We start from the raw sequence: 72,089 nt of genomic DNA on the forward strand, positions 1-72,089 counted from the left end.
TGTGGAAAAAAACAGCAGAAAGTAATAAATTCATTCTAAAGTTCGAGTTCCAAAACAGACGCAACCAAACAAGTAAACAACACGTAAAGTGCATTTTTGCAGGTTACAGAAATGGCAAAGCCTTCAGATGGTCAGACAGCCACAGCCGTGGAAAGTGTTCTTAAGAAAGGTGAGTACACAACAAACTCTGCTACAGGTAAGTCTGACCTACAGCAGTCGTCTTCAATCGGGAGGACAGTCAACAAGCGGTTAGCCATCTTGGACAATACCTTATACCTCCTGCTTATTACACTGGAAAAACAGAGAAGCACATTCAGTGGCAGACTGTTACAGCCGCACTGCATTAAAGAGCGTCATGTAAGATCTTTCTTACCCACTGCTATAAGGCTCTACAACAAGTCTCTTTACTGCAGAGACGATACTGATCTGCTGCTGCCTGAACTGAGCTGAATCACATCACTACATCACCTCTCTTGTTAATACACCCTGTGCAATATATCATAACCACTACTGTAATGGCACTCTCACTACACACTTTAGACTGTTTTGAAGTTCTTTCTGTCTGTCTGTCTGTCTATCTATCTATCTATCTTATGAAAATGGAAACCAGCTGTACAAGACTGCGGGCGGGAGTGGAACAAACGGTGCAGATTTTCCGATAAGGCTAACAAGTTTCAAAAAGCTTTTAAAGCTAACAGTCACACACTTTAAATGGGTAAAGATAGCCTGATCTTAGCATTGCTCATTGCTCAGGTTGTAAAAAAGACAGAACTGTATTAGCTGTGTGTTTAGTTTACTCACCAAGCCAATTACTATATTTACCTCATTTCATTATTATTCAGTTCTAGTCAGTTCAGCATGTGTCAAGTAAGGGTTTTCTCCACTCTCTAACACAAGTGCACTGTTTTAAGCTGTAGTTCTGCAAAGATCCTTGTTGTTGCTACTTATACCGATTCTGCCCCCAATGATCTAATGCGTCACACATGGACCGGCAGTGGATGAACAGCAAGTGTGCTTTGCCTTACTTGTACTCAAGTAAACCGTCATTGCTGGTTCAGAGTGCAGTGTGTTCAGACTGATTAGTGAGTTGTTTTGTAAAAATGAGTGAGAGTTAGCAGCCCTGACTTGGTGGTTATCAGAAGGGGATGCTGGAGATAACTCTACTACTAGAACTTTCTGACATCGCAAAGCTTCCATGGGAACACAGTGGCATTAGATAGCAGCATTAGCAATAGTTAGTACAATAAACTATGTACCACCGTGAGGATAAAGAAATTTAACACCCTAATAGGTCTGCAACAAACAACTAATTTGATAGTCGAAAAATCTATCAATTACTGAAACAAATAATCAATTATTCGGATTATGAATCACTACATTACCAAATAAATCTTATGTAGCTATAGCTTTTAAATTTATCCTGAGGTTGTTTTATGCATTTGCTAACTAACAATGAAGACAATAAAGATGAATAATATTCAAGAATTCACTGTTTTAATGAACTTTCCTGCTAATACAAAAGACGAAAAAATAAAGCTCCAATATATTTTCCCTGTCAAAATGTATAACCAAGGATGTGCAAAGCAGCAGCAATAAAATAACAAAACTATTTTATATAAATCAGTTTTCTTTTCTAATCAAGTAAAATCTAAATTTAAATGTTAAATTTAAGCAGTGCAGTCTGTGCTCTGCTGTCTGTCTACACTCTGCTGAAACTAATTTCTACAATCACAGGTCTTTAGTGAGACAGAGGAAAGTCTACGTGCTGCTGTGAGAGTCTCGCTCTCCTCTGAGAGCAGATATTCACCGCTGCAGAGATGTGCTCTGATAGAGCGGTGAGGTACATGGAGAACGTTCGTGGAAAACTTGTTCTCTGAACAGTGAACCTACATTTGAACGGTTCTGTGTAAACACTTCATTTCAGCGGTAACCCTTTATCCAGCTGCCCTGTGTGTTCGCGGAGAACTACCTCCTGAAACTGTTAGCGAGTGGTGGCCAACGCTCTCCAATGTTCGCCGAATTTGAACGCACCGGTGGCCTCGACGTTAAGAAGACGATTTAATGTTTAAGTGTAAACGTTATCTGGAACGTGAACAGGGTCGCTGTGAATAATAGTTACTTGTTTGTCTGTTCCAAGTCCATTAACAATTCCAGAGAAAATGTATTTCGAAATAGAAAATGTTACAGCTCGGTTCACAACATGAAGTATGGCAGCTTTTAGCGTTAACATTAGCTAACTAGCTCGCTAGCACAACTCGCCGCGTCCCAAACCTCACACTTCTGCACTTCACATACTACATTAATGAGTGCACTTCTAATGGTATATGCGCTATTTTTACACGCCATTTAGTGTGCTAGTATGCGGTTCGGGACGAGGCGTATCTTATCTTGCCGACGAGTTTCCTCTTCAGACGCTCCAACATGGAGGATGTGCTCCCATGCCAGCTAAGGTTGGCTTTACAAACAGCACAACTGACACCATTTTTTCTGAGTTTAGCTCCCACACCTTTAGGATTTTGTTCTTGAGGCAGCCATCACTCTCCAGTGAGCGGTAATGTCAAAACGTACCTAGTGAGCGTAGGAAAGACGTGTAATGACGTCACCAACTACTCGACTACTAAATTAGTTGCCAACTAATTTGGTCGTCGATTTTATTCTACTAAGTAGACTACACCCTAATGAAAAAACAGAAGCAGTTTGGCCAGCTTGAGCTTGTTAAAATGGTACTTCAGCTTAATTGGCAGACCAGCTTATGTTTTCATTTGATATTTTAGCTCCTCCACCAGCATGACTAAGCTGGTTCACCAGCATGACCAGCTAAACCATGAAACTCAAAAACATACCCAATGTTGGTCTACCATCTTAATCCACATAAATTATGTTCAGTTCGTCAACTATCTTGACGATCAAAGACCAGCTTGGATCATCTGAAACCAGCTATCAGAAAAAAAAGCTGGTCTTAGCTGTATTGATGTTTTCATGCATATATCCATTCATATATCCACATTATAGCAGAGTCAGCAGAAAAAGGTGCACTCCATACTGGTTAAAGCATTAGGATAACGAATAGAATATAAATTAGAACGGGAGTAAACTAATGTTACTACATACCTAAAGCGACATCCATTGCAATGCATTCTAAATGTCAATACAACATATTAGGTCACTGATATTTATCAAAACCACAAACTGAACTGTTAACCTAATGGAAAGTACCTGACGAATAGTAGAAGGGGGAAAAAAAATGAGTGGCTGTTTACAGTGTGAATCATAACTTTCATTTCTAACTATGTTCCAACACAAGCAATAAAAAACATCTGCAGTGGCTAATAACACTGATGGTTAAAAGGGCATCATGATGCCCTTCTAATGCTCTTTATTAGTCTTATGAAGCCGTTTTTATTAAGCAGTTTTTATTAAGTTTTTCAGCGTATTTGTATTTGTGTATTATACATCATGTTTCACATCATGATCTTGTACACAAGCCTTACCTAAACACGCAGGGTAAATGGATTTTTCTTTAATTCTTATCAGTTCTTATATAGTAAATCACCACTTAGCTCTGAATAAATAATTCTCAAACTGAAGTCTCAGATTTCTAGTTAATATTTAGTTTAATCAGATGGAAGAAACTTTCAGAAGGTCAGCCATCACTGTGGCACTCCACAAATCTAAAGCCCTTTAAGGCAGAGTGGCCAGACAGAAGCCTCTCTTCAGTAAAAGACATATGGGGGGAAAAAAAAGACATATGCACTTAAAGGAATCTCAGACTGTGAGAAGCAAGATTCTCTGGTCTGATGAAACCAAGATTGAACTTTTTGGCCTCAATTCTAAGCGTCATGTCTGGAGGAAACCTGCCCTGCTGTCTGCTCATCACCTGCCCAATACCATCCCTAAAGTGTAGCATGGTGGTGGCAGCATCATGCTGTGGAGTTGTGTTTCAGCAGCTGGGACAGGGAGACTGGTTAGGGTTGAGGGAACGCTGAATGGAGCAAAGTACAGAGATATTCTTAACGAAAACCTGATCCAGAGTGCTCAGGACCTCAGACTGGGCTGGAGGTTCACCTTCCAACAAGACAGTGACAATGGGGTATTGAGTGCATTGATGGGTGAAAACTTTTTTTTTTTTAATTTTAGCACAAGCCTGCAACATAACAAAATGTGAAAAATCTGAAAGGGCTGAAGACTTTCCGAATGCACTGTTAGTTCTTTCATATGTTCTTTATGCCCAAAAGAGTGTTTCACTGTCATTTTTGAGGATACATTGGATCAGGTGCTGCAGGAAGAACGCAGGTTGATTTCACCCCCTGTGCTTTTCTCGCTGCAGTTTTTCTAAAAGAAAACACAAATAATATTTAGTACATGAGCCAGTTGAAACAAAATCCCTGCAAGCTGTAGTACTTGCTTGTTATCTCCACAGTAGGATTAGGATTACTGCATTCAACCACATAAGTAACCACAAGCTGCACAAGCGTCAGTGCAATGGTGCGAAGATTTAAGACATTAACTGATCTTTATCTCACCAACACAGTGCAACGCAGTAGAATTATATCATAATACTTTTCTATGTGCAAAGCACACATTTGTAACAGATAATTATTATTCAAGTAGTTAGAGAGCTGGGGCAAGTTCTTGTTTCCTCATGTTGGAATATGAATTGATACATTCATTCATAATATACTAGAAATGTGAAATATACTAAAAACGGGATACATAGTTGAGGAGACAAATTTTTTGGATTCACATTTTATTTACAAATAAAGTTAATTTGATTTGTTTTGTCGAGATTTTGTGTCATTCACGATATAACAAATGATGCTTTTCCATGAAAACAAGATAATTTTCTAAAAATCTCACCTTACAATCATTGATTACGTTCTTTTCAAGGTCCACCACTGAGAGCCTAAGTGCTCCTAGAAAAAAGGAAAGAAAGAAAACGATAAAATAAATTTCAAACACAGAACGAGAGCTATGGCCATTTTCTCCTCATGTGACTTACCGGAGGCAATTTTTTCAGGAGCTTGTCTACTTGTTCCTTCAATTCCATGAACTGTTAATAGGAGCACCACAGACATACGTTACAACAGCAGCGGGAAGAACACACACTCTTCGTGGTTAAGGTAGCTGGGTCAAATCTAACTTGGAAGGACACTTCTGAATGTCAATGACAGACTGAAGCCAAAAGTGATCCAAACGCTTGTGGTGCACATATGCAGGCACAGATGTGCAACCTGGACATAAAGAGCACTGTTTTTTTGTTTTTTTTTAAGAGTCTGCACAGCGATCATTCAAGAGCTGACCAACTTGTTGGCTATGAAGCGCACTATAGTAATCTTGATTTAGATGTGGCTGATTAGCTTGTTGGCTGTGCTTAATGATGGCTCAAGTTCCCTGAACAGCGGAACTGAGAGTTAAATGACAATTTGCCAAAAAGACGGCAGCAGCTTCAGGGCTGCAGGTGCTGATGAGACAGACTAAAAATCCTTCGACCATGTTTAGTTGTCAGAATGCACAGCGTTCTTTTAGAGGCTTTAGAAGGGGGTCTGGGGTCGTGCTCCCCAGAAAAATTATGTTAATGGCCCTAAAATGTCTGTTCACTATAAAACTTATAGAGTAGCAACAGCCATAAAATTGATCAAAAATTTGGTCAAGCGGGCACACAGTAGCTATGTTTCTCTGTAGTCTGTATTAAGCAGAGTTGGTATGTCTGAATGAATGAATACTGTATCTGTCCACCTATACAGATAAAGCAAAGGTGCTGAATTCAAGCAATGCTATCTTCCCTCTCTTAGATAAGCTGCAAAGTCCTAAATATGTAGAAACAGTGCGATTTTGCTCTGCTGGCATGTTTAATAAGCTAAGTAAAATTTCACATAGTTACAAATATTATACTTTATCAATTAAAATCTATGAAATTCAGTGTTAATTTGAATTGTTTTTAATTGTTCAAACATCTCCACCGGATCTTTTTCCTTTAGTTCTGTCAGTCTCCTTCAGCTTCTTTCTCTCCCTCTCTTTTTATGAGTAATACACCATTTTATTAAATTCAGATTTACATCATTCCGATTTTTTTTAACTGTTAAAAATCTTCTTATCTGATTTTGACAGAGCTGCCACCTTTTAATTTCCATCTACAGGTTGAAGAATTGAGGGATATTCTGTTAAGATCAACACTATGGGAAATATAAAAACAAAGCATATAAAGAGCTGTCAATGACGTTATTTCTATTTGTCACTTGTTCACACTCACTCAGTATAAAGAGAAGTTTCTTCAAATTCCAGAACTAGGTGGCCTGTCACTTTGTTAGCGAATGTTAACAATGTAAATTAAGTATTTTTATCTATATATATCATGATCTACACAAGCTATACCTAAGCACAGGGTATATGTATTGTCTTTATTTTTTTCTCAATTCTTATATAGTAAATCACTCAATAAATACAATCTGACCCTCTAAAGTGAAGACTCAGATTTCTAATTAACACTGTTTAATCAGAACAGTGTTTTCTTTTACTCCTTATCAACATCTCAAATAAAAAAACAAATCGATCCTCTTTTCTAAAGAGGTTACATTCCAGCACCTAATAGCCCTTACTTGACACGCATGATCTATGCCTATTAACACTGTTGTAGTCAATATCTAACTTGTTAGATTTGGTCCTTTCATCTTAGCAAAGGAATAGCTGGATGTCTTCAAATCAGTAGATGATGTACAAACATTATGATGCATAACACAAATAAAAGTGTTTAATTCACCATAGCTATTGTGTAAAAAAGTAGTAAAGAGCAGCAAGTTAATGACAAGGTTGATAAGACTAAATGATCATACTACAAGTGCATTATTAATAATCTGTTTTTAATGCAAACCTGCTCTCATGACAATGACAAAAACGATGGCATTATTTCTGCAATTCATTTACTCCAAGAACATTGTGGAAACTATTTGTCATATAAGAACAAAAAATAAATAAAAATGCATTTGATTTAGGGGTTTACAAGAAAATATAAATATCTTCTTCCATAAATTATAAAAGAAAAACTGTTCAGAAGAGAAGAGCTCTGCTCATTTGCCTTGCGAGTTTTTTTTCTGGACACATTTGTTCAGGCGCTGGAGGAACAAATGCAGGGTGATTTCATTCCCTGTGCTTTCCACGCTGCAGTTTTTCTAAAAGAAAGTAAAACATCTAATATTAGTACATAGTCCCTCCATGCTGTACCACTTGCTTGTTATCTCCACAATAAGATAATGATGACTGCATTCAACCACATAACAAGTAACCACAAGCTGCCCAGGCATCAGTGTAATGGTGCAAAGATTTAAGACATCAACTGATCTGTAACTCACCAACACAATGTAACGCAGAAAAATAGATTATAATTACAAGCATAATGCAATATTAATAAGTAGGCTGAAATAAGAGAATGCTGAAACATAGGTGAAACATACCACATGATTCTGTTTGTATGCACTCAAATTTCTGAGCAAGCCTTGTACTTTCTGAAACTCAGAGAGTTGGGACAACGTCTCTTTGCCAGACAGCACACTCTCAACTTGACAGAAAAACTCCGGCTACATTATTGAAGTTAAGGATGAATTAATATATATATTAATATATTGTATATTAGAAATGTTAAAAATATGATACTTAATGAAGGAGGTAAATAGCTTGGATGCAATTTTTTTTACTGCCCAATCAAAGCAAGTTATTTTATGTATCAACATCTTATCTGATATAAGAAATGATAAGAAACAAGATAATTTTCTCAAAATCTTGAGTTAATGAAATTATTAGTTATAGGCATCATTGCAACAACATGCAAGAATAACACTTTGTGTGCACATTAAACAAGAGCGTGGTATGATTAAACTGAAATGTAGCATAACACTCACAGTAGCTTAAAGTTTTGTGGTGTCTTACCTTGCAATCATTGAATATGTGCTTTTCAATTTCCATCACAAAGATAGAATCTAACCGCTCCTAGGAGGCGAAAGAAAAACATTAAAATAAATTCCAAATCCAGGAGCTAAGCCCCCTTTTTTCCCCCTCATGTGTGACTTACCGTGGGCACTTTTTTCAGGAGTTCGTCTACTTGTTCCTTCAACTCCTTGAACTGTTTAATAGGAGCCCCACAGATGTATGTAACAGCAATGGCGAAAAGCACAAACACAGTCTTCATGGTTGAAGCAGCTTGGTGAAGCCTAGCTTGGAAGGACTCTGACTGTCAATGGAAGACTGAAGCCGAAAGTGATTCAAACACTTGCCGAGGTGCACATATATATATGTGCAGGCAGAGACGCACAACCCGGATATGAACTTTTTTCTTAGAATCTGATGTTCTGCATAGTAAGCATTTAAGAGCTGACAAATTAAGTGGCTATGAAGCGCACTGAGGTAATCTTGATCAAGATGTGGTTGATTAGTTCGCTGGTCGCGCTTAATGGTGCTTCAAATTCTCTGAATAGCGGAATTGAGAGTTAAACAACAATTTGGCAAAAAGATTGCAATGGTTTCAGATAGAGCCGTGGGTGCTGATGAGACAAACTAAAAAAACCCTTGACCATGTTTGGTTGTCCGAATGCACAGCATTCTTTTAGTGGCTTCAGATAAATAATTATTGTTCTAATACTTTAACTAATATGGCTAAGAAAGAAAGAAATATATAGCATACTAGCAATATTGCATACTGTAATAGCATGACTGATTGAAATTTAATAATTATTTAAAGCCATGTCTTTTTATGAAGCTTATAACAGTGTTTGAACAGTAGAACCTTTTAACTTTCAATCAAGGCAAAATGGTATGCAAGTACACAAGCCCAGCTTTACAAACTGTGTTTTATATAAAAAAAAACAAAAAAAAAAAGTGCTATCAAGATTAGTAGCACTCAACTCTGATTAACCAGTTTTGTACTGCATATATTCAAACTATGCAAAGGCTTTCAAACAGGGATGGTAAATGTGGAATACAGTATAGTGGAATTTGACTGGGATAAATTGTTAGGGCAACGGAAATTTGCCCTGCAATACACTCACATGGCATCACATCTGTACAGCTATGTGATTCAGTTACATATGTTATTGCATATGAAATTTCAGTGCTCCACCAGAGAGCCAATGTCAGTTTAGCAGTAAAACAGAACATCAAGACTACATTTTAAACAGCGAGAAAGAACAAAATGCAGGGCAACAGCAGAACAAGTGCAGGCAAAAACCCACTGCATTCTGAATTGACAAACTGGTTTGAATTTGGGTGCTTCTAGACTTGGCAAGCATGGAGCAAAGTCTTTGGCGCACAACAAAAAAGAATCCCAGCCACATAAACCATCTCTTCAAACTAGAACGGAGCATGTTTATGTCAAGTAGTATACTACAGGTTTTTGCTTGCTTACTGATTATTTTCAGTATACATTCCTTTTTAGCTTCGGCAATTCACCAGTCTCAGAATTATCCCTTAAGTGCCTTCTTCTGTACTGCCACGTTCAGCCCCTCTTTTCTGTAAAGTGTTCAGTTCCCTCCACAACCAGTCAGTGCTTCCAAGGTTGAGACATGGTGGAAACTGAGGCCTCAGTGCAGGTAGGTGTTTAAACTTGAGATGCTGCACTTGGTGATCTCAGAGCATTGGTCCTGGTTCTTCTTGATTCTGTAGAAGTGCTCTACATAGTTGGAGCGACCCAGTAGCTCCACAAAGTCCTCATCGTGGGTGATGATGAGCAGCTGGAAGTTGCGTTGCCGAGAACGACTCTTTATGATTCTGCCACAAAAGCAAAAATAAACAGCAGAGGGTTCACAAGTCGCAGACAATGTAATACAAATGGAATTCAAATAATATGACTAAGCTTGCTTGTCTCTAACATGGACCAACTGACAGACATATTTATATATGTTTCTTATATATGAATTTCTGAGTGGAACATTACGTGTTGGGTTGAAGGAGGGGGTGGGCAGAAAGATTTTTTTTTCCATCTTTGTCAAACATTCAGTTGCAATATGCTTTTCTGTGTATATTGAGGAACTCATCATTGCTTAAAGAACACTGACCAACTACATGTTTCATTACAGAGCACATTTAGTCCTGTTTAATTGGATTTAGTGCAGTGAAATATGTGAAACATTAAATAATCACTGTATTCATAGAGTTAGACAGTATTTTTTTTTAACTTGGCACTACTGGATCTTTTTTGTCTGTTCCAACTTATTTTGGCCATACTGCCTACCCCACTGGCACCTACTACACAACAAACATGGAGAAATCTGAGAAAAAGTAACCTAATCTTTGGCAAACCTGACACCAGAATAATGTTAATAGACATTCAAATGCTCTTCTTTACAACTGAAATTTGGTAATATCTTCTGCATGGTACGCACTTATGCTACATATTTTCAAGCATAGTTTTTACCCACAATGACACTACTTTCACTGGAATACTGCTGTTAACGGTTCAGAATAATCTGGCAGCTCTACTAATGTTTTGTATTTCTTAATGTTTTGTAAATCTTAAAGATTAAAAAAAATATATTAAAGAAAAAATGCTCTGAATTTCAGTCATTAAAAAGCTGTACAAAACACAACATTTCAGTCACATCGAAAAGGGTTGAACTAGACTCACTCCACCAAGGCGTGGGCCAGGGACTCAATGTTTTCTCTGTCCAGATTGGTGGTGGGCTCATCCAGGGCCAGAATGCCACAATTCAGACAGAATGTCTCAGCCAGTGCCAGTCGGATGATGAGGGAGGCCAGCACCTGAGGAAAGCCCCACACATTTGTTGAAACGTTATTACCTTTTTCTGGTTTCTTGCAAAAAGATGTGGATAAAAAATGCCTTAACAGTTAGCAGACCTTTTGACCAGCACTGCAACGTCCGCGCATGTCTAAAGCTGTGTCTCCTTTAACCATCACTACTCTATAATTATATGTGCGTCTTTTGACTCCAGCAGAAGCATTCTCATCCACATCAGAACGGATCTCCACATACTCAATATCTGAGAGGGAAATAAGGGAGCAAACAGATGTAATTTAGATACATACTGTCATCAAGTTTCCTTTAATAAATCTATTTTGGTAATTAGGTTCATGCACCATTGTAAGAGTGAAATGCAAATTAGACAGGGCTGATATATACTAGGTCACACAGATTCACAATGGGTCATGTAGTGCCATGTGGGAATTCTGTGTTGCCTATTTATGTTTTAAAACACTTCACAAATAGGCAGACTCAGCATATGGATGTCAGAAAAGACCTTGTCCACGATATGTGCTTCTCCACAGGTCTCGGATTATTTTGTTGATCTCTTCCATCTTCATGCTGTGAAACTTCATGATTGTTCTATAAAAATATACAGATAAAGAGAAATTCAAAACAACTGAAAATGCAGAATATTGCTAAGTTTCATACAAAGATCTACAACAGAGCTGTTTCATAAACAAGTCTACTAGAATGTGTGCTGGCCAGTTAGAGCTGAGTGTTTAACATTAAGCACCACACAAATATTGTAAGTGCTAATTTTTTTACATAAGGGTTAAAAATGCATTTTGACAAGTGTTTTAGCTTTTTACTGGCAAAATTCCAGACAGCACAATATGAAAATCTAAACGCTGCCTTTCCAATCAGATAGATGCACAAAGAGCGCAGTGATGCTATCATCATGAGAACCTACTGGGCTGATAAAAAATGCTGACTAGATGAGCAAATAAACCAAATCCTGCAACTCAGAAGCCTCTTTCAAATTTCCTCTGGGTTAGCTGTTGACATGAACATCCTCTTGATCATTATGCAGTGTAACAACTTTGCTTTTCTTTGTAATAGGGAGTATAACTGAACCAAACAACAAACGGGTACGGTCAAAATGTTAGAAATATAGAAGTTAGAATTAAACTGCCTCCAATGTCATATTTCTAAACGTAGTCAGAGAGAGCACTCCAGGAATATATGTGGTTGATTAGGCTGTGTGAACATCTGTGATTTCTCGAACAGCTGAAGGAACATTTAATCACGACACTGATTATTATCTGCACTCGGCAAAGTAGAAAGCTTTCCTCAACCTGATCCAGAGTCAGAGCAGAACTTCTCTCTTCATGTCTAAATATGTATGTATAAATTAAAGTGCACTGTATTTTTGTATTTTGCTACAATTTCTACAGGCAGACATCAAGGCTGGTAGTGCTTCCATGCTGGTGTGGGGTGTGTTCTCATGGCATGGGTTGCGTCCACTTCTCCGCCTAAACACATCATTGACCAGCGACCGCTACGTTTCACTGCTTGGTGACCATTTGCAGCCCTTCATGGACTTCTTGTGTCCCCACAATGACAGGATATTGAAGCTGGATAATGCACCGTGCCGTCGAGCCCAAGTTGTCCAGAATTGGTTCGAGGAGCATTCTGGAGAGTTCCGACGAGTGGTGTGCCCTGCACGTTCGTCCGACATGAGCCCAAACGCACCAGAGATCCTACCCACAAATACCACAGAGTTGTGGGTGACCATTCAGACAGAATCAATGCCACGTCGAGTTGCTGCACTTCGCCGTGCTAAAGGTGGTCCTACACAACACTCCAGTCCCTGTCTCATAACTTTTTGCATGTCAGTTTATATAAATTATATATACGTAAAGTATATACATACATCGATCAGGCATAACATTATGACCACCTCCTTATTTCTACACTCATTGTCCATTTTATCAGCTCCACTTACTATATAGGTGCACTTTGTAGTTCTACAGTTACAGACTGTAGTCCATCTGTTTCTCTGCATACTTTGTTAGCCCCCTTTTACCCTGTTCTTCAGTGGTCAGGACCCCCATGGACCCTCACAGAGCAGGTACTATTTGGGTGGTGGATCACTCTAAGCACTGCAGTTACACTGATGCGGTGGTGGTGTGTTAGTGTGTGTTGTGCTGATACTTTTTGGTCCACCTTGTAGATGTAAAGTCAGGGACGACAGCTCATCTGCTACTGCACAGTTTGTGTTGGTCATCCTCTAGTCCTTCATCAGTGGTCAGAGGACGCTGCCCACAGGACGCTGTTGGCTGGATATTTATGGTTGGTGGACTAGTCTCAGTCCAGCCATGACACTGAGATGTTTAAAAACTTCAGCAGCACTGCTGTGTCTCCACCACCACATCAGTGTAACTGCAGTGCTGAGAATGATCCACCACCAAAATAGTACCTGCTCTGTGAGGGTCAATGAGGGTCCTGACCACTGAAGAACAGGGTAAAAGGGGGCTAACAAAGTATGCAGAGAAACTTAACTAACTGTAATTGCAGAACTACAAGTGCACCTATACAGTAAGTGGAGCTGATAAAATGGACAATGAGCGTAGAAACAATGAGGTGGTCATAACGTTATGCCTGATCGGTGTGTGTGTGTATATATATATATATATATATATATATATATAATATATATATATGTGTGTAAAGTTTCAATGCATTAGTCCTAATACAAAAAGTGAGACAGTAATAATAAACTAGGTTAGTATGGCCTGCGTTGAAATTACAGTAAAGTTACTGTAAAAAAAACATCAGTGAGAGAGAGAAAACCCACACCAGCAAGAGCTCACAAAGCCCAAAATGCAATGGGCAGCGTGTCTAGTTCGCACACTGACAGAGGAGTTGGACTAGGATGCACGCCAGGTGTCTCTGCACTGTGACAGTGGAGTCTGAAGCAGGTGTCTCTTCACCACGAAAGAGGAGTTTTACTGGGCTGCAAGCCAGGTGACTTGGCACCATGACAACAGAGTCTGACTGGGCCACAAGCCGGGTGATTACACATTGTGGTCAGTAAAGTTTTCTCACTGCCAGCTGGGGAAGTCTGGGTGTGCCATTTCTCCTCCCAGCATTGCGTGTTGTTTTGTTGCTGTAAAGTTTGATGTTTGTCTTGTCTGACCACACTTACATCACTTCCACTACAGACTTCTCAAGCTTTAGCATGGCCTTTCCTTCAGTAATGGAGTCTTCCAGGGTGATCGCAAATGGAGACTGTGGCGGTGGAGTGCAGTGCTCCAGAGTGTTTTCTCTGCAACAACTGTACTTGCTGCATTTACGTCCTTCTGGGGCTCTTTTCGAGAGGTCCTGGCTCTTGGGCTAATCTTCAGACCAACTTTCTGACTGCCTGGTCGGAAAACTTGTGAGGAGCTCCTACGTGTGGCCAGTTGATGGTTGAATGATGTTACTTGCATTTGTGGATCAAGGCCCCAGTGGTGCTTATAGAAACATTTAAAAAGTTTGAAAAATCTGTTGGCAACCAATGCCATTGCTATATTGCTCAAGTATCTTGTTGCATGGGTCATGGGAGGGCTCTACCTCTTAACCCATCATGAAATGTTTCTTGTGTGACAGTTTGGTGACAAATGATTTGTTTACTTGCATTCAGAGGTGGGTACTTCTTTTTATTTTCTTCAAAGAGTGGAAGCACTAACCTACCAACATTCACTAACCCTGCTAATTCTATTCAGGACAGGTAGGAGAAGTAATTAATGAAATCAGCCGGTTTAGTACTTTTTCTTACTCTGTCAAATACTTATTTTCTTGGGTCATTCTGTTCCATGACAAGTTTTTTATAGATTGGCATGCTACGATTTCCTTTTCTGAGTTAATATCTGGTCTAAATTTCATTTGAATAGCTGCACTGATACTGCATTGATATTTGGACAGTGACACTTTCTTTTTGCACAGCCCTCTTTCCAAAAAACTTAAAATGTAAATAAAAACAGAATGGAAGGATGTGCAAATCATTTATTCCCTATATATAATTGAAAAATAGTACAAATATATTGTATCAAATGTTGAAATATTTGAAACTTTTTTTTTTTTAATATATGTGCATTTTGAATTTGATACCAGCAAGTTGTGTAATGAAAAAAAAAGTAAAATGATTGCATATAAGAAGAGCATTGCAGAAAGAGACTGAGTCTTTCAGAAGTAAAGATGATGAGTGGTTCACCACTGTAAAAGACAAGTGCAACAATTTAAAAATATCATTTCTCAATGTAAAATAGCAAATAACTTGGTAATTTCATCATTTAGGGTACATAATATTAAAAGATATACAAAGACAAATACTGGCTGGCTGTGGGGTCTCGGGCCCTCGGGACTGCATTAAAACAGACATGACTCTAGTGGAAATCACTGCACGGGCTCAGAAACACTTGAAAACCACTGTCTGAACACAGTTCACCGCAGCATTCACAAATGCAAGTTAAAAATTTACAATGCAAAGAAAAAACCATAAACAAACAGGATACAAAAACATTGCTGCTTTCTCTGGGGCCGAGCTAATTTAAGATAGACTGAGGCGAAGTGGAAAAGTGTCTTGTGGGGTGCATTAGTGCACGACATGGGGAACTGGCACATACGTGAAGACACCATTAATGCTGAACGATACAAACCGGTTTTGGCAACATATGCTGCCATCCACACAATGTCTTTTTCAGGAAAGGTCTAGCTTATTTCAGTAAGACAATGCCAAACATCTATTACAACAACTCCACAGTAAGTAAGTTAGTGTACTAAATTGGGCTGCCTGCTGTCCAGATCTGTCACCACTGAAAACATCTGGCACATTATGAAATGAAAAATATGACAAAGGAGGCTGTTGAGCAGCTGAAATTCTAATTCAAGCAAGTAATGGGAAAACATTTCACTTTCCAAACTACAGCAATTGGTCTCCTCAGTGCCTAAATGCTTACAGACTGTTGTTATTAATACATAAGGTGATGCAACAAAGTGGTAAACATGCCCTTGTCCCAACTTTTTTGGAACATGTTGCTGGCATCAAATTCAAAATGGGCATATATTTTTCAAAACATGACACAATTTCAGTTTCAACATTTGATATGTTGTCTTTGTACTGTCAATTAAATATAGGGTTTACACAATTTGCACATCATTGCACTCTTTTTATTTACATTTTGCACAGCGTCCCAAATTTTTAGAAACGGGATTGTAATTTTGTGTCTGTACACCACCACAATAGATTTGAAATGAAGCAGTAGTATAAAGTGAAATAAAGTGCTTTATAAAGTTTTTGTATTTAGTTTTTACATAGTCCCTCCATTTTTACAGGCTCAAAAATAACTGGAAAAACCTCAAAAATAACTGGAAAAACAATTTATAAATACAAGGATTATTTTTAATACTTGGATGCAAATACTGTGCAATGACTGCTTGAAGTGCAGTACCTGAAATGTTTTGCCAGGCCTGTACAGTGGCCGCCTTCAGCTGCTGCTTGTTTGTAAGTCTTTCTGCCTTCAGTTTTTTCCTCAGTAAGTGAAAACTATGCTCGACTGGGTTGAGGTCAGGTGACCGACTTAAGCACTGAAGAATATTTCATTTCTTTTCCCCAAGAAGTTCTTACCTCTATACACTTCAGAATTTATCCTGCTATGTCTATAAGCAGTCACATCATCAATAAACACCAGTGCCCCAGTTCCATTGGCAGCCCTACATGCCCATGCCATAACATGGCCTGCACTATGTTTAACAGATGATGTGGTATGCTTTAGATCATGAGCCCCCCTCTCCTTCTCCATACTCTACTAATCTGGTCATTCTGTTACACAAGTTAAAGTTGGTTTCATCTGCCTAAAGAGTCTTGGTAAACCCTCTGTATTTACATTCATGAAGATGTCTGTTGATTGTTGTGAAGAGGTTTTTCTTCACAACGGAATGAATTCTGCAATCATCCACTTTACATGTCTCCTTTTTAAGAAGCCACCAAATTGTTGTTTTGACCAACTCCTAAAGTTTCTGCTATCTCCCTGATAGATTTGTTTTGTTTTACAGCCTAGTGATGGCTCAGTTCACTTGCATCGACAGTTCTTTAGACTGCATATTGAAAGTTCCCATGAACAGCTACCAAATGCATATTCAACAATAGGAATCAACTCCAGATCTTTTATCTCCTTAATTTGTATGAAATAACAAGGGAATAGGCCACACCTGGCCATGACAGTGCTTATCAGGCAACTGTCCAATTACTTTTGAGCATGTAAAATAGAAGGACTATGTAAAAAATGGCTGTAATTCCTAAACGGTTAATGCAATATTTTTGTTAACCCCCTTAAATTAAAGCTGAAAGTTTATACTTCATTCATATCCTGATTTCAGATCCACTGTGGTGGTGTATGTTTGAAAAAAATGTTGGTGTTTAGTACTTATTTCCCCCACTGTATATGAGGACAAAGCATTTTTGAGTGTTCAACATTACAAAAAAAAAGCATTAATTAAATAGGGGTCAGTGTTCTTTAAGTACTGACAATATCCACAGAAAAGAGTACTGTGGAATACTTTGACATAACTTCCCATGATTCAACCTACTTATCTACTTCACAATCAAATAATTTTTATGCAATAAATTTATTTTATTTAAATTAAAAAAGACTGGATCTTTTAGACAAATAATTTGCATCATAAAGCAATGTAATTTTTAGCATATTGCAAATTTTTTGCATTGAGTGCTGTGGGAATTCCCAACCCTAGACACGTTAATGACATGAAAATGACAGTAAAACGGATGACGCCATACTGTCAAACAATACCACACATGGTTTAGTAACTTCATGCTCGATAAACTGGGTGATGGTAATCTAACCCAACAATGAACTGAGCTGAAACCTCTGTATATTCATTACATTTCCTGTGCTTTAGTGTAGGCAATGTTTAGCTGAAGCATTATAGATGGGTCACATACACATTCTATACTGGAGTATCAGATAATGCTGTTTTTTGTTATCTAATATGCTTTTAGCAGTAGTAATTAAGAACACAAAATCTTTTTACTTAAATATATACACTACATCAGTTTTGTCTTCATATAATCTTCCTTAAACAGTACACAGATGATTTCAGGATTAATTTACATTGTGTACCAATTTTCTCCAACTTGTAAAAGAATACCTAGCTGTATCTCTAATTGATCAGACATGCAAGGAAGGTCCTTGCTGCAAGTAACTATTACCAACTTCTAGGAGTCAATATGCTGCATAACATGACAGCTGCTCTGCAAAGAAAACCACAAAGCATTGTAGGAAGCCTAGTCTAAGCTAAGTCAGTCGTGACTTTCTGGGCACCATCTGGTTGTAATAACCAACTTTTATGCTGAGCTGGGAGCAGACATAAGTCAAATTCTAGACCTTTTCTTGGCTATTATAACCATTTTAAAGAAGCTTGTTTTATATATGAACAGTACGTGATTGGCTAACTACATTGCAAAACAAAAAAAAAAATCATATTTGTAATTTTTTTTTTTAATCTGTAAATATTTTTTTCCATTTTCTTCCTTGCGTTTGGTAGCAGTCTTGTGTGATAAAGTCTTTGCCTTCCCCATACTATCAAAATCCAAGTTGGCAAAATTACTTCGGCTTTGGCAGTAGCAGATAAAGACACTGCAGTTTTGCTTAGGTTGCCTAAAGGGTCTGCTTAAAGCCACACTGAGGCATAAATATCTTAACAGTTTAAATAGATTAAACAAACAGTCATCATGAGCTGGTTCAGGAGGACAGCACTCAGTAGAAAAACACTTCTCAACCTTTCAGAACAGAGCCCATCCAAAGATGTTCTTTGGGTTATGTGACTTGATCTTCTTGACACAGCTCTACATATTTCTCTGCATGGGAGACGCACACTTTAGTTCTGGAAGAAATGTGATGTAAGCTGAGTGTATATTGCTACGCTAACAAGCAATCGACTCAAGCTGACAGTGAACGAGGGTCTGCTCACACAGAGAAGTGAGAAGTGACTCTGGTGTGGTCGGACACAAAGCCGTCTTTCACTTTAAACATTCTGCATTGGTAATTACAAGTGGAACATCCCCTCCTCTTCACTTCCCCTCAACAACCAAACTGTGATAAGATGATAGCGAACAAGAACGAAATTAGTCATTTGTCAGTTTAGAAAAGAAAAACTCAAAAAGTGATCTCAATCTCAGACCTGCCTTGAAGAACTGCAAGTACAAAAAGACACACCACTGGCTGGAAGAACAAGATGACACACATCTTCATTCCTTAATGTGTCCACAACACTGAAATACATGCTACAGACAATGACTAAGATTACATGTTCAATTTTCAAAGTCATTCAGAAGGGATCCATAAGTGTGAATATTGGACAAACCATTTCTGTCACAGTAGTTATTAGGGCTTTTGAAGCAAACATTTCTATTTGCTTGATGCAATTTGACAGTGGAAGAGGACAGATAATCATGCTTTTTGCATCTTGGTTTCCTGATTGTAATGTTTATGCATGCAAGTTTAGGCCATCAATATCCTTTTCACTTACCAAAGTTGCTTGAGCAATAACCAATATATTCAGTGATTAAACATTAACCGGCACTCATGATCTCTGAAAACATCAGTCATAAAAACAGATTCTGAAATTTGACTGACTGAGCTATGTTTAAATTCATTGTAAAATGCTTTATATACACACTTATGAAACACAAATCAACTGAAGTCTGTTTTAATGCACAGAGATAAAAGGATTACTTGTATGCACTGTAGACTGTAGTAGGAAACAGGTATTAGAGTGAATATAAAGTAAACAACCCGGAATCATATGAAACAGTTGACAAAATGCTTGGCTACTGAAGTTCTATATTCTAAAGTGCTAAAGTTATATTCACCACTTAATACAAGCCTAAGTTAAAATGAACACACATGCCATTACACGGGCTAGCATTGGCTCAATGTACCTCAGTGGTTCTCAAAAGCTGTCGTTGTCCACCAAACCCTGCTCTTTAATTTAACACCCACATGTGAATTCCTCACAATACCATGAAAAGTAACAGAGGCTTATATTTTTATAGAAAATAAAGGAATACTTTATTAGCTAGTTTCCCCAGACATGGATTAATGAGATGTCTTGGACACTTAAAATACTCCTGAGTCAAGGATTAGGCTCAGTCTAGCTCTGGAAAACCAACCTTATATATGTATGTATAGAAACACACACTGCTTTTATATACTGCTTTGTAATTCATATATAATTTTCTACAACAGATAACACAAATGTTGCTTATGAGAGTCTGATAAAGCATACCGGACATGTTCAGGAAACCCACACAGGAACTAAAGCGATCAAAAAAATGTGGTATTGATATGGCTGATAATATTGGGCCAAAAGACATCAGAAATAAAGACAGAGATCAACAGTAATGATTGTGTGACTGCCACATTATGGTGTTCAAAATGTAAGTTGTAGGAAATAAGACCAAACAAGTAATTAATAATTGATATATAATAAATAAATAATAAATAAATAAATAAATGAATAAACGAATAAACAAGACTATTCATCACCCACTTACTGGTCTAATGCCTTGTAGTAGATGTCCAAGTCTTTGTTGGCCAGCTCAGTGGTTCTCATGACTATCATCTTGTCCCGGAATCTCTCCTCGGCCTGGCAGTACTGGTCCTCACGGAGTTCCTTGCGGAAGCGCAGGATCTCCTCCTCAAAGCCCTTCTGTCGGCCTAACGCCAAACTGCGGTTCTTTTTCAAATCCTCCACCTTCCGCTCCAACTCTCGACGCTCACTGATCAATAAAAAAAACAATGAAACATCCCGTCTTTTTAATACAAGCAATGTCTCGGCAATAGGCAGATGTTCGTTTGAAACCTAACCTAGTTTCTAAGCTTCCAACAACTTGCTCACTTGTATTTCACTAAGAGGAATGTTCATTTAAATTCACCATTCAAATTTTTGTGAATTAAGAATGATTCAATACAATAAACAGCGATTTGATTCAGCAATTTAACTTTGATTGAGTGTGTGTATGTGCACCAAAGAAATTTAAATGCTGACTATGATACACTCAAGTCAGAGACAATTTTATTTCCCAAACATTTTAGCTGATTAAAATTATGTGGCCACATACTGATTAATCCAGAGGAAATATGCAATGTCTACACACTGCTGACGATTTATGTAAGTCAGCAGTTCTCAACCAAGGAGTCGCAAGATAATCGGGTGAGGTGGGGGAGGGGTTTGAGAGGTAGTCATTGAAGAAAAAAAGCCTACATTTTGGCTAACATTTCAAAGAACGACTTATCAAGGAATATCTTTCAATCTCACAGTAACAGTAAGTACGAGCAGAAAATGCAGTGTAGTGAGCCACAACCCCAGCCAGTTATTTTACGAGTTCAAGTTCAGTACAGGATCCATGCAGTGTATTTTTCCAAATAAAAATCTTTGCCTGGCTCTTAGCAGCATCACCCACCTTCGTTCTTCGCATTACCTCTACAATATCATGCTGTCTAATCAGAAAGTTACTGGAAGGAGAAAAAAAAAAAAAGTCTGATTTGTGGAGAGAGCCAGCAAGCAGAAGGTCATGGGTTTGAAATCCCAGACCGCACTAAGTATACTTAGTTGTGCACTGCTAGCAATGATGTGCTGCTTCCATAGGCAGCAAAAAGACAAATTTCCATCGTAGGTTCAACAGAGTATATAACATGACGTAACGTGATCAATAGGTAACTACTATTACAGAGCATTCATGTGGCACATTCACACTACAGGGCACTCATATGGAGCACTGACTTGTCAAAGTCTAGTAAAATCCGAATAAAACAGATAGCTGCTGTGTTTCTTTGTGATCAGTAGTACCTAGGCAGTGCTTTGTAAATCTCTCTCTGCTTTTCCTTTATCATTTACATCTATGTGAGCACAGCCAGAGCCATTCATGAGCTGTGGGGCACTAAAGTCAGGTGAAAAATCATGTTAAATATCAAACACACTTGTTTAATCACACTTGTTCTGTTAATAAAATATCAATTAATTAATTAATAGCATTTAAAATCTATTTTTGACAAATGAAAATGATATTTTTTTCTTTGATTGATACAGTTGCACCAAGGGGACTTGTGAATGATGCATTAAGAAAATGAATGAAACGCTAAACCACTACAGACTGTGAGCCACAATTAGAGAAACATAGTTCATACAGAAACAAGATAGCATTGTACACTTGTCAAAACCTTTCCATACCGAGTGAGTACACAGAAACGGTAAACTTCCCCCCGTCTGAATACACTGTAAATCACAAAGCCACAGAACATGCATAGCACTCTACTTGAGTTCATCAGGTTATTGAAAAAAGTTCACAGAGTCTGTCATCTTGTGAACTCAACAGCCAAAAATTTACCACAGTTAAACACCTATTATAGATGCACTTAAACACACTAATGCAGACCCAATAACGTAATGTAAAGGTGAAATTAATATAAAATACTAAAACAATAAACAATATTCAGGCTAAGGTTCACTTACTTGCGTAACTCCATGACTTGCATGTTGCCCATCTCCTTGAGTAAGACCTCCCTTTTCTTGGACACCTCCTTCAGTTCCTCCACACGCTTTCTTAGTGTCAAGTTATCCTGAAGCCAACGCTCTTGGACCTACAAGAACAGAAGGGGTTAATTTACTATTCACATCAGCAGACAAAAAAAAGGCTATCAAGCAGAGAGAAAGTCAAACTCAACACCTTCTGAGTGTCTATGTCCTGTCGGATATTGCCCATGTCCTTGTTGATCTTTTCCCGTTGTTTCTCAGCTTCAAGCAGCTGGGCATTTGTCTCCTGAAGTTCAGCTTCTTTTTGCTAAAGGAAGAAAAATGATGACATGATGAATAACAAATAATGTAAGATTCAAAAAAAGTAAATAGCAGAAAACTGAATGAGAGAACTGATTTTTCATACCTCCTTGTACTCATCCTTGCCCTCTTCAATATACCTGTTAATTTCTCTTTCAAGATTGGCCAAGTTTTTAATCCTGTCCTTTGTAGCGTTAATCTACAATGGGACACAAAAACAGCTTTGTCATCTCATGACAATTATCGTTGATAACTGACTAAGTTGAAAAGAAATATATACAGTATACATGAAAAGATAAAAATACACTGGAATATATAATTCCAAGGAATATTTAGCACACAAAGAGGACAGTTCAGCTCCATCTCCGGTTATTCATTCGAACATGACAAATACTGAGACACAACTGGAAAACATTAAAATGACAAACTTAACGTTTACTTTTTTGGACATTCAAAAAATGATGCCAGGCTGAACAATTAAAAATAAACTTTCTTTGCAAGATCTGTGTACTGTTGTTGCAAAACAATGTTTTGAAATTTTATCTAACATTGGGCCTGTTTAAACCTTGCATCAGCATGTGTTTTACATGACTGGATCACATCCAGATTTCACCTGAATGCGTGAAAATCCAGGTGTAAACAACCCTAGGAGGCACTGTAATGGGATTTCAATTGGAAGATTCAATCCACATCCAGAGACGAATCCTGACCACATTTAACACAAGCACAAACGGAAAGCGTTTTGATGCGCCGGCATGTTCGTCGACCCCAGGGGGTTAAGTACTAACGACATCCATGATATGCTCAAAAAAGCTTACTGTCACATATTTTGATGTTTTAATTTATCAAGATAATGAAATGTATCTACTTTAATATGCAAATTTATCTATAAGATGATTAAAAAATTGTCATTCTGCTCAGTGCTATGAGCTTGTTGACTCAGAAAAAGTAAAACAGAAATGATGTGTGTGTTGAATATGCTTTGGTAAAATTAAAACATTTCACTTTCAAAACCACAGCAAACCATATATTTAGTTGTTTTGGTTCACATTCTTACAGTTTACAAGGAAAAATAAACATTAACATAAAGAAACCCAACAATTAAAAGTAATAAAAAAAAATCATCATCATCATCATGGTCCAGCCAGGGTCGTGGTAGCAGTAGGGAAAGCGGAGAATCCCAGACGACCTTGTCCCCCACTGAGCTATGGCTCAGCTCCCTCTTCACCACTACAGTCCAGCATAGCAACATCACTGCTGCCACCCGTCCCAGCCTGCGGCCCATCTCATGATTCCTCTTCCCAACACTTGTGAAACTGCTCCAGTGAATGCTAGAGACATCCATGTCATGGAGCCAAAAGCCCTTCCTGGATCAGGGCCTTGTCGTGGCGGAAGGGCTTATATAGTTTCGGGATCTTCAGAGCCAAGATGTCTGGAGCAATATGCTCCTGGTAGGGTCTCCCAAAGCAAACAGGTCTGGAGTGAAGACCCAGATTAAATCAATCCAATTTTCCCCATGATTAAGGGACACAAGATACTGTGGGTTAGCGGGACCTACCCTTGGAGCCAGGCCTGGGGTTCTTCTGCGAGCGCGTGGTGGCCGGCAATCCACGTAACCGGCTGGGCTTAGTGTGTGGGGGACCATGTGGGCACACCACCTGCTAGACCCAGTGTGGAGGACTAGTGCAATGCCATATAGGCAGTGGGAGATGGCAGGGAGGTTCTTGGCGGCATGGACCCCTGAGGCAGAAACCAGCTCTTGGCACATGGAAGGTAACTTTTGGAAAGGACCCCACCTACAGACTCCATAGCTGTGCTGGGAGATTTCAGTGCTCATATTGGCAATGACTGGGAAACCTGATCGGAAATAATGGCTTGCCCAATATAAAACCAAATGGTGAATAGTTATTGGACTTCTGTGCTAGTCATGGACTGTCCATAACAAACATGAAGTTCAAACACAAGGATGTTCCTAAATGTACTTGGTACCAGAGCGCCTTGGGACAAAGGTCAGTGATTGACTTTGTTGTCATTTCATTTGACTTGGGACCACATGTTCTGGACACAGGTGAAGAGAGGTGCTGTCAACCAATCACCATCTGGTGGCGAGCTGGATCAGATGGCAGGGAAGACTGGCAGTCAGACCTGGTAAAATGCAGCAGCAGCGGTGGTGGCTGAAGCAAAATCCAGAACATGGGAGGAGTTTGAGGAGGCTATGGAAAAAGACTTTTGGTTGGCTTCAAGGAGGTTCTGGGCAACTGTCCGGCGACTCAGGGGCAGTCGGACTGGCTTTGCTCAAGCTGTACTCAGCAAGGGGTGGAATAACTCTGACTTCAAATAAAGATATTGTCGAATGGTGGAAGGAGCACTTTGTGGAACTCCTAAACCCGAGAGACATGCCTGCCTCATGGGAGTCAGGGCCAGAGGCTTCTGAGGTATCAGACTCCATTTCCCTGGTGGAGGTCACTGAGGTAGTTGCAATGCACCAGGAGTGGATGAGATCCAGCTGGAAATGCGAAAAGGCTCTGGACGTTGTGGGGCTGTCATGGCTGACACGCCTCTGCAATATTGCATGGACCTTGGGAACAGTATCCTTGGACTGGTAGACCAGGATCGTAGTCCCTATTTTTAAGAAACCCTAAACCTAACATCTGAATAGACGATCTACAGACAAAGCCTACGATTTATACATGAAACGCAGCCTCTGTCAACAGCTCTGTCCATGGACAGTTTCAAATAAAGCTGTTTCATTCAAAATACCATGCTGCGCACATGTTGCAAAGCAGAGTGGCAAAGGAACTGAGCAGCGCTACTAACACTGAGCACTGAAACTAAAAGCAGATGGTGATGTACACGGTAGGACAATACGGTCTCTTTGTCTCCATTCAGTTGACCTGCATGTCACACTGGGGAAAGCAGTTGTGAGTGCGTTTAAAACGGGCTAAAATCACACGCTGTATTTCTGGCAAGAATATACCAAGGCGACATGTTTGAAATGGCAGAACGCTTTGTGTCTGACTGTGACTGGGTCAGTAACACTCCTCTGTGAGAGCAGAGCCTTGTTCGCTGCATTTTGTTCTTTAGCGTGGTGCAAATAATCAATTACTGAATAGATAAATAGTTTTTAATTCTATCTTCACAAGAGTCAAAAACATTTGCATAGTTCTTTGTGTCAGTACTATGTTACTGAGAATTAGGGTTTAAAAAAAAAAACAAAAAAAAAGTCCACACACTTTTTGCTGTACCATATGGGGCTCCCACTGATAAATTATACAAGTATTTCTTATTTGCAATGGTAATGAAACTCAAATATTTTTGGACATGTTAAGGCAAATGCAAGCCTCACCATGATGTAAAGCAGATTCTCACAGTATTACAACAAATATTTGATCAAATTTGATGGATTCCAAAATATTTGCAAAAGTTTTCCTGACAAAAAGGAAATTCATAATAAGAAAAAAATAATCCAGTCCCAATTCAATCAATATATTTAATTTTTTTTATTTTTACATGTTTTCCTTATCCATTGCAGAACATTCTAAAATGAAAAATGAGACCTGCAGTGCTGCAGCCTCTGCATAAGATGATAATATTGTTTTGAACTGCAATATATAACATCTATATGAAAGCTTTTTTCACCCCTTTTTGCCTCTGTGGCCAAAGTTAAGTGTTTTAAAACAACAATAAGCTACACACCCTTTCCTGGCCTTCATCTTGCTTCTGCCTTCTCCTCTCAATCAGCTCCTGCTTTTCCTGCTGGAGCTTCTCCAAAGTGGCCACCAGTGGAGACACCTGCTCCTTTGCTTCCTACATCACAAATTATGAGGACATTTCAGCAAGTCAAGAATATTTGGTAATTTATAATGTCCATCACTGGAACATGTGTAGTGACTGTGCCATAATTTGATCTTTGTTATCCCAAATATTGCAGATAAACTACAAGGCTGAGCAGCACGAAGGAAAGATATCCTAAAAAATTATAAGAAGAAGCTGTTGCACTTCAGAATACGTTACCCGTATTTCTCTATGCAGTGCCTGAATCTCAGTGGTTAACTCCACACACTGTTCTTCCAGCTGCTGCTGCTTCTGCATGTTACTGGAGATTTGGAGCTTTTCTGCACGTATTTCATTCACACTGCTCTTCAGGGTCTGGATCTGCTCCTGCTGGTCCTGGATAAGTTTGCGCTTAAGTTCCATCTTACTGCATGCTGTATATGGAAAAACAGATAAGAATGAAGTCTTGCTAGTTGTTTATCAAACAATTAGGGGAAAAGTGTAAATAACAGAACACGTATGCAATCATAAATGTGCCCTGCACTTCTACACACTGTCTACTTGTTACACATGACAGTCATAAGCAAAAGTTTGAACGCAACCAGGTCTAATTACATGTTTTCATGATTTTATGTAAAAATCAATCTAGCACCCTCTACAGGGAACAACCTTAAATATTTTTGGTCCTTAAATATGGCACTTTAGTGCATAATTTCTTTTTATTTGCTGAATTTAACATATTGGAAAATAATAAAACATAAAATATAAAATGTGTCTTAACTTTTGCATAGGCCGCAATTCTATATTTACCCCCAATCTATACTTAGCCATTTTTTGTCCTAACTCAATTAGACTGAGACATCAGGTGGAGCGGCAGGCTGTGACGCACTGAGGAACTGAACAGTGCTTGATGAAGCACCGGGTGGAGGTGTGTGGGCCTTTAAGTATTTTAGGATGCTGCACAATGCCTTTACAGATGGCAGTTTTGCATGCCCAAGATGTAAAGGTATGTACAAGTAAATTACTGGATGCCGGCATCAGCCCAGAATTTCCGTATCTGTGCATCTCTACCAAGTATTCAGTTTATTCAGGCTTTATGTTGAGTTTTAGTCTGCTGTTCACACTTTTGTCCAAGGTGCTGGATGTTAAAGGTTCATTGCTCGTACTGGTGTCCAGACGATGCTGGGTCTCCTGCTTTTCTTGGCTGACATGCTGCATAGTCCGGTTCAGATCCACTCCCTGAAGCTTGGCCGCGTGCTGAGCTATCTTTCTCTCCACATCCTTCAGGTCCATCTGCAATACAACAAAATATCACAGAATATCATATATTTTTGAATTTTGTTATATATTTTTAACCCAGGATAAAATAATGATTGATTACAAAAAAACAAAACACACACACACACACAACAAAACAAAAAAAAAGATATATAGAACTAAACAGTCAAATGTGGCCGATCGGACAAATGATTTTGCTATTACAATAAATTAATTCACAGCAAGCTTTTATTGTGGAAATTATCAATACATTAAGAAAACTGATCAACTGCACATTTCATTAAAAACAGATTTTAACAGTGGCATAGGAGCATAATTTGACCTACATAATTGGATACCGTGTCAAATAAATATTAAGCACTGTGATAAAGGTTGGCCATCCAATCCACCTTATTATACAGTGTTATCCTGCATTTAAAAATGTACTATACCACTCTGCAATGAGTTATAACCTCAGGATGATAAGTCAGACCTGGTAGCGGTCCATAAGGGAAATGTCCTGCAGACAGGCCTTGGCTGTGTCCTCCTCTGACATCAACATGGACAGCATAGTCTCCTGCTCTTCTATGTCCTCCTTTAATTTCTCTATCTCACGGTTCACACTCTGCAGCTTATTCCTCAGCTCTGGCAGTTCCTTCTCCTGCAGCTCCGCTAGAGACTGTCTGCGGACGCAGGACACAAACACACCCACACAGATGTAATTGGAATTATTTCTGTATTCTGTCTTTTAGAATTAAAATTTTAGTATGCAATAAAGGCTACATGCCACTGACAGCATACAGTACTGTGCAAAAGTCCAACAACACCTTTCATTTTATTTCCCATTAAAACGAGTATCCACTGTGAGTCGGTTACTGAAACAACAGAAAAAAAAAACACCGTGGGGGGGTGGGGAGCTCAGGTGTAGGCACACGGCGAAACCCCCTGTCTGTAGGGAAACAAAACAGGTACACGGTGAGAACGGCAACCACTACGTTGACCCGAGTCACCCTTTCTGTCTCCCAACTCTTTCTTTGTAAAGGGTAGGCGCAGGGCGTGTGGACAAGTTGCAGCTGGGCTCTCATTAGTAGGTCTCAGCCAAGCTAGATGAGAGGGGGTCCACCTCCTGGCTATGCGCTTCTTGCTGTCCACAACACTGGTACTGAAACACCTTTCTCGGCTCTTCAGCACCCTGGAGAAGGCCCGCATCTCCTGGGTTGGCTTGATTTGGTGTGCCACAGTGGAACCCTTGGATCCACTGTGACACAGCCCTTTCTCTTTATAACAGCTTCCATTCTTGTGCTAATCCCAAAAATATTCAGTGATGCAGAAGCCTGGGCTCTGGGGAGGAAAACAGCTTTTTTTTCTTCTTCAAACCCACAGAGTTGAGTTGTCTTTTGGAAGGACGAACAGAAACTCCTGTCAATTTTTTCAGATCTGCAGCAAGAATGAAACTTGATTTCCTGCTGTTTTCACAGGAAATTAAATAACTCAAGGGTTGTCTCTGACTTCCGCACAGCACTTTACAAAGCTGGCAAATGAGTAATAAATTGGCCATACAATCTGCATCCAGATAAGATGGACTGAAGAATAACTACCTAGTGATAAAGGAATCTGAAATGACCCGTGTGTCTGTCTGTACAGGTTCTGCAGGTTGAAGCAACAGCTCCACTAAAATTTAAATCTACACAATCGTAGCCCAGATGTAGTCAATCAGACAGGATATGTTCGGTGTCTGAAACTCACTCTTTTTGCACTGGAGCTAGAAGGCTAATGAAGCTAACAAGGAATGTAAGATGATATCCCCCTGGCTAGAATAAGGTCAAGTTGTTAAGTAATCTCAAATAAGCATGTTTATGTGATAACTGACACTGTCTGACGTACTTTAACCTACATCTTTTGAGGCAAGTTAGCTCAATGGTAGTATGGTGGAAAATTTGCTTCCTTTACGTCTTGTCTACACTAGCTTTATAGCTGCAGGGCACAACTAAAGAAGCACATTTCTGCCTCAAAACATGTCTTGGCTGGTCGACTACATTTGGGGTAAGAGGAAAATTGCGTAAATGTCATTTTGCTAATCCTCTTACAAAGCAAGCTCTGCACTTTCACCCACTAAGGAGCATCCAACCGCATAAGCAGAGACTCTTTGGCACAACTCTTTGGAAACAGTTTGTCATGAGGGGCAAATGAGACATGAAAAGTGATGTTCTAGAAATGCTAGGTTTTTCCTCAAACCTGAGTCAAAACCCAGTATCAAAGTATTTAACTGCTGGTTCAATTGTTCTGGAAAGATTTTGGTCATCACAATGTCATTTTGCTATTTTTATGTTTTTATGACTTTGTTTTCACTGCACTCAATTATGCCACAAAGTGCTCATTTCTAATTTACTGCTCAAATCTACGTTTTCTCTGTGGTAACTGACACATGGTCTATTTAATGTGACTCACATCCAACATCAGTCTGAACAGGTCATCCAGCCGGCACACACTTCCACCAAACATATCTGTCCTCTATCTCTCCTTAAAAGCCCCTACACTCAAAAATATGGTCCTCTTGGATGGCTTATTATGATTATGCAGATTTGTATTTGTGTCAAAAGTGTTAATATAACACAAAGTTCACATTTTTCCAAACAAATGTTTTCTCAGTGGGGCACCACATAGTTTTGTATGTCACGAATGAGCCTGAACCTATCACAGGTCAATATACTTAAATATGCTAATCACAGGATTACAACATGACAGGAAACTTTTAGCTAGTGAACATTAGTTTGAGATGTCTAGACTGCAGTTAGCAGTTATCAAAAATAGATAAATGCTGGTATGATGGTACACATGATCTAAATGCATTTGAAATTCTGCCTGAATTTCACTTAATGAATTTGTCAGATGTTGTGGTTTCCCTTCTTTACTTTAACAGTCAGGATAAATACTTCAAAAACTGTTTGCTGAACATAAGTGCATAACATGGATGTGAGCAATTCTACATGCCTGCAACTGCATAACAAAGCTGTAAGTCCTAAAGGCCCCCCTTGTAGAGAAGAGCAACAATGCACACTGTTTGTTAAAGGCTGCATCTTTGCACAATGAGCTGGCAATTCAGCGCTGTAGTCCCAGCTCAGCTTCTCACCTGAGAGGTTTGAGGGCCATCATCTCATCACGCTTGCGCTCCTTCCTCTTCAGGTCCTGCTCAGTGTTCTTCAGCTTATCGGGAACCAGACGCAATTTGGACTGCATGTCGTTAATGACGTCCTGGAGCTCGGCCTCAGAGGGAAAGATGCGCTGACACACCGGACAGCAAGGCTCGCCTTCCTCAGTTAGCTGACTGATGAACTGAGTGTACACGGCCGTGGCTCCCGCCAGCATGGCTGATTGAGAGGCATAGAAAATGTTATTGTCTTATCTTTTGACATTATTTGTTACTTTCCATTCTACAGTAAAATCGTTAATTCCTACAGATAAAACCTGACAAATGAATTACAACGCACATGCTTTCTTTTAAGACATAGAAGGGAACATAATTCAGAAAAGTCAATGCTTTATGTCAGCGCACTTCTGATAACCTTTAAATTAGATTAAATCAAATGTGTAAAAAGTATTTATGACCAGGCTATACTATCCTGAAGTCTTTCATACCTCTCTGTTTGGAGCATTTCTCCAGGTCATCCCGCAGTTTGCTTAGGTCAGACTCAAAGTCCTGACTGCCGCATACATTGAAGAGCTTCTCCTCATAGCTGGTCAGCTGCTGCTCTTTGCGACGAATCTCAGCTGTAAAGTGACTCTTATTCTGCTCTCTGGATGCCAAATCTTTACTGAAAGATTCCAGAGTGTGGACACTGATTGGTTTGAATTTGTTTACACTACAATTACAAATTAAGTAAATTATTCTTATTCTAAATCTTACGGCAACGACAGTTCTCAGGATTGACCTGTGGATAAGCCCTGCCTACTTGGTTACTGTTGCTATATCTAATAAGCTTTTGAAGGTGGTATTTAATACTTAACTAGTATAACTAGTAAATAACTAGTAAACTGTGATTAGGAATTAATTACATGCTACAGTGATATTGCTTATTAGAATGTGTCTAGGTTATTCCTGCCTAAATTTTATTTGTTTTAGCTACAAATTAAACACTAAACCCAATGAGCTAACAATACCAAATACAGACTTCATTACCTAGCCTAGGGGTCGACAACATGCGGCTCTTTTACTGCCCTGTTATGGCAGAATTACACAGCAGAATTAGATTTTTAGGTAAAAATAAAATAATCCTCCTTTGCAGTAAAATAAAGTTCTGCTGATCATTCTAACACAGTTTTAATAACAAATGGTCTTAAACGCTGGAGTTAAACAGTACATAACTGCTAATTCACCCTGAATTAATAACTGCAAATAACCCTGAAGATTGGCGCACAGACTGCTGGTCACCATAGCAACGCAGACAACAATCTCGACTAGCTAGTAACGAAAAGGCAAAGAGAGATTTAAGATGAACATTGATAATTTGGAGATGAATGGACTTATTTGCATTTATAAGCACTCTTATAAGATGGTTTCCTAGTACATTTAATCTGCAACAAGAAACTGTCAAACACTAAAAAGTCGATTCTTAAAGCTGCACTAAAAAGCTTCTTGTTGGAATTTTCCCGTTCCACCTTAAATGATGCAGCAGTTGCATTCTGGCGCCTCAGGCACCATTTAAGGTGGAACGGGAAAATCAGAACAAGAAGCCGGTGAATGAGAAGACTTCAGCAATCAAACATTTTTACAAGAAACTATTTCACTTTTGAGGAAAAGTTTCCTGCTGGAGATGTGAGGAAAACGACTATAGCTGAGCTAAAGCATAAAGCAGAACAAAGTGCGTCTGCGTTGTTGTTGATATTATTTTTTTACCCTATGCTAGGACATTAGCAAATACTGAGAAAGATGTACAGCCAAGAGGGTAAAATGGACATAAAATGTTGTGGCTCCGAAGGCGGTTTCATTTTTGGTGAAAGGACAAAATGGCTCTTCTTAACATTTGGGTTGCCGACCCCTGACCGAGCTTGACCTGCTACTTAACTGACTGATATTACCAACTAAACCTGAAGATACAAAAAGGAAGATGCAAAGAATTTTTAAACTCACTTGAGCTTGCCCAGCTTCTCTCTCATTGTGTTGATCTCTCTGGATTTGCTATGGATCCAGTCCTCTAACTCCCTCTTATTAGGGAAGTGGCCCAGCAGAGAAACTAGGTCTTCATTGTGTCTGGACTTAATCTTCCTTACTTGATCTTCTTTATCTGTCTAGACTCCAAAATTTAAACAAAGTAATACAAGCAAAAGTATTTTGTATTCCCAAGATCAGAACAACACCAGTCCATAGGGCTGGACTGAACAGTCTGAAAACTTCAGTATTTGTTCAGCACATCAGTTTTCATTTCACTACTATGTATCTATCTAATATTGGGAAGCTTTGTATTTTTTGACTGTCACAAAAACTGTAATCTAAGCTATGAAAGATTTCATCAGCAAAGGCCTTAAGACAGAAGTTATTCATAGCTGGTTTATGTTAAATGCATTAATTAATGTCAGGTGTCCACATCATCTCACTTCAAAGTGCAAGAAACTGTACTGCTTTCCACATTGCTTTTGCTGGTGGCAGTGTGGGTGCTCTCAGGCAGAGCAGTCTGTCGCAGGGCTAGAATTCTTTAGTGTGTAGACTGAGAGCCGTATTCTGTGGGGTGGACATGATTAAACTTTCAGCAATCCTGTTCCCTTGCAGCCTGAGATACATGGTCCTTCTTGCATTCAGCTCAGCCTGTTGCTTCAAAAGCTCCTCAATCATCTGCCCTACTCTCTAAAACTAGTCTGTGACTGAGCTCAACTCTGCCTGTGTGTTGCCCTGTTTTCCATAGCAAAAAAAGGGGCAAACTAGCCAAAATCAAATAACTAGATAAAATAAACAAAAACAATTAACTAAACAAACTAAAACCGTGACAGTAGTGCAGAGAACTATAATTTTATTTTGTTACACACTTAGCATCTCACCCTTATGTGACTCATAAATGCAATATATGTGAAGAGACTCATAAAAGCTGCTTCTGAAAGAGGGCGCTACAGTCCTGGATTCTATAAGCAGCTGGGCTTCAGAATGATTATTAATACATTGTTGCCACCTACTGGATAGATTTTGAACGGCAGTAACGAACATACTTTTTTCGCTTTTTCAACAAGTTTAAAAAACATGAAAACCAACAAGTTTGAAGCATGTAAAATGCTGTTCAGGCCAGCCCTACAAGGCAGTACTGGGGATGTACAGAGGCAGTGGTTACACTGAAGGCAGAGTGCAAATGTCCTCACCTTATCCTTTTTGAGCATGTCCATCTGCGTGCGTGCTGTGGTGTGCATATTGAGTGTCTCCATCTCCTGGTCCAATCTACGCTGGGCCTGGTCCAGTTCTGCTTTTTCTCTCTGCAGCTCCTGCACTTCTACCTTCAGACTGTCCACTGTAGAGCTTTGCACAGCATTATCCAGATCTCGCTCCTACACACAGTTGAAAAACGACACCTATTCAGATTCTCAATTACTGTTATCATTACAGTACACACCCAAACATACAGCAGAATTACTGTTACGTTTTACCAACACTGATGACTGAACTGCTGTTACTATTGAAAGTTAGATAAATGACTGAGTTCCACAGCACTCAAAGGCTACGTTTACACAGCAGGTAAAAGTGGCCCAAATCCGATCTTTTACCTCAAATGTGACACAGATGTGTCATCTGTGTGGCTGTGTGAACAGCAAAAAACGCACTGAATCTGACATTTTCAATTCCGATTTGAGACGCTTTTCATATGTGGTACTGCAAACACGATACGTATCCGATCTGCAGCAATGCGACTCAGGCTGAACAGCCAGATCAGAATCCATGCGACTTTTACGTCAGTAAAAGAGACGAGGCTGCAGCGTCAGAGAACAGTTTAAAGAATCCGAGGACACGAACCAAAGAAGTGGCCGTGGCAGAATAACACGCCCTTTTTTGGCGAACTCGAACACACTGTGGGTGATGAGTCCAGCTGTCAACCACTGGAACTTTATACTCGCTCATGCAATGCTGGCAAAGACGAAACTGAAAGCTCCGGGAGCGGAGTGGCGTTCGCTGGCCGTCATGACTGTTTTACCTCTGGAGGCCACGTGAAGCACTGTTCTTTTGCGCATGCGGGTCGGTTTAGGAGTGTGATCTGTTCAGACTGATGTCGCATACAGGTCACATTTTAAAGATAATGTGAACAGCCAAAAAAAAATGGATTTGGTGAGAAAATCCGATTTGGGCCACTTTTACCTGCTGTGTAAACGTAGCCAAATAGACTGGTTTAAACATAAATGGGAGATTACAGCCTTTTGTTGTTCTTCTTCTTCTTATAAACTTTTCAGGGTGCCAAAATTGTCACTGACATTCTGAGAGATTTCAATAAATGAGTATGTGGACATAAGTGGAAGCCTTTACTTTTCTTACTGATGGCTCCTAACCTGTGTATTTAACTTAAAGAAACACAACCACTATCTTTTAATAATAAACAGTACACTAGCCAAATCCATACATTGCAATGAATTCTACGGCTATGACTGTACATCATTTGTAACATTGATACATGTAATGCATGTAAAAAAAAAATGCATTACATTATGTGTTACCATAAGAACAAATCAGAAAATATGGGCAAAAGCCTCACCGCTTTCGTAAGCTCTGTCTCCAGCTCCTGCAGTCTGGAGGAGGAGCCTTCCAGTCTCTGCAGGTCAGACTTGATGTTCTTCAGCTCCTGCTGCTTCTTGGCCTGTATGTCCCTCTTCAGCTCAATGGTTCTCTCCAACCCCGTCTTCTTATCACGGATGTCATCAATGCTCTGCTGCTTCTGTGTCTCCTTCTCTTGCATGTCAACCTTAAAAGTTTTTTCCATTATCACATCACTAAGGCTTGAAGGTAAACTAAGTAAAATATGTGTAAGTGATGACATAACATGTGTTACGCAAGTGCCCACAGAATATCTAGTATAACATAGGGAAAGTGAATTATTACATTTTTTAAAAGAACAGTGGTTATACTGTACATTGGTTTGTGCAGGTATGTATAACAGCAGTGAAATATCAGATGACATGTAATCAAATGCTGTATGCTGTAAGAAAATCCACACTCTCAAAAGCAAACACTTAAAATGTACTTTACAAAAAATAATGCTTACCATGACCTTGTTGAGGGCCTCAGTCTCATTGTCCTGTCTCTCTTTGACCTGTCTATGGAAGCTCTGGAGTTGTCGCTCATTGAATGGAGCTCTATCATAGCCCTCCATTTCTAGATAAGATGCCAGGGACTTGACTTGAACATCTCTGTTCTTTACATGCGATGCCTGTCTGTCTGCTTCCATCTGGAGACGCCCTGCGGTAAGTCAATAAGATGTGTTAAATACACATAAGCAGTGAGGATACAAATGTGGTCTGTGACAACAAAAGCAACAAACATGAACCTCTGTATTCGCAGTCAAACAAAAGCAACATGCTCAGCATGAACATGGTCAGATGTTTCTAACGAGATTTTGCTACCCCCATGGCTGCCCCTTCTTCTTTTTCCCCCATTTACTAGTCAAACAAGGGAATTCATAATATAGTCAGTCAGATTCACAATTTTTTATCAGTTGATCCCACCAACCCACCTCCATCTTCACAAGGCTTTGAAGGAAACCTCTTTAACTCCGTTGAGACCACTGGTGGTTCCAAAATGCACTTCATCATATTCTTTACTTCATAATTTTTATATTTCATAAGCTACGTTCAAAAGGTGGGTGTCATATGAGAGCTGTAACTGTCTTAATTTTAAAACTTTATAATAAAAGAAGCTGAACTTAGTATTATGAAGTTGACCCCCCCCACAAATCTGCGCTATAAACTGGATCTCAGAAGGTGTCTCTTCAGTGAAAAATATTTTTATAAAAAAATACACAGAGCACTTAAGATTTTCGGCTTTCAGCAGTAAATTGTAAGCACATGACATTATGTTTATGATCGTAAAACACATTTTCTGTTAGTCTGAGGACAGGAAAAACACCAACACTTTACATTTGATTTATGCCGTTACTGAATAACTTGCCTTAGGATTTGGGCATGTAAATTCAGGCGGAAAAACCAAAATACACCCTGGAAAACAACTGGTTAATCAAATCAGCCCTACAGGTTTGTTACTGAGATTACTGAAGTTCACTGTGCTATAAGCACCCATGTTGAAAAGCTGTTGTAGTGATTTGTAATACTGTTTTACAGGGATGCATTGAAATTTCGGCCAACAAAAACGGTCCAAAATCAGTTTTCAGACGAAACGAAAGAAGCAAAGAGACAGGTAGACAGGTCTGCAATGAATTGTCAAAATCTAACACTTAACAAATAATCTGAATGAAAAATGAGAAACTGTGTGATTAAAGACAGTTTGTTCCTTAGCTCAGAGTTGTCCAATCTTATCTGCAGGGCCAGTGTGGGTGCAGGTTTTTGTTCCAAATAAGAAAAGCACACCTGATTGCACTCGTTTAATCAGTCAGTCTCAGTCTTTAAACAACTGATGAGGTGTGCTCCTGCTGTGCTGCAATGGAAACCTGCAGCCACACCGGCCCTTCGTGGATAAGATTGGACAGCCCATGCCTTAGATCTTCTGGTCATCGTAGATGCATTCAAACCATCAGAGCACCAGAAGATCAACAGTAAAACACACATATACACAATCCACTGCGTCTTAAACATATTTTGTTAATAAACTTGTTCACCTCTGATTTTGAAAGTTGTTACTGCAAACAAGTGCATTTGTTAGACCCTCCTGGACTCTGTGGCTGTCTTTAAATGGCGAACAGTAAAGCGACTAGCATGCTCATAGTGCCTTCCTGCTTGAGAAACCCAACTGCCACACTCACATGCTTTACATATACAAATAAATAAAATAAATAAATAAAACGGTACAAATTATATACAAAAAACAAACCCTCTCTTTTGGTTTTCAGCTGTGTGTCCTGAATTTTGGTCAAGAATTTTCATTTTAGCGTACCACCAGTGTTTTCTAAGGCTATGCTCACACAGCAGATAAAAGTGGCCCAAATCTGATATTTCTCACCAAATCCAACTTTTCGTTAGGCTCTTTACAATATTTTTTAATGCGACCTATATCTGACATTATATCTGAACAGATCACATTCCTAACTCACATGCACAAAAAACAATGCTTCACATGGCCAAGCATCCAGAAGTAAACAATCAAAATGGAGTCAACAGTCACAGCCACTAGTCTCAATTTAATGCTCATGTTAACGTGCGATAGAGATTTCAGTTTGATCTTTGCCAGCATCACAGGAGCTATCAACAAGTTCAAATGCCTGACAGCTGGGTTTATCACTTCCTCACTGTGGAACCCTGAGCACATACGAAAGCATGTGATGACCGCAGAGAAAAGGATGACAACAGCGAGGGCTAAGGGACGACACCTGAGTCCTGGGCCCTGCCTCCTGGACAGCCCCCAGTCCCACAGTGAGGCCACTTTAATAGACTTGCATGTTTGATCTCGGCGTCTGAAGCTGCTAAGTAGGGGCGGAATCAGCGAACTCCCGTTCCCTCTCAGCTTAGGCACTCAAGCTGCCCTTAATTAAAGCCGGGTGAAGCTGATTTGGTTTTGGCAGTATGTGTGCCTTTAAAAGGAGCAGATAGAAAGAAAGAAAGCAAGAAAGCAAGAAAAAAAGAAAGAAAGAAAGAGAGAGAGAGAGAGAGAGAGAGAGAGAGAGAGAGAGAGAGAGAGGACAAGAGAGAGAGCAAGGACTGGCAAGCTGGGAAGTTCGCATGAGAGAGAGAAAACAGACTGAAAAGTCTAACGTGGAAGCCACTGGACAAGTGGCATGTTTCGGCTTTGTTTGTGCTTTGCATGTGAACATAAAGTTAAAATGCTTGCTGCGACTGCTTCATCTGTCTCCAGCGTCCTTCCTGTACCCGGGGTAGCACAGGCCGTGCTACAATATAATAAAAAATCTACAAACATTAAAGAGAAAATTATTAGGTACCCTGTTCAATGAGTAGGTCTGACTTGAGGCGGTTCATTCTCTGACAGTCTCGACCTGCCCTCTCTAGGTCACGCTGACATTCTGTGAGCCTCCTCTCTTTCTCCCTCACAGTGCGCTGGTGGTTCTGGTACATCTCTTGCAGCTGCTCATCTGTACCCTGGAACACCTGCACACACCAAAGCAATAAAAACAACAAACATAAGCACATTTCAATAATCACTGACTATCCAGTGATTTTCCTGAACAACTAATTTTAAAGAATGTCTGTGTACATGTGTAGGTACAAAACAAAATGACAATTAAATAACCATTATATTAATCTTCTGATTATGTTTCTTTACATTCAGAGCTTTTTTGGAAGTTTTGAAATACAGAATTCATCAAAACCCAATACTGGTAAGGCATCAAAAAGATGATATATCAGGCCAAACTACTCCTTCACTGCCCAGAAGGTTCATTCTATATCAAATTTCATATTGGTTTAAAAGAGAAGAACTACACTTAAAGCTGCAAAGTGCTGATTTGTGAAAACGTATAATGACTGTAGGAATAAACGGCACGATCTCAATTTGAGGGCCTATACTGCCCTCAACAGGATTAACCTGCTATAAAAACCTTAATTCACACAACAAACTAACTGTAAAGAATTCTTATTTTGGGGGTTAATGGAGGTCAATATCATTGTGTTAGGAAATAAATATCACTTTACAATAGTCAATACAAGACTGTATTTCACTGTTGTTATTTGGTATCAACACCTTTGGTGAAATGTTATTTTTTTAGATGCTAATATAACAAACAAAAGTCATGCTAATCTTGTCAGTATGCTGATCATGCCGTTTTCATTTACAAACCACAATTTCTAAAAAGTTGGGACTCAATGTGAAATACAAATAAAACCAAAGTACTGACAGTAAATTACGTTTGACCTGTATGAATGCGATACAAGCACATAACACACCTTACAATCAACCACAACAATACACTTCACATCATCACCAGACTCCACAATGCTCCCTACAATTCCTAACACTGCACAATAAGTGTATATGTTGCTATATCGGTACTTATCTAAACAGTCCACTCTACAACTGACTGAGGGATAAAAGAGTTCCTCAACCTATTAAGTCTTGACTCTAAAGCATCCATTTAAAGGCAATAAGAACTCTTAAAAATTGTGAACTATAGAATATATTAATATGAAATATGAACTATTTATTGTGTACTACGTAAATACACTCATTTGAAATTTAATATCTCTAACTCCATCCAAAAAGGTGGACAGGTGCAGGTTTACCACTGTGTTACACTACCTTTCCTTTAAATAACACTTAACGAAGCACACAATACAACAACGAAGCTGAAGACTTCCATAATGGACAAATGGTGAAAAATTCCACTTTTAAAACTGGATCGGTTTGTGTCTTTGTGTCCTCAGTTGATTATTAAGTTCCACAAGTTTTCAAGAGGACACAAGTCTGAACTGTAGGCAGGCCAGTCTAGCTTCCACAATCTCTGATTATGCAGTCATCTTTCAACGTTAATGGTGCTGTCACCGATGTGCAAGTTACCCTTGACATGGGCACTAATATACTCTCATACTATGACACACTCTAGCTTTTGAACTTTACAATGGTAACAATCTGGATAAACTCGACAGGAGGACATAATTATTTCTATAAACAATTTAAAATGTTGTCTTGTCAAAGAGAGCAATACATTTCCACTGTTCATCAGTCTATTTAACATGAGAAGTCAGCTGTGTTTCTGCATGGTACAGTCTTAATTTGCATTTGTGTTTATGCGCAACAGTTTGTCAAAATGTTCCCTGGCCCACGTGGCGATATTGATCACAAAAGCATACTGATTTAGATGGAGCACCACCTAAAAGATCAAACATCACAGGCATTCAATTGTGTTTTTTGGCACTGACCGGATTGTGATCATTACACACGCACAACCACAAGCTTCAATACAGGACTATTTACTAATACAAGGTGTAGGTATTAAATAAAATTAACAGACAGACAGAGAAACTAGAGACATGAGTTTTACCAGATGAAGATACTGTAATTAGATGAGACTTGGAAATAGTAATTTGATGGCATTTGAGCAGTACCCAGAATGGAATATCAATGCTAGCGAAACAACTGATCTACATTTAGATTAAATGGGCAACAAAGTACCACAGCGAGACCAAATCATATGGAGAGGAAGTGAAAGTGCCTTACAGCCTTGGAACTTGAGGAAAGCTGCGATGCCCCATGTGCTGCACTGAGAAAGGAACTCAGGTAACAGCGGGGTCACTGGGCTATTACCCCAGAACATCACCAGGATCTCCTGGACAGATGAGCACAGTGAACCTCAGCTGGCTTGCGCCAGCTCGTGAGAGTAGCAGCCTCTCCTAGTTCTTCTTCAGCAGTAGCTGGTGACATCAAGCCACAGTTTCACCAGACCGCGAAAACAAATTTCTGTAATGGTTTGTAGGTCAATGCTGGTTCACTGGCCATAATTCTTAAAATATGCCTGCAGATTTAGCAGCGACCTATCGTTGGCCAATCATAATCTCAAAATGAATCGACAGAACTTGAAAACAAAAGCAGCTCGGTTAGACTACTCAACGTGCAGATGCAGTGAATCTAGTGGGTAACAACACTTATTTGAATTATTGTGTGAGTAAACACAGAAAACGAACTGAACAAACAAAGACTTGATTAACTGAGACAAGAAATAAAACAAAAATTTTAAAATCTGCAGATTTGAAGTGCAAGGAGAGAGGTCTTCTTTTCTTCTTTCAGCATTACATGTCTCAGTTACAAGCCTAGTTATAAAGAAAAGACCTCTTGTGGGGGAGCTAAGGCAGGGAAAAGGGTTTTCATGCTCAATTTCTAATGACTATGCAATTTCTTTGTCTGTGGGTCTGCTCAAGTTCTGTCACAAGACTTCACATACAAGGACTTCTGAGCATGGGTGTACAGCATTAAGTAAAAGAACATTCTAAGCATGCAGTTTCATATACAAACTTTATACCTGTTTCAATAGTAACTGTTACAAGCAAACTAAAGAGCCCACAGAATATTTTATCTACTCTGATTTCACACCACGATTACATTAAGCTACTCGAAACATCTAACACTCCTACGTCTAAAAGAACAAGACTACTAAGAAAGGAAATGAGATTTTTTTAAGAAACATACAGAATTCCAAGTTTGTGTTCAACACTATAACATTTCTAAACAATGCTTAAATGAAAACAGTTACATAGTATAGAGTACAGAAAAGTCATAATAAAACAATTATTTAATTTACATGCTTTAGTCACCCAGTTCTATTTCTAATGGGAAGAAAACCCACATGAAGACTCACAAGAAAAGAAGATGTATAAGGATAAAACATGATTCAAAGGAACCTATGGATTAAGTAACATTGACATTGCTACAAAAATAAATAACTGAGAAACAGTTACAAATAATCAGATCAGCTCAATAATAATCCTGATTAATGAAATTGGGCTTCACTTCAAGAATCATAAAATAAATATCAAGTGTAGGGAATCTTACTATTAATTCACACCTGACAATGCTGCATGGGAACCATGAGCGAGGCTACACACTGATATTTTAACAGAGACACAGAGGTATTTTCCACAGTTTGATTAAGAAAAGAGAGTCACTGGATTTGGTTGTAATTGAAATCTTAGCACTTTGAATTCATCTAGTAATACGATAGCAGAGAGAGCGTCCCAGGATTTGAGAGTTAGTCTTGCAAAGGTTCAAAGGATTTATGACTGCTTGGATTGCACTTAATGTGTTTCCACAAAAGGAAATTTAGAAAGGGGGTTAGCATTGTATGCTCAGGGTCATCTGGTCTGGTGTCTTATCTTGGCCTTTGCCAAATGCCTTCCTCTGTAGGGGAGGATGTGTGTGTGGAAGTGAGTAGGGAATTTCCAAAAGTCATATTTATATCAAGAATTTACTTTCATGAGGTCAAATGGTCTCTAGAGCTACTGGGCCGGTTGAGAGGAAAGATGGTTGTGATAAGACTTCCCCCCGCCCCCCCACGCAATGCTGCCACAAGGTGAGACAGCAGATGAGGGGGTTGGGACAGTGTCCTTGGAGCACTCTGGGGCCCATACTCAGACATTCGTTATTTTTTATGGCTGTTTATTACTTTTGTTCTACATTTATTAGGTTTTAAATGTATTTTCTATCATTTTTTTATCTTAAAACGTCAATGATAGGCTTCAGCGTCACACGGACACGTTCGTCTATCAAAAAAAATGCCTGCATGCTCACAGGATTTCAACCAGAGTGGCAAAACGTGACAAACAAAGCAGATTAACTGAGCTGATCTTTTGCAGCAAACGTCAGCATGTAGAAAACCGTGAAGTGAAAATCTTTGTTTTTTTTCCCCACACAATACACGTCTCTGTTAGACCTTAAGAGGTCATCTGCTCAACCCCTGCCTGACTAGGGACCAGTGAACTAGTGAAAGATGCACATGAAGATGTACTTGAACAACCATTCACTTCAAGCACTTCATGCAAAAGTACAACCACAGAAAGACATTTCAAAACCTCTTGGCTTCTGGAATTTCCATGGCTCAGGTATAACATAAGACAGACTATATTGCAAATTCTGTTCGATGCAGGCAAAGATATAGCTGGAAAAATGGATTTATTAACAGGAACGAATCATTTCAGGAATAAGACTGTGAAAAAAAATAGGCAAGAGTCGAACGCATAAAAAATACACACAATTTTGTCATCGCAAAAAGTGCTCCTACTCCCTTAGCCAGCAGAGTGTCTCATTCATGTGAAAAAAAGATACGCATTTTCTAGATGCAGCAGCAGTGATACAGACTGCTGATTTAATTTAAGGTGCCTCTTTGCTAGATATGGGCTAAAGTACAGGCTACAGCACAAATTCTTACAAAGTACACACAGTATAAGGTGTGTACGATTGTACTTTCAGTTGCAAAAGCTATTAAAACACAAACCACTTTAAAACAACTGGCAGTAGTATGTCAGCTTAGTTATCATCATTGTGTGATTAGGCTCTGGTAACTTCAGCTATGGAGTTGAACACTGCAATACAAGGCTGTTTGCAAAGACTCGCAGTGCTGCCAACTAGTGTGTCCCTCAAAATGTTTTTCCCATTTCCCCTACAATTAAGAATCATGTGCCAACTGGCTGGTTTAAGATACAAATATTTGGATGTAATTACCAGGCTAATGTTTCGCTTCCTAGCGTTTTTGGCCAAAATAAAATTGTGTGTAATATTTTTTATTACTCTTTATATACCTCCTTCTGGATCAACTTCCTACAGCATTGCTCATGTCTTAATAAACAAAAGCAGATCTACTTGTGCTTTCTTATAGACTTGACTGTCCAAATAGCATTCAGTGCTTAAGAAACAAAGAGGGCTCTCTCCCCAGACCTGCGGCCAGACCAAACACCGGACACCTAATTAGACTGTGTCAAAGTCATGTTAGTAATTTCAATTTGTCATCTCTAGGACACTGTATTTCAGAAACTCATGGAAGAGTGAGTGCTCCTCCAGAGATGAGGGAGAGTCTGCTCCTCTTCCAAAGGTGGAGGCTTGTGGCAGTGGAATTACCACTGCCCACCGTATAGAGCCTGATCCTTCTCTGTTCTCTTCTCTATCTGAATGCAGGGATTGCAGCCGGCATAAAATAGCTTGGCAACAGGAGCGTGCAACATAGTTGTTGCGCAATCATGCATTGACGTGCTGTTGGCGTGAGATTATACCATGCATTCTGCCGTGTCTGCTTTGCCATCGGAGAGGCTAGCGGCTGGTCAAACTGACTGCCAGTCAAGTCTGACTGCCAGTTATGTGACTTCTGTCTTGCGAGTGATGACATTTGTCATTTGTTTCCTTTTTGTTTTATTTCAACTGTGACACTATTACACAGCACTGTTTTCATATATATATATATATATATATATATATATATATATATATATATATATATATATATATATATATATATATATATATATATATATAGAGAGAGAGAGAGAGAGAGAGAGAAATAGCTATACACACGAACACACACAGATAACCTGTGTGCATGTCTCGAGAGCTGCACTGTGCTGTGCGAGGGCGCATCCAGCTGTCCACATTACAGCATTTAACACCTATGATATACAGCACACCTACACACTACACAAAATGCATAATCCTCCCTGGTTTTGACTTCTCAGTGCAATCAAATTAAAAACTGCTTTCAGAAAAATTCTCTTTATCAAATACAGGTTGTTCATGCACTGGTTGATTTTGTTCATGCATTTGGTAGTTTGTGTAAGTTTTCGAGCTGAGTAATCGATACTCCAGATACGTTGCTGAATCCAGTGTGGGCTGTTGCTGTGATAACAGTGAAAAGCTCCTGTGAAACCCGTGGTGAGATTTACCAAAAATGAATACAAGAAGTATTTATAGTGTACACACACACACACACAGACACACATACACACAAACATGCAGACAATAATGTTTACAAATATGTTTATATGTTTAAATACAATGCAGCACTCAATTCACAGCACTGTTTTCACAGGTAAGAATCATTTTGAAACCAAACCATCCAAAATGACTAAGTAGCCTCAACCTCAGTACTGTTTGTATTGACCTCCTTGCTAATTCTCAATTCTATCTGGCAGCTGGTCTCTAAAACAATATTTTATTGTTTGCTGTAACAAGGATAGCTTGCTATTTAATTTTACTTATGTTTACCACTGCACTAGTGCACATTACATTTTCATAATTTTCATGATTTATGATATCACAATATCATGATACTGATTTTTAAAAAATGTTAAAAAATCATTTTAATACATCACAAATGATATTTTTTTATACAGTGGCATGTGTGTGCAATATTTACAATAAAGTAATCATGAAAAATAAAAATAAAGAATTGTCCATAATTATGCTCACTGTGTATCAATATTATACAGGGCTGCCTAAAGTCAGTCTGCCACAGAACACTGAGACCTTTACCAAGAGCTGCTCCATAAAATATAACATGGAACAGAGTTTGGGCAGTATCGGTCAACAAATTTGCATTAATGATTATATTTTGTTAGCTTTTTTGAGTTTTTAGAATTGTTTAGTCTGTTCCTCTTGATGCTGTTTGCTTTTTCATGGTATCTATAACATCAAAAAACATCACACTAGTGTTCACTTTAATATAAGTATACACTATCCTTAACAGATGTGCCATGTTATCTGTACCGGTAGTGGTGGATGTGTTGAACAATTGTAAATAAAATTGGACATGGTAATACTCAAAAACGTTTGCTGCAATAGTATTTACAAAAAGTAATTATTGAGTGGTAAATAAATAAAATAAAATAAAACTCACAAAAAGAGAAATTTCACAATGATTGCCACAGCTAACTGCAAAGCTATGCCGCAGCAGAAACTTTCATTAACAGTAATTTCCTGCTGCTGACATTTAGATCTCACTGTAAATCTGATCACTATCTTGCAACTATGAGTAACACTGGCAGTGCTCTGGATTGTGCCATAGATAAAACAGTTCTTTTGTTTTGTTTTTCTGACAAAAACCAAAACATTACCTGTTCCATCTTCTCTTCTAATTCTCGATTGTCATCTTCCATCTGTTTCTTCCGGCTGTCTAGAGCCTTGATATCATTATCCAATTTCATGACTTTACCAAGGTTATCGTCAATGTCATTCAGCCGATTCTGAAAATGCAGATAAAGCAGACATGGTGAGAAACACCAATATAATGCAAAAAAAAAACAAAAAAAACAAAGCTGGACTTGCTCCCACACTTACACAATAAACCTCATGTTTGTGTTTTATACAAACTCACAGTGGTCTGTTTTAGCTATTCAGTAATCACTGAAAGGGAGAATGCATAGTGATGGTGTGTTGGAAGATAAAGTGCAATCATTTAGGGTGCACTTATTAGGTCATGACATTATACAAGATCACTGACACATGATACACGATACACAACCTGCAGGGTGTCTAAATGTCTACATGAAACATCAACGTTTAAGTAAAACACGAGTGTTAAAACACAGACTTGTAAACAAGCATGTGCTACTGTGCTTTGAGTCTATTTTTTTTCTCGCTTTCTACAAGTGCCATGCCACTAAATGCATGTACAAAATATACTCACCCCTGCTGAAACACTTGGCTTTAATAGATGTGCTGTTTTAAGTTTAAAGTCAGCAACCACATTTAAATACACAGAAAATGAACAGAAATTAACTTTGTATTAGAGCATTTTGAAATTGTGGCCACCAGAAATTTTCCATCCAAAAACGGTCAAAAGTGGCAATTTTGGTTTAAGCCAAAAGAGAAACCAAAAGCAAAACAGATTATATGTTTCTACAGTGAAGTGTCGAAACAATCTCAATGATACTGAAAAGGAGAAATAAATAAAGACGCAATTCACTTTCTTTAATGCACAGACGCATTCAAACTGTTCAAGAGGCAGAGCGAAACGTACACAGAGTCCTCTGCGGCTGCGTTCATTAGTCTTTAATTCTTACTGTAACATTTGTGACATCCTGCTGTGGTTTATGGCTGTGTGTTCTCTGAATATTAAAACTTTTAAGATTAAGTATTATATAAAAATGATTAGTTTAAAAAAAAAGGCAGTTTAGTGTTACTTCATGCCCCCTACAACAGTAAAATTTTGTTAACCCATTTTCCTAGTTTGACACTCAAACCATCATAGTAATGAAGACTGAAGCCCAGCTGCTCATATACCATCTAATTTAAATACAGCTTTTAAAAGGTTTTTAAAGCAATATCTTTAGCTGCTTCCGCAGAGTGCACTGAACTAGAGACATTACAAAAGGAGGAGACAGGCCACTGGTTGTAAAATGAATGACTAACTTTCCCACTCTCAACATTTCAATAAAATGAACCAATCAGCTTGCAGTTTAAGCTGCAAACTGGAAAGCTCCCCCACACTGTGAAGATATAGGCATGTGCAGTAGCCAGAACAAGCTGAAAAAAAACTTGTCTTTTGAGCAGTATATGAGCCAAACGCTCCAAACTATTTATACTGTTTTTGTCAGATTTCATCAGTAATTTCAAATATATTTTTGAAACAATGTGGGTTTTAGTTTCGGTTTTATAGGTCTTTCCCTATTCAAAAAAACAGAAGCCTGGTCTTTTTGACTGGAAATAGCTGCCCAAGGGCACTGACAAAACGACTGCCAACTGGACAAACTTTCCTATAAAGACTTTGGCTGAACAGTTCTTGTAAGAGGCCTATAGATAAATCAGCAAATTAACAAAAGCAGAAGCAAAGTGGAAAGCTACAGTTCATCTTCAGAGCTGTAACATTAACCAACAAGCTGTACGAACAAAAACAAGTGCAATAAGGCTATAATCACAGAAGTGAGATTATTGGCGACATATGCACATACAAAGATTTCATTTATTAACATGCTTTAGGCCAAGTCCTTAACAACACATCACAGCCTCATCTAAGCCCTGCTTTATTTAATGTCTTACCTCCAGCGGGTCAATCTGGCTTTCGATGCGCTGCACACTCTCTTTAGAAGCCGCTAGTTGGGCTTCTTTAGTGGATAGCAGATCCTTGATCTCCTGAGCCTTCTCTTTGTTCTGCTTCAGATATTTTAGCTCCATTTGACAGGCCTTGACAGTGTTGGACTGCTTCAGTCTCAACTGCCGAAGGGTTTCTAGCACCTTGATGTACCTGTGAGAAAATAATGCATGCTAAACATGGTCTGCTGCAATGCCAACTTCTGAAGAACAAAAAAGGGAACAACACAGCAAGATAGAGAAATATTCAGCCATTTAAGGTCAATTAATTTGACCAGAAAAAATAATTAATACAATTAAATAAATTAGTGAATTAAAGTCAAGTACAGTTTCAGGTGAATAAGTGACTACAAAACCATGGGGATTTAGCCTGCACTTAAAACCATGCAAAAAGTATTACCCCGCCTATATAGTGGAAATCTTACAAGTATCAATGTGTCAAATATTTTATAATTATTATTATATATATAAATAAAATTGTCATGCAAGAAATAGAAGCTGACTGGAAGCCAATGAATTACAGGAGACATCTAGGTCAAGACCTGGCATTAAGATATCAGGAAAAAAAACAAATACACACCAAATTAACAATAGGAATGTGCAAACACTGAGGAGACCAGGATTACATCATCACCTTGTGGCAGAGAAAATTTCATCAAATTTCTGTTTCAGTGCCTTTCCTTCACTGAGTGGCCAGTTGGACTCTTCTTGGTGGCAGAAGATGACATGGTTGAGAACAGCTTTCGAAACGCCTAGAGACGAGATCATCTCACGGTCTATCTCGGCACATTTAGAGCTCAGACTGACCTTCTCTCCATGCCTGATATGAACACAGATTATTGCCAATGAATATGTTAGAACTGAACAAAAATAGACACATTTACTTCAGATTTTAAATATACAAAATTAGGCAACATTATGCATATGCTCATTTTATACAATGAGTTGAGTTTCCTGAAGACACTACTATTAAAAAGTCTTCTAAGCTTGCATGTCTCTATCTGTGCCCTGGACAAGCGCAGCTGCTACAAATACAGATGTACCGAGAGAGACAGAATAAGAAAACTCTCTTTCACCAGCTCAAATAGCATCCACTGTACCACAAAAGAAATATGACTTCATACCAGGGGTTTTCAACTCAAATCTTGGGGTCCCACTGTTTCAAGTATTCCCTGGTCTAACACACCTAAGCAAACCCATGAAGAGTGTCATAATTATTCTGGGCAGTAGGCCCCAAGACTGTATTTGAAAAACCATATTGCATAACATTCTTCTTTGTCTCTGCTTGAGTGAAGGGCTGGCCTGTTTGTTTGTGAGTATTTGTTTGTTACGCTGGCATTCCTTTCAGAGTTACTGTTAATTTATGGAAAATTATTTTTGGCTAGTTTAACTGAATGCATCATAAATTCATTCCAGGCATCCTTCCAGAAAAATGCCCAGTGCAAAATTTGCATTAACATTTATATACCATGCAGACACTACAAGTTTAAAACTACAGCAGATTTAAAACATGACAGCACAAACAGCACATCTGTTTATTGTGATGAAATCATCATCACAGAGTAGTCTCTGCTCCACCCACTGTTAGTACAGCAGAAGAGCTGCCCTGCAGCCACCACACCAAGAAGATGACATTAAAATATATAACACTGTAAATATAGTTTAGAAATGCTACAGAAAATGAGTGCGTCATTTGACTGGATCTCTATGGACTGGCAAGACCAAGACCAAGAGAATCACGTCTGTTCCGGCAAGACAACGGATGACTAAAACCCATGTAAAATATTTTGTTTTTAAGGGTGATATTACAAGTAATGCTCAACGACTATCTGAAGCCTGTAATATTCTGTGTGGGATAACCCTACAATTTTCTGTTTTATAGCTCTTATTGCATTAGACATTCTCAACAGGCTGTTTACTTTCATTAGACATTCTCAACAGGCTGTTTACTGTCACATCTGCATATCTCATTACACTTAGAAAAGGAGGAATATACAGATATATACGATATATCCCCAAATGGCTAAAAAGTAGAGATTCACATTTTACAATTACAATTACATAATGACAAGACACAGTGCAATAAAAATGAATAGTCTTGTATAATGAAACCCACTTAATTCTGGTGATGACTCCTTCAAGGGTTTTGAACTCTGCTTTTTTGCCCTTCTGTGTGCTTAGCATGGACCGCTGAACGGCTATAGGCTCCCCATTTACATCTTTGAACTGCAGGCGAATCTGGGCACGTACATCTGTCTCATGGGCATCCTACAAAACAGAAATTATTACATACATCAACTAATGCCCTATTGCTTTTTGACATTTACGTTCATATGTGAAAGTCAAATATATATCTGACATCTGAATATTAATAATATTAAGCAAATTCGCACATTTTGACACCTGCCACTTTTAAAGTATTTCTCAGCCACTATTTAGCCACAATAAATAAATGAATAAAAAAAAAAACATACCTTTGGATCATGGACAAACGTATTTCCTTTGCTTCCAGGTGGAAAGTCTCCAGAAGTGACATACTTAAGGCATTCAATAATAGTCTGATGAGAAGGAAAAAAACAAGAGTTTTTAAAAAATATTAGAGGACCATATCAGCTCTTCTGTTTTACTGAAATCGAGACAAAGCTTCTTGTGTAGGCTGAGTTATGCAACATCATGGACGCCAAGAGCCATGTTTAAGCATGTCTCACTGAACCATTCAGTAAGGTGTCTATTAAAGCAATTGACACAATGCAGTGTTCTGCAGAGCAGAACGTTTTCTTTTAAAAGAAAACGCTGCCAAATTCCACCCATTCAGAATGTGAACCCGTCAACTTGGTATAATGGTCATGTGACGACATTAAGGCTGGCCCAAATAATCTGAATTCTCAAGTAGTCATTTGTTACGTTGTCATTTGGTTCTCTATTTAGTATTTGTCAACTTTCCATGTGTTCCATTTAAGCTAAAAGAGCAAGGATGCCTAAGAAATCATGCGAGCACTTTAAATTTAAAAAGAAAACGTCTAGTGCAATAAGAGGCTGGTCTACCATGGAAGCATGACAAGTTTAATTAATGAACTCAAATAAGTAAGTATAACAGTACCTATCTGAGTACCACTAGTCTCTGGTGAGGGCAACTGTAAAATGGGGGAGCTCAAAGCCTCAAACCTCTTTTGTTGGGGTGAGCTCTCACAGTGGCAAAGAATCATGGCATTACTGTTGTCGTGGTGCTCTCAGTCAGACGAGACTGGGACAGGCATGAAGTCAACTTTAGTAACTCTAGCCAGCAACTCTCTAGGCTGCGGGCCAAGAGCTGAACAACTCAACCCAGCTATGACTAAACTCAGCTCAGCCTGCTCAAAATACAAAGTCAGTAATTGGTCAATTTATTGTTTTTATTTTGGCAGATCTGTTTTAGTCAAGCGCACTCACACTGTATTAGAACGCTGCTGCTACACCTGTACCAAAATGCCAAAACTCATTCTGCTAAACAGCCAGTTGTTTTTAACGTTTGATGTAACTTTATTTCATTTCTGTTATTTAAATAAGTAATTGATTTAAAACTGAAAAATTAAAGAACAAATAAAGGTTTGGCTAATAGAAAGTACCGGAAATGTGCTAGTGTGTTTTGTGTGTTCATTTACCCCACACATTGGGAACTTCTTTAAAAAATAAATAAATAAACAAAATTAATAAAACCCGACCATCAGCCAATTTGGCTCTGAAGAAATCAGAATCAACTATAAAAAAATAATGATTGGTGCATGTCTAAACTTAAATAAAACAAATTAAAACTAAACCAGCGTTGACAAAGCGATAATTTCAATTAGTTACATACTTTGAGTCTAGATGTGAGTCATAAATGCTATAGCTGAAGGAGAGGGATAAACAGCGGACTACTAATATATCGCTGCCGCCTACTGGATATATTTTGAACTGCAGTAACAAACCTGCAAGGAATCACTGGTTATGGGTGATTGTGAGCATGAATATTTGAGTACTCATACTGAAACACATTCCAGTATTTGAAGCCTGTAAAAATGGTGCTTGGTCCGGCCTTAGAAGACATGGACGACTAATTAACAACTAATTTACATCTTGCCTTCCAATGAAACAGATTAAAGCATGACAAGTTCCTCATGAGAGCCTTGGAAGCAAAACAACTGTGTTGCTACAAGTATTTGTATAGGCAGAACTCACAAGTGGAGGAGGGGGGGAAAAAGGAAGAAAATCGTCATCATTTCTAAAAAAAAAAAAAGGGGAGTTTCATTTTAAAGGGAGGGAAGTTGCAAAACTCAAGTGAGGAAAAGACAAAAAGAAAGTTTAAAAAAAGGAGGAAACGAAAAGTTAAAGGTTATGACTTCTACATTACTCTATCTTTATCACCATCTTTTTGGAGGAAACAGAAAGGTGTTATGTTCATGATGTCAGCACGAAAAGTGAGGAGTGCTGGGGCAAAAAGAAGACATAAGCAGAGGAACCAACCGTTTTGCCAGCTCCATTGGGTCCTACTAGCACCGTCAGAGGACTGAAGAATGTTATCACTTGTTTGTCCTTGTCCTCCACACCAAAACTCCTCACGCCAAGGATACTCATCTTCTCTATTTTCGACATTTTAACTGTGTCCTTAAGCCTGCAGGCAAGAGATCAAAAAAAAAAAGTTAAACCTTTCATCTGCACTACTTGAAACTGCCATTATCATTACCTAGAGCAGTGGCTCCCAACCCAGGTCCTGGAGCATCCCCCTTCCCTGACACAACAAAGCAGTTTATTAGCAAGCCCTTCCTAAATTTAAGTACGGTTTAGACCAGGAAAGCATGGGAACCTGTGACCTAGGGAACAGCACTAATCTGACACTAGTTTGCGGTAATGGGTCGATATCAGTACAAATTCTGGATGGCACATAGATTGGGAAGAAGAATTAATCCAATCCAGTCCTGTAGTAAATCCAGCCTAAAATACCCCACAGTCACACTGGATAATGTTCACTCTGTATTTCTTCCTGGGGGGCAGCAGAGTGCTTGAGTAATCCGAGCACAATACGATACTTTAAGTGCAGGACGCCAAACAAAAAAAGCACTTTGAAGCGTTTACAGAAAAACATCTGCTATCTGTATGGAACGATACTCAAGGTTTATATGTTGGTATCATGAAACTGAAAGTGGTATCATACCATCTTTATCACCTTTTAGATTGCGAAAAGCAAACTCATATTTCCTCCCCGATCATGGACCATTAACAAGAAAACCACTGGCGTTTTTCAAAGCAACAGCAAGCAAATGCCAATTGCCCATGAACTGTTCAAGACTTGCTGTAATATTCTTTAAGAGCATTTCTATATTTATGTTTTATCTTTGCATGTTACTGTATTCTTTGTTGTACCTTGCAAAATTTACTTGTCAGTTATTTTTCTTTTGTCTCTTAGCTTTTAATCTCCTAATTCTACTAGTTATTATTATTACCAATATTATTATTATTACTATTATTGTTATCATCATCATCATTATTCAGATAAAGGGGAATTTCACAAAAAAGCCATTTCGTTCAGTCTGACCACTTAGTTAAAAAAAACAGTTGAATAGAAGAGGCTATTACTTGTTCTTCTTATTATTATTATTCAGACAGAGAGACATTTCACAAAGCAACATTTTAGCCATTTCTTCCAGCCTGAAAACAACAGTCCATTAGAAGAGATAAGGATAAATCCTGCTGGACAATCCTCAACTTCTGGCTTAAGTTGCTCACTGAAAAATCCTGCTTTGTGAAATAGTGAAATACCCACAGCCGTGACAGTAATAAAACCAGCTAACTTACAGTTTTAAACGAGCTGTAATCTCCCAAACTAGCTAGCCAGTTAGTGTAGCTAACCTAGCTGTCAACATTAACTTAACTTAGCTACCTAACCGACAGTTAATGTGCCTTCGTGATCTATCACTGTTTACAGCTAACCTAGCTGGCTAGTCAGCTAACGTTACCACGTAAGCAAACAGGACACAAAAAGTACAGAAGCAGACACAGCGCGCGTGCACCTCTCGGGAAACAACAGAACAACAGACGTCCGACCCAGTTTTAGTCTAGCTCTCCGACCGACTAATGTAAAATAAACCAAATAAACGCCCCATACTTTTACAACGCAGGTTACTTTGTGTGGCTAGTGTAGAAGTCTGCTGCACTCTCGGACTCGCCAATTTCCCGCGCCTGATGTGACGTTCTTCCGCAACGCTCGACGACTACAAATCCCACAATGCAGCAGCGCTGGCAGACACCTGAAGTCCAACTGAGAGGATTAAAGTCCACTCAGTTTATGTGGGGCTTAGAAAACCTCGATGTTCTACGAAGACTTCGTGAAAAGGCCAGTGTACAAAAGCTCGACCTCAGTTTTCAGCTTTGGAAAGTTTAAAAATGTTATAGTATTAGCTATGCAACCGAAGTGCTTCCAAAATACCAAAGTTCTGCGAATCTTTGCTTGTGCTTTTTCTTCTCTGTAAGTAACTAGTCTCTGTATAGATGCAGTCCGTGCGTTCATTTCAGTGAACGGTTGTTAGCTGTGTTATCATCTAACGGTATAATACTAATATAATCACTGCGTAATTGTACGTGTCTCCAGAATGGCGTTTGAGCTTTCAGAACTTCAGAAACAGCCTAGGCTACATAAAACATGTCATGTTTGCATGAATCCCTCTATAATGTTACATCAGATGAGGAGCCGAGAACAAAACCGAGCTCTGCTCTTCATGGTGGTTTTCTAGCACTCAGCTTTGAGACCTGTGACAGCACTAGCAGTGAATGGACAGAGTGGCCTAAAAACATTCCACTAAACAAATTGCTGCAAAGACTTGTTGCTTGTTGAAATGAAAAAAGCAGTTACATAAGTCAAGAAACAACTTAAATTGGAGTGTAAAAAAAAAAAGATTAAGAGAGCTTGAAAGTGAGAGCAAAGCATCCCATCCGCTGTATCACCGAATGGAAATGAAATGAAACGTATAAAAAGGAACTGGCAACCAAATGTAAATTCACATACAAATATATGTATATAATACATAACATACTTTATTGTGATATCAAAAGTAAGTGTGGGTTAACTTACAATTTAAATTGCACACATTCTTAACCAAAGCTATATATTTCAGGCTTTTTTGTGGCATATATAATATGTATATACCATGGGTGTGAGAACAGGAAGCGAGTGTGGTGTAATGACCTGCCTCCTGGTTTGTGTGTGCATATAATGCAGCAATTTGGATATAAAATGGCTCTTTGTGTTTTCACTTGGATAAAAGGAAAGTGTATCTGATATTTCAACATTTAAAAATCCCTGCATAAATAAACCTGAAATGCCAAGAAAGTCATCATGGTGATAGGAAGCAGACTTCTGAAGATTGTAATGCCTCTAAAAGATGCATCACAAAGTTATTATATGAAATGGTTACGAATACACTGCATGATGCCTGAAACATTGCTTTATGCTGGTTTTGAGTAGGTTATGGCCTAAAATGTATTTCTTCAAATGTATTTATGGCAGAGAGGTACGTGTAGGATGTTGTAAAGCAAGATGTTTTCAGATTTACTACTAATTTCTCATTATCAACATTTTATATAAAAAATTAGACACATATAGGTTCAATGGCTGTGTTGGATAGCAGGTAAAGTGGCTATATGTATGGTATTGACACCATTGTAAATAAAATCTAGTCATATTTTACAATGAACTATTTCACATCAAGCCAGTCTGAATGACTTTGCATGTATGCGCTGAATTATGCATATATTTTGAAACTACTAATTCCCCTTTATGATAAAGTACACGTACAGTAAACTCTTAACAGTCTTTATTCAGGGCTTTGATTTTGCTTTTGATTATTTTGTAGGCTTCTTGCTGCAGAAGGACCAAAGAAGTGTTGATTTAAATAAGGCAGACCATGTAGCACAAAGCAATCAGGTAGATTAAAGAAATCCACCGCAATGGATGATGGAATGAGCTTTAAGATGTGAAAACCATCTTTGAACCGTGCAATGACACATGAAGAGCCTAGTCAAGAATAAAGCCATAGTTGTTAAAGCTACACTTGCAAAACTTTACATAGTACAAAAACGGAAACTAGTAAAACTCAAAAAACAAAATGACCAGTTTGTAGTTTGTTAAGCCACATTTGTGGTGGATGGAGTGTTTGGACATGTGATGATGTGGCCGGCGGTGGTAGAAGAAAATTCTGTCAAATCTCAGATTCTGCCAAGGCAATATGCTACACTTTTCAAATCAATAATAATAAATAATAATCAACAGTAATTAATTGTCATTAATGTGATCACATGGACATCTACAGTGACCTAAACCACAGCTCTAGTTTTGTGACATACATGGGTTGGTCATGGGTAATTTCTTTCCTCCCACACCCTCAACTTACTGTAGATCCACAGGTTATGTATAGGAACTGCTTGTCATATTAATTTCTAGCGAAATTCCCCACCTCAGGCTACACATATATAAATAGCGTGACATATTGGTCAAGCTCAGCCCACTCTCTTATGATGTTCAAATTGTGTAAATGTGTTTTGTTCCTCTGCGTAGTGTTGCAGGGCACGACTAGAGGGGATGACGCAATCCGTGAAATCCTTGGCCGTCTCAAAGACCTCTCTGGCTACTCTGATCTCTTCACCTTTGTGAGTTGTGCAACTTCATGCTTTGCAGGCAAATGTTTCACTTGTGAAGATGTATTTACAAGAAATGATTTGCTATTTGTCATGGGTTTTTATGTTTCTCTCTTTTTTATTTAAAGGACATGAGCACCATTTATGTGCCAAATGTGCTGTTGGATAACAGTGATGTAAGTTTCTAAGATCTACAGAGTAACAGGTTTATCAGAGCTTGATATTTACATGGTGGAAAGTAACTAATATGCCAGTTATTACTTTTACTAGATCTTTTATGCTGCTTATTTAATTCAATTGGCATTACATTTTATTGGATGCCTGTGGTGAATGGTACCAATTCTAAAGATGATTTTGTATCTGTCATCACCAGTAAGACTCCTTCTAGCAACAGTAACAACTGTGATTAATACGTCAATGAAATTGACAAAGTCAGTGTATGCAAGCTCAATGCTTTATAAATAATATATAAACACCTTTTGTTTTTGTTTTCAACAGTTTTGCAATTGTAAGGAATTAATCGCCCAAGAACTATTGAAAACTCTTGTTCTGATAAAGACTGCTGACCAAGGCGTAGGTCAGGAGCCACGTACGATCGTCCGAATGCTGCAGTACAATATTAAGTCACTGCTTACTTACTCAGGAACAGTAAGTAGGGCTTTTATCCTTTTTTTCATTGTGTAATTTCCTCATAACTGCTACACTCTTAAACATAAAGGGGCAGATTTACTGAGAGGCACTAATTACCGATTGCCTACTGACTTCCTTGCACTGGTGGGGGTGGCCAGTTTAAGGGGTTATCTGGCACTTCCTTCCTTGCAAATGAACACAAGTGCAGCTTCATAATTAACATATGACCAGTGCTGTATAACGCAGTGTAACTGCTCACATGCTTTTTGTATGAAAGCCCATATCCACTAGGCAACAGGCCATAAAGATTTTATTCTTCTGTTTCAGAATTAAACTCATTAGATTAGATTAGATTCAGCTTTATCGTCATTGTGCAGAGTACAGGTACAGAGCCAATGAAATGCAGTCAGCATTGCCAAATACAGTATTATTGACACATAAAGTGCAGAGATGATATAGTGGTAAAAAATATAGATATGCAAGTATAAATATAATATACATATGTACAGAGTGAGTGGAGACCATACAATGAGGTAGTATGTCCTGTGAGAGCACACTGTACAGTAATTGTTGGTGCAAATATGAATAGTGCAATAATACTAGGATTAAAATACAAAATAATGACTAATTGTCTCAAGATTTTGATAAATGTCGACAAGAAAGTTGACAAAAAGAGGTATTACTTGTGAAGGAAGCATGTTGTTATTTCAACATAGAAAATAATTATTATGAGAAATTAAGACACTGTTTTGACATATTACATCAGAAATTTGAGAAAGTAAGACAGTATTTTGACATAATACATCAGAAAGTCAACAAAAGTTATTATTTTGATTTTTTCCCAATTTGAAACGTGTTATTTTTGCACTGGGTGGATTAGTTGAGTTCTGTGTTAATTGCATTTGGAAATGATATTGTAAAATCCCTTTTTATTTTCACTAAGTGCTTTCAGGTTGCTTGGGAATCATAATTTTGAGCACAACCTCATAAGAACATGCAGTATATCGAAGAATGGCAGTATAACAAAGGTAGCTTTAGTGAAGAAAGAGCAATCATTTGGAAAAGGAAACTGTTATATCATTATTTAGGCAAACGCTGCTCTTTGACATACCAAATCCTGTTTTTGTATATCAGAAAAGTTTAAAGCATATATTTTTTTCAAAGTATTTGGATTTAGTTTTTTTTAATTTCCTTCATCACATTAAGAATAATGCGGCATGCCTGGCAGGTGTTAAGAGTTCTTGTCGATTGAAAATACATAAATTGTCTGGAAAAAAAATCTCTCTTTTTACTCTGAGCACAAACAATAGCAGCCATGTAAGTGACAAAAATAAGACGAGCTTTTAACAGACGTTAAACAGTGCCCTGTCCGTATTTACCATCAGCTTTAGTAAATTAGAGCAGGTGTTTCAATAAGAATCTCCTCCCAGTATTTTGTGCTTTGAGAAGGAAGCTCCTAAAAATGCATATGCAATTAAACAAAAGCACATGAGAACTTGTGGTGCTCTCTTGTGCTTTTGTGTTGTGCTTTTTGGTGCTTTCTAGACACTATTTAGTAAATCACAACACTTTTTAATATGACGTTTGTGACAGTGCAAAATGTTCGTAAATCTGGTTCCTAGGAAAAACCTGAATTAGTGTAGAACCTTCATATTATGTGTAGGTTTTTTTTCAAAAGCTGCTTCACACTCGCACATACAAAAACAGTTCTTTCATGGAATGGAGGTACAGAAATGTTCTTTAGGGACCTAAAAGTGGTTCTTCTTTTGGTATTGGAACCTTTATTTTTAAGAGTGTACTATTACATTCTGATGCATTGATTTTCACAAATGGTTAAAGGGGAATTCTGACGATTTTTCAACTTGGTTTACAGTTGATAACATGTAAACAAAGTCATTCAGAGTGGCAGAGTGGTTTGATATAAAATGCTTCATTCGAGAGAAACTTACCAACTCTGGTTTCTTTACAGTGGTGGTGATAGGAACCATCGCAATTTCTACAACACAAATATAGCCATATTACTATCTAAAACCACCAGTAAACCTGCAAGTATCTTCTGAGTTCTTATATGGAATGTTGAAGAAAATAAATAAATAAACAAGTTGGAAAAATATTTATTTTTTTGTTCTGTACTTTTTTGTCTAGCGACACCCTGCGTGTACCAAAACCTAAATATAACAGTGTTTCAGGTATCAGGAGGTATCATAAGTATTTCATGCAAAAACTTTCTATGAGGGGAGTTTTTAGAGAATTGAACTGTTCAGATGTCTGGTTCCCATCACCACCACTGTGAACAATTCTGTCTCAGTAAGTTTCTCTACACTGAAAAAAAGTTAATAAATAAATAAAAATTCCACTGTTAAAGTACTTTTAAAATTTCATGGTCAACACCATGAAGGTTAAATGCATGTAAATAAATTTAATGTCTGGTACTGTTATTATTGTGCTAAAATGTCAGAATAACTAGTTGAAATGGTGAAAGTCAGTGTTTCCAAGAAATTAAATGATTAACATGTTTTGTCTGCAGACTTTTTACTGTATTTTACCTCCTTTTTCCAGAACATTTAATTGTGCAGAACTTCCACTTTAATGATTTGTGTTTTAATATTGTGTTTTAATAATATATCACAAATGTATTTGTGTATTTGTTTATTTTATTTTGCTCTTCTCCCTTTTGTGAAAGGTTGGAGAACACTGTCCGAGGGATAAAGCAGTGGTCAGCTTCAAGACCAGGCAGACGGCTCAACACGTGATCTTTGTAAAGCAGTGCATTGTGTTTTTTCAAGCTTGGATGAGTAGATGCGTGAGCAGTCATGGCTATTGATCCATTATATTAGGCTCATTCTTGTAATGGCATCATATGTCACAGCTTGTTAAATAAATGACAACTGAATGGCTTCTTCCTATTGACTGCTGTTTGCTTGGCCTGCCTCACTGTTTTATCCCACTTCCTGAACAGGAGGTTTGATGTTTGCAAATACATTTTTTTTTGCCTCAGATCCAGCGTGATTGGTGGATAATTATGACTTGTAAGAAAACTTTGTGGTCAAGGGAAGTGTCTTGATTTGTGGTACATAAATGTGAACAGCAGAGGGCAGTGTCCTACAACAGGGATGCTACTTCATTGTATCAGATTGCACTTGTAAGCTGCTATAGTGTGGAGTATAATCTATGTACATATCATTGTATTACCTTGTGACAATCAATGAAAAGTGTCTGGGTTTAAAGTGGATTACAGTTTACTGCACATTGCTTCATGTTGCGAGTTCATGGCGCAATGCGTTTTAAGCCTATGCAGTTTTCCAAATGCGGAAAAGGCCCATAACCTACATTTTGTTGTATTTTTGTTTTGCTCCTGAGATCCACTTATAACATTTGTGTGATTTTAGGGTAGGAATTAATTTTTACGTGACATTTTCCAATCTATTTATCCCCTACACTCCGAAAAAAGATGGTTCTTCAAGGGTTCTTTTGTAAATTATATGGCTCTACATAGAACCATAAACATTTAAAGAACCCTTTGCCTGATTAAAGGGTTCTTTACATCATAAACAGATTCTAAAGATTGATGGAGAATGCATTACATATGGTTCTATGTAGAACCTTTTTGAAGAGAGTTCTTTATAGCACCAAACAGGGTTCTTCTAGTGTTACAAGCTTGACATCGTAACAACAGAAGAACCCTTTTTGGTGCTATAAAGAACCATTTTTAAAAGGTTCTGTATAGAACCATAGTAACACATGCCCCATCAATCTGAAGAACTAGTTTATGATGCAAAGAACGTTTTAATAATGCGAAGAGTTAATTGAGTGTTCATGGTTTTATGTAGAACCATTTTCTTTACTAAAGAACCCTTCAGGAGCCATTTTTTTCAGAGTGTAGAATTACACAGGCCGTTTTGTTACCGTGCCTGTAAGACTGAGATAAGAAAAATGACCTCTGATCTGATTGGCAGAGGACTGAAACAGTCCTTAGAGGTTCAGTATGAGCGGGCAGGGCTAAACTGCTGTAGTCTAAAAAGGTGGAATGAGTTGGTTTTAGTGACATCACAGAAACAGTGAATTCAAAACATAATGTTAATGTTCTTCAAAAAAAAAAAAACTATAACACAGAATTCATTTAAGCAATAGAACACGAGAAGGGAGTGTGTTATCACGAAATAACATCGCGGCTGTGATTTGGTCTCAGGCACGAGCCGAAGGCGTGATGTTATTTGCGACAACACGCGACCTTGAGTGTTCTGTTGCTTTTATACAACAGTTAAATAAATAAAGTAATAAATTAAAAAACTGGGCCGCGAACGCGTCGTTTAATATGTTTTAATGTTCGCAGTTCCTTCTGCCAAATTATAGTTCCTTGACAAGCATCTTAATGCAAGGTCGGAGTAACGAGCTCCGCTCACTCGCTGCACAGCCGGCAGTTCGTTCTCCTGCTCCACACAGACCAACTGACAGTTTGGGAATTTAGTGTCGTCTCATCTTCAGAGTCTGACCAAATCAGCAGTCGGTCAAATATAATCTTAAAAATGTCCATTTTCTGTTTGTGGCAAAGTAAGAAGTAAAAACGTTCAAATGGCTTGAGCGTCTCCTACAGCTGTCAAAGTCGTTGCTTAGCAACGGCGTCTCAGCGGAGTGATACAGTGTTTGTGAAAAACCCGTGATGTTATGGCGAAATATCAGCACGGTTAGAACGCTCCTCAACCAATCAGCTTGCGTGGCCGGAACTAACTGTTGTATAAATTTGTATTTTAGCTTGTATTTTGTAAACTTTGCAAGCCAATACGAAAATGGTCTTTTTTAGTTTTTAGTTAATATCTCAGGTAATATTAAGCACACATCATCATGCCCAACAACCAACATTCAGTAAAAATGCTCGGACCTATTTATTTAGTTTTTAAAGAGCTCTTTTCACATTTCTGAGCCTATTTTGTATTATTTTCAGAAAAATGGCATAGGCGGAAATGAATAATTGAGTTGGCCTGTGAAAAAAGTGAGTAGGCCATCCAACTTGACAGATACAATTTCCAATCAAGCTAATGTCTCACAATGTCAGCATCAGGCTATAGCAAAACGATAGCAATGCAACAACTGCAGTCAACCAAAACACTGAACATAACCACAACCAACACTACAACACCTTTCACTATAAAGCATGCATCTGCTCAACGCAGACACGTTTGCCGACTAAAGATGACATAACTAAATTAAAATCAGACAGCTGAGGTGTACAAAGATGAGGAAAACAACATAGCAAACTTAAAAATCTAAACATAATCATCCTAGGCTAGAGCACACAGGTACAGCATGCATGAAAAATGTTTATGGTCCATTTATTTCTTATCTGTGATGACTTGATGCATCAGTCAGAAGTTTGCTTTGAAATTTTCCAAAGCCTGTGACAGCTCAGAAGCAGCTACAACCTAAAAGCACAATCTAAACCACATCTGTGGAAGTGAAAACTACCTCAAGTATACAATTATCAAAGATCAAACAGGCCTTAACAACAGTTAGTAAAGGATACTTACTTCATTCACGCACTCAACATCACACAATAAACTCAATTAACTGTACTGTTATTGTATTCTCTTGAATGTGAGATGCTCAGAAGGGCCGTGAAACACTTTCTTCTCTATTATAACCTTGTATGATAAAAAAGCAAAATACCAAACTATTAGAGCTAAAGTTTGCTATGTGCTTCAAGTTGTTTGTGATCCTGTATCGGGAAAGTACCTGTGTAATTTGTGCAGCCAGCTGATTTAATAAAATTATTTGAAGATTATTGTTAGAATTTTTTGACATGCACCCCCAACGTCATTTGATGCATCCCTGGGGGTATGCATACCACAGTTTGGGTACCACTGCTCTATGGAATGGTATGTTGCTTTTAAATATCTCTAGTTTCATTTTTTAGCCACAACTGGAGCTTCTAAGCAGTGATCAGAGGGCTGAAGAAAAGAAGGTGGTGCTTGGCAGAGAGCATAATGATTTGATTGGCTATAATACAATGACGGCACACTCACAGAAAACAAATTTCATCATCTTAAAGAACTCAGCTTAATAAATATCATCAACTCATTGGATTGGGTTGGCCTGTGATCAGTCTGGGTAGGCCCAGGCTTACCCGTGGCTCTGTCCTTGTTTCAGAAATATTTAGTCAGTATCACCCGAAACATCATCAGCTTGTTGTAAATGAACAGTTTCTGCTAGCAGTGTCCTGATTATATTCTTTAGCAGTGCTGTGATGAAGCTGGATTAATTCAGTAGTGAGCATTGGGAATTTCACGCTGCAAGCAGTAGGAGCTCAAGGTCGACAGTTAAGTGCCAACTGCGAGACGAGGGCTTATTATGCCTCCATCTGCCTTCTGTACATAAAGATTCACTGATTGTGACCTATTTCTGTAGTGGAAGGTAGAAGTGTACTCACGTGCGCACACAAAACCAGCTCTGCAGCTGCTTAGAAACACACACATCAGAGTCTTAGAACAGAAGAAGCGGGCAGGTGGAGCGTGGAAATGTAGGCGGTGAGTTATTTCGAGAAACTGAGGTGGGTTGAGGAGGAGTTCGAGTGGTAGTATAGGGACCAGAGAGTTGTTTGGCAGACAGTACTAGACAGTGCTGTTACACACACAAACACTCGCTCTCACTGACACTGCAGCATCGTCATAGCACATCCCTGTTAGTCCTTCCAGAGAGGCTGGAAGTTTAGGGGGTTCGCAGTGGCGTTACTAGTGTTGTTACGTTTAGAATAGTGCGCCCTAACATAACTAATTAACTGAATTAAATGGCCTATCCATGGTCCATCCACAAATGCATTCTTTTGCAGCAACTGTTGCTAGGTTGGACAAGCTTTGTGGCATCTTGTTCATCCTCATGCTATGTGTATTCTGTTTTGTTAGATATGAAGACCCTCATGGACCTGGTTTCTAACTACCTACCTACCTACCTGACTCACTCACTCACATTTAGCAGGCTGATGGTTCTACACACTCAAATAGCTTTTCATGCTTCATAAGAGCAGTGCTTCACATCAATAACACTATGGGTGCATTTCATTTGCCTGCAAAGTTGAACTATACAGTATATTCAGGCATTTTGAGAATGATTCCAAACCACACAGAGTGAAAATGCTACTTTGGCAGAAAACTTCAAACTGCACAGGGTGTAATGAACAATGGTTAATCACTTCGCAGTGAGTTGCAGGTAAGTTTACGCATCAGTCATTGCACATCTGTTGAAGATGCATGTTGCTTCAGGTTTGGTTATGATTCTGCATGAAAATCTAAATGAAGTTATTATTCATCAACTGCCTTAAATGTAAGGCATCTCTTGCTTAAATATAGAGAATATAATGCGACTGTTTTAGGGACCCTGTGGAATCGAACGCAGCTTTTATAGCCTCATTGTTTTATGTAACAAGGACCACAATGAAAATGAGCTTAACAGGAGTCCACTTGTTTTTTTTTGGGCCCCTGTGAGCAATTATGAGAAAGGCTAGGCAGCTGTGTTGACTCGCAGCACAGTGGAAAAGTGAGCTAGTTTGTCATTGTGTTTCTGTCCAATGCTGTCTTTCCTAAACATCAGCGTTATTTTCTCTTCCAATCACCGCTTTGCAATGGTTTATCGCCACTATCTTGGTCAAGCTTTCAGTTTTTAGCAGTGAGTTAACATTAATTCCTTTGAATGTACTTTGAATTTGAAGTTCCAGATATTCGAAAGATGTGTCTGAGGGATGTGTAAAAGTGAGACCTGTTACTTCGACAGAGTAGAGACTGACACTAATGTCTGTACTCCTCAAACCAAATGCAATCTCACAACAACCCTGTCGCTTGATTTGTTTCGCAAGTGTGTTTTGCTAAGTGGTAATTCTTTTATCATTTTTAGGCACCTCTTGACTTTTACACAATGCAATTATGAACCTGAATAATTAAAGCTCCAAAAGCCAGATAACTCTGTTGCTCAGGAGGCAAAGATCGTGCCTCAGCGTTTCTCAGATCTCCGTCATCAGCCAGGGCAATCATGTGGTAAATGGTATCACTTGTGACAAAAAGTGTTTATGCAATAGCTTAAGAATTAAAACAGCACAAACATTTCATTTAAAGGCACAAACCAGCACAAACACAGCAAAAACGAATGAGACCAAGGGTGGTGGGGGGCTGAGTGACGTCACGAGTAATAAAATGTGATGTTTAGTTTCTCAAAAACTGTGCCAGCACAAGCAATGATTCTTATGGCACAAACCAGCACAAACAAATGAGACCATTTTAGCATGATTTGGCTGTTGATAGGGGGCTGAGTGATGTAACAAGTAATAAAATGTAATATTTATTTTCTCAAAAACTGTGCCAGCATGAACAGTGAAGGCACAAACCATCACAAACGTAGCACAAACAAATAGCAGTATATTTATTCTGATCTCATGGAGGTCCAGCTTCATGGAGGTGGCAGGAAGGGGCCCACCAAACATTTGTGCCCAGGGGCAGATAACTTGATGATCCAGGCCTGGCTGCATGTGGATGTTTCTGTGATATTTCTGTACGGAAATGAAGCAACAACAAGTATTCATTTAAACCCACTCGAGACACTAACACACTCCGCAACTTTCTGCCACGCAGCAGTCTCCTGTTACTGTCTTTATAATATTAAAGTCATGTATCATATAATACTGGAAATCCAGACACTGCTGTTATTAGCTTCTCCTCCAGGTTTGAAAGAGATATTTTGTGTATAACATGCATCTGAATTACCAGTCTACTCTTGCCCCATTGCCCAGATACAATGCTGCAGCCGCCACCATTCGCGTAAAATTGAAAGTTGCTGAACATTTTCGCTGCATTGAAATGAATAGGAGAGAATTTGCAGGTGGACGTGTACCATTAGGGCTTCATTGTGTCTTCATTTTTGCTGATTTACCAGCTGCATAGTGTTAAATTTTAATTATCAAATAAATTCAATGACAAATTTAGTAAACAACTTGGTTCATCTAAATACATGTGTTGCGTTGGTCTGCGTGGATCAGACACAGCAGTTCTGCTGGAGTTTTTAAACACCTCACTGTCACTGCTGGACTGAGAATAGTCCACCAACCAAAAACATCCAGTCAACGACATCCTTTGGGCAGCATCCTGTGACCACTGATGAAGGACTAGAGGATGACCAACACAAACTGTGCAGCAGCAGATCAGCTGTCGTCTCTGACTTTACATCTACAAAGTGGACTGACAAGGTAGGAGTGTCTAATAGAGTGGACAGTAAGTGGACACAGTGTTTAAAAACTCCAGCAACACTGCTGTGTCTGATCCACTCGTACCAGCACAACACACTAACATACCACCACCACGTCATTGTTACTGTAGTGCTGAGAATGATCCACCACCCAAATAGTACCTGCTCTGTGAGGGTCCATGGGAGTCCTGACCACTGAAGAACAGGGTAAAAGGGGGCTAACAAAGTATGCAGAGAAACAGATGGACTACAGTCTGTAACTGTAGAACTACAAAGTGCATCTATATAGTAAGTGGAGCTGATAAAATGGACAATGAGCGTAGAAACAAGTCATAATGTTATGCCTGATCAGTGTGCATTTAAAGTGTATTATTAACTCCTTCACAGATAAATTATGACCTATTTCTTTGTCACTCAGAACAAGCAAAAAAAAATTGTAGTTTTTTCTAAATATCATATAACAGTGGCAAATCTGTTGTTGTTTCCGGCCTAGCTGCTTGTAATTAGCTAAAACAACATAGTCCAGCTCAGTGACATAGCATTCTAAACTAGAAACTCAAGCTTACATAGTAACTCTAGACAAAATGTGTTACAGTTTCTCATTAGGTGGAAGAAGATTTTTGCAGCTGCTATGAAAAAACACATATGTGCCTGAAGCATGGATAAATCAATTGTATGTAATTTTCTGGAATTTGTTTTATAGCTTTGGATCTCAATCGGAATACAGCAGAAGATTGCATGAGATTATGTGGGCATCTATTTTCACAGAGACTGTGAATTTTTGAATGTGGAGCAGAAGCACAGGCTTTGTCCAAAACTGAGGGCAGCTGTCTCGATGTTTTGCTGTCTATGCTTTCTCAGTCAGTGGCCTAGAAGGCAGCGTTGTCCACTGTGTCAGTGCTGGTGCTTTCTGCTATTTTTTCTAAGCGCATCAGCACAGACACAAAGGCAACGAAGGATCCATGCTGCCTTCAGAAAACGGCCTGAATGGAGGAACCTCCGCAGGCAGCATTTTACACAGACACTAGATTCAGACATGACTGCAGGCCTTCCTGCCTCACAATACTATATGAGTAGGCAGCATTTATTATGATACAGACACAGCCATAGAATCCCATTAGTGTTTCCTTGTTGGGAGACTCTTTATGAGAACGGTCCAATGTGTGTCAGGTCATACCTGCCATATATAATGTAGAGACCTGACCTTTCCCTCCTTTATCTTCATAAAATGAATCTGAGTAAAAATTTTATATTATGTTAAAAGAGAAAAACTAAAACTGTCTAAAGAAATGAATCCTTCTCTGCTAATCTGTTTTATGTTGGACTGCAGTCAGTCCTTGCTATTGCTTTTTTCCTAAATTATAACCTTCAAAAAGGGAATTCAACTAGTCTTTTTCAGAAATTCTGCTAAATTCAATGGTTATGATGTAAACAAAGTCATTCAGAGTAGTTTGATGTGAAATGGTGCACTAAAGAGAAACTTTCAGACAGATTTCTTTACAGTGGTGGTGACAGGAACCAGGGGTCGCAATGTCAACACAGAAATAACTATTTTATTTCCTATCCAAAACAATCAGTAAACCTACACGTGTTGATAATGGTAAAATATTTGTAACCATTACATGTAATGACTTTCTATGATGTAGCTTTTAGAGACATTAAACTCTTCATACGTCTGGTTCCCACCACCACCACTGTGAACAACTCTTACTCAGTAAGTTTCTCTACAAAGAACTACTCTGAATGACTTTGTTTACATGTTAATGATTCAACTTTGCAGAAATTTTGAAAAATCGGTGAAATCATCCTTTAAGTTATTCCACGTGTCGTGTGCCCCCAGTCAAAGCCCTCTACAGAAAACACACTTCTGCACATTTTAGTGTACGATTACTGTTTACTTGTTGAATTTAACATATTGAAAAAAAAATAAAACGTAAAATGCATGTGCAAAAGTTAAGGCACATTTCATATTTTATGTTTTATATTTTTTCAATATGTTAAATTCAGCAAATAAATAGAAATTGTGCACTGCATTTTCCAAACAAAAGCCATATTTAAGTTTCTTCCCTGTTGAGGATGTGTGAACTTATTTTCACTTAGAAAACCATCAAAACATGTCATTTTTTTATCCAAACGACTGCATCTAATTATTTTTCAATTCCTTTATATAATGTTCACATTCCCATAGCCAGTGCTTTTTTTTGACAAGAGCATGTATTTTTTGTACATCAGTGCTCTCCAAGCTGGTGACTTGGACAGGGGCATCAAAGGCTTTAGCATTAGACAGAGGGGGGATTTGAAAGAGATTTGACTGAGTGAAGGTGGGTGGAGTTGTCAGTGATCATTATGAAGTAGGCTAAAGCACTGCCCATGCTTTAAGCTTTGAAGTTTATATATGTGTTTTGATATTCATCTTCCAATAATCTGCAAAAGGCACAGTATTGCATGCAGATAATGGTTAAACCTTAAATAATGTCAGGGACATTATAGGCCGATAACAGGACATGGGAATATTCTATAGCAGTAGCATGATACCCTCAGACTGCAGTATAATACAATTTCCTTCATTCCTCATGTTTGAGTATTTTAAATGTACATAACCTGTTACTTCAATAAATTCACCTCACGCTCGCTGGCACTAGTGAAATACGTCTGTTTGAATAACTGCACATGCTGCAAGTGGACATGCAATCAGTCCATTTCATATTTGTTATCTGAGTGGCACTGTCTACTCTCTACAAATACACTGTAAATTGAGGAAAAATATGGGAAACTGGAGGAGCTGGAATGGTCTAGTACCATCCAGATTTACACATGATACAAAAATGCATGAAACAACCTGACCTTAACATGAGGAATTTATAGGAATAACAAGCATGGGAGATTGTATATCTATGAAAATGTAAGAAAAGCTATCATCCTTAAACTAGCCCCAGCTTAGGTCTTAACCATTCGTAACCTTTCATATAGGTTCACTTCAAATCCAACAGAGCAGGTACTATTTAGGTGGTGGATCATTCTCAGCACTGCAGTGACACTGACGTGGTGGTGGCATGTTAGTTTGTGTTGAACTACCATGTAAATAATTCCTGCTCTGTGGTGGTCCTGTGGCGTCCTGACCATTAGAGAGCAGGGTAAAAAGGGGCTAACAAGGTATGCAGAGAAACAAATGGATTATAGTCTATAATTGTAAAACTACAAAGTGCCAAAAAATGGACAATGAGTACATGGAAGTGGTTTTAAAAAGAGTTCTATGCATCACCAACAAATGCTTTTGCTATTGTTACAAGTCACTGAAAAACCCTTTGGGTACTATATCACAGTTTTAATTTAATTTTATTTATATTTTTGGCTAAGAGTGTACCAGGATACTTGTTCAGCTTCCAGTGCTATGGCCTTGAGCCCTTAAAGGACACTCTTAGCATTTTGGCAAATAAGAAACATAGCGAAGCAGAATCTCTCCTAAGCTATTCATAACAGCTGCCAGAGGAACAAAATGTTCTTTCTGCAAAAATACATGCTAAACACTTGCTCTGAGGAAATATAAAGATATCAGTAAGCATATTTGTTTGAAGATACAGTTTAAACTGAAGGAGTGGAAGCTTCTTAAAATGCCTGTCTTCTGGGGTGCAACCGCAATATCTAAGTAAACAACTACCAATGTTATTCTAAATAAAAGTGAAATAAGACCCAGAAATATACAGTGCTGTGAAAACCGTTTGCTCCCCTCTAGAGCAAATCGTTTTTCTTTACTTCTGCATATTTCTCACAATGAATGGTTTCAGATCTTCAGACAAAATGTAATACTGCACCTTAATAAACATTTAATAATTAAATTGTTATTATTAGGGTTATTCAACACAAGAACCACCCACAGGAAAATGTAATTGCCCTCTTAGTTACTCAAGCAACAAATTAAACAAATTTATTTAATAACAATGTTCAGCTGATTGAACACTGCCATGCTTGAATGTAGCCCTGTTGAATGCAAACCTTACTCATAATCAGAGTGATGTAGTTGCCACAAAGTTTTTACAGGCATGACCAAAAGAAAATCTGAAAGAGATCAGTCTGGTAAGGGTTACAAAATCATGTCTTAGGTTCTAGCATACTCAAAACACTGGGTCTCCAACCCTGGTCCTGGAGAGTTACCTTCTTGTAGGTCCTAGTTCTAATCACAATTTGCCACACCTGCTTCAGCTAATCCACTTTCTCCCAAGTCCCTGATTAGCTTGATGAGATGTATTAGAGTTAAGTAAGGGGCAGGGAAACTTATTGGGTACAGGTTGCAACTAAACTTTGCAAGAAGTTAGCTCTCCAGCACCAGGGTTGGAGACCACTCAAGACTAAAAATTGAGAACCCTAAAAACATTCGTAAATCTTCCCAGGAGTGGACAGCCTGCCAAACTTTCTCCAAGGGCACAGAGACAAATCATCCAGGAAGCAAGTTGTCAGAAAGAGCATTCAAAGAACTGTCAGTCTCTCAGCTGAGGTCACTGTTCATGACTCCGCAGTAACAAAGGGACTGGACTAACGTAGGCTTCATAGGACAGTGGCAAGGTGGAAAAACACTGCTAACCAAAAGAAACATCGATGTTTGTCTGTAATCTGGACACTCCCTAAGCCTCTAATATTAAATGGACAGAGCAGTCTAAAATGGAACTTTTGGGCAACACAATCATTTCAAAATATGTTTTGTTTTTGAATCCCATAGTCTAATATTATATTTTGTTTACAGACATACAACCATTCAGTGTGATCACTATGCAAGAATAAAGGCCCTGCGAGGGGGCACATACTTTTTCACAGCACTGTATCATCCAGGGCTATTCACACTAATCATCTCTTTGTATAAATTCCATTAAAACACATGTTAAAGCACTGGAGATTATGGTTAGATTATGCATATACTAAGATGATATTTTTGTGTACCTGCACACTTCCCTAAGGCCAATTCATTCAAATTTCCCTGGGAAAAATGCACCCTGATGCATGCATTGCTAGTTAAACATGAGGTTATTCGCCATTTTGTTGCCATTGTCCTGTAATCCAAATCGCTGCAGGGGGCTGTCCCTCAAATTGCTCAATGTGTGTTGCCCAGGGCAAAACCACTGACTAAATGACATAATACATAATAATACAGAACTAGCCCTGCACTTCCTATTCAGTTGCCTTTACTGTTACCTACCTGCGGCAATGTGAAGTGAGAAGGAGCCTAATCCCAATACAGATCCATAAAAAAGCCCTTGTTGTTGCTCTGGCGAAGCACATATTTGTTTAGATGGTCTGGCATCTCTTTGAAGCATTATCTTCTCAGGCACAAAAGTTCCAAAT

The 72,089-nt window shown here is 38.6% G+C and overlaps 1 protein-coding gene and 1 long non-coding RNA gene across 3 annotated transcripts; one reads left to right on the forward strand and one right to left on the reverse strand.

The window, feature by feature from the left end:
* Window positions 1-6,840: 6,840 nt before the first annotated feature.
* Window positions 6,841-54,479, reverse strand: rad50 (RAD50 homolog, double strand break repair protein). Of its 2 annotated transcripts, none has more exons than XM_036587779.1 (29): window positions 54,379-54,479; window positions 52,740-52,887; window positions 50,732-50,815; window positions 50,374-50,525; window positions 48,892-49,077; window positions 48,207-48,411; window positions 46,283-46,411; window positions 38,680-38,845; window positions 35,839-36,032; window positions 35,332-35,538; window positions 33,956-34,138; window positions 32,742-32,899; window positions 31,250-31,425; window positions 30,744-30,981; window positions 28,107-28,296; window positions 27,523-27,649; window positions 26,597-26,790; window positions 26,279-26,389; window positions 22,689-22,781; window positions 22,476-22,589; window positions 22,262-22,389; window positions 20,304-20,528; window positions 11,241-11,326; window positions 10,840-10,982; window positions 10,610-10,743; window positions 8,063-9,753; window positions 7,921-7,980; window positions 7,449-7,571; window positions 6,841-7,166 (listed from the first exon to the last, which is right to left on the reverse strand). In XM_036587779.1, exons 2-26 carry the CDS (start codon window positions 52,866-52,868, stop codon window positions 9,567-9,569), a joined length of 3,939 nt encoding a protein of 1,312 aa, XP_036443672.1. In that variant the 5' UTR covers window positions 52,869-52,887; window positions 54,379-54,479; the 3' UTR covers window positions 6,841-7,166; window positions 7,449-7,571; window positions 7,921-7,980; window positions 8,063-9,566. The 2 variants fall into 2 exon arrangements, with proteins under 2 accessions (XP_036443672.1, XP_036443673.1); XM_036587780.1 differs by lacking the exon at window positions 54,379-54,479 and adding an exon at window positions 54,284-54,366.
* A 27-nt stretch (window positions 54,480-54,506) lies between these two features.
* Window positions 54,507-60,530, forward strand: LOC118819839. The gene is made up of 5 exons (XR_005008209.1): window positions 54,507-54,738; window positions 56,824-56,915; window positions 57,032-57,079; window positions 57,402-57,551; window positions 60,217-60,530. It is a non-coding gene; the product is annotated as an uncharacterized LOC118819839 (long non-coding RNA).
* Window positions 60,531-72,089: the final 11,559 nt, after the last annotated feature.

This window comes from Colossoma macropomum, unplaced genomic scaffold (genome assembly GCF_904425465.1).
Source record: "Colossoma macropomum unplaced genomic scaffold, Colossoma_macropomum, whole genome shotgun sequence".
Classification (NCBI taxonomy): domain Eukaryota; kingdom Metazoa; phylum Chordata; class Actinopteri; order Characiformes; family Serrasalmidae; genus Colossoma; species Colossoma macropomum.

Coding starts and splice junctions, on each gene's coding strand:
- rad50 (XM_036587779.1), bottom strand. CDS start 52,868: ATGTCGAAAATAGAGAAGATGAGTATCCTTGGCGTGAGGAGTTTTGGT. Junction 31,426..32,741: donor GAGAAGCTGGGCAAGCTCAA/GTGAGTTTAAAA, acceptor GGAATCTTTCAG/TAAAGATTTGGCATCCAGAG. Junction 10,744..10,839: donor GTTGCAGTGCTGGTCAAAAG/GTCTGCTAACTG, acceptor GGCTTTCCTCAG/GTGCTGGCCTCCCTCATCAT.